The sequence below is a fragment of the Anopheles nili genome, chromosome 2 (assembly GCF_943737925.1).
Source record: "Anopheles nili chromosome 2, idAnoNiliSN_F5_01, whole genome shotgun sequence".
Classification (NCBI taxonomy): domain Eukaryota; kingdom Metazoa; phylum Arthropoda; class Insecta; order Diptera; family Culicidae; genus Anopheles; species Anopheles nili.
Genome location: NC_071291.1, coordinates 24453413 through 24525195, shown reverse-complemented (window position 1 = coordinate 24525195; position 71783 = coordinate 24453413). Strand labels below are relative to the sequence as shown.

Below are 71783 nucleotides of genomic sequence, written 5' to 3'. Positions count from 1 at the left end.
CGCAGCCAAAACACACGCACATCGGCATCAAGCGAAAATGCGTCCCGTTCAATACACGCGCGGTGAAATACACGCGAACGCGCCGCGCGCGGAAACTTATTTGCCGAAAGATAATAATGTTGAGTATTTGGGAAAATATTGATTTAGATTTTCGGGATTTGCAAACCAATTAGGTAATTCAGGCGTGAGAGCCCCGTTTGCCGATGCATGGCCGGGGTGGCACTGGACCCGGCGGCCGTCGGGCGGCCACGAACGGTGCCATAAAATGTGCGCCCGCTCGTGAAAACTCGCGGTCCGCCGGGGCCGGCACGGTGCGGTAGAAAATTGCTAATAAAGAAGCCGAATTTCGGTGTTTATCGTGCGCTTTGGTCATCAAACAAAACGATGTTTGCGTTCCGCTGCGATGGCGCGCTGAGCGAAACGCTGCGGGAAAACCGATGCGAGGGCGATTTTCCGCCAACGCGTCGCGGGCGGCACGCGAACGAGACGGGGCGTATAAAATCGCGAGCGCCATGATAAGCGTTCGCGGAATGATGGCGTCACGAACGGTTGGCTGGCGGTGGTTTATCATCTATGATATTTTTATCATGACTTACAATCACCAGCAAGCAAGCTGCTTAGCCTCACATAACGTTGTGAGGGATTGGTTTTTATACGCTTTTGAGTTTTTGACTACGATGTTGTAGACGCAAATGGATAGCTGCGCTGGGAAAAGACTTCAATTTCCATTAGCTCGGCACGAGAAAGCTCACCAGTTCCGTGTGCTCGATGCGTACATCTACGCGGGTTCATCACGCGGTGAAGAATGGAACAGATTTTCGCCGGAAGGAACCAGCAAACGCTCCATCTGGCCGCTTTTGCCAGGTATCTCTCCGGGGATTACGCTGCAGCTAAGCCCGATGCACCGAACCACCACCACGGACCGGGGGTACTCGGTATTTGCTTTTATTCTTTGATGGGAAAGTTCAGGCAACACTTTCCCGCTCGACTCGGCTCGTTTCCATCCGGCCCGCTTGAAGAGATACGTCGTTTCCGCTGCGCTCTCGGGAACCCCGTTCGGTGCCGATGAGGTACTTAAGGGCTTAATCCATTCACGTGATTTCTAGCGCCCTCAGGGTGCAGCGTAACAGAATAAAAAAGGACCGCTTTTCCATTGTACCGATGGACCGAGTGATGTAGCGCGATGGATGGAAATTATCCGTGGATGGGTTTTGTCTTCGTCGTGATTACAACAGTGGCGTGTATTGTGCACAACTTGGTTTTGCACTGAGCGTAAGAATAGCCTGAAGCACGTTAAAATTTGCTCGTCTCAAGGTTTCGTTGTAAGTTAGTTAAATGGAGAGATCCGTTGATCATCATGGAGCGTTGCACACAGTATCGACTCCTTTTTTTCTATTTTTTCATGAGATTTTGTCCGAATGCAATGCGTGATTTCAGCTTCAGGATCCGTCCTGCACCAAACTCTTCCTTAAAGAGTACTACTCCACAACTTCCGTCACTCTGTAAACCACCAACGAAACGCCTGGGAATCCCTCCACTAAAAATAGAAAAATACAATTTAGCAAAAATTCCCTTTCCAAACGAGGCGAGAGACGTGGCTTTTTTATTCCAGGCCCACTTGTTTGACAGCCGTGTTCTTTTATTTTCACGGGCTGCTACGATTAACAGTCACCTGTCACTTTCTTGGGCTGTGAACTGACAAACAAGCTGGCCGGGTAGGTAAAAAAAAATATTCCCCCATGGCATGGTTATGGACGCTATCCGCCTAGCCAAGCCCGGATATCTACTATCTCATTACAAAGTGGACGGTGCATCATCACCTCTCGTCATGATCGTTCACCTTCAGCGAAGCGAGACCTTCGCAAAGGAGGACGCTCTGACGACAGTGGTTGTATAATTTGTTTGCGCAATCGGTTTACATCCAGTCGCTAGATCTAGCTCCAGGCTTCGACGGACACGCCGAACCGAATGACGCCTGCCGATAGATCATCCTGTTAGCTCCGCTCGCCCTGGCAAGGCGACGGTGTACTGGGAGTGGCCGGTCGTGAAAATAGTTGGGTAACAAACATGAAACAGAAAATGCCTGCAGGCACATTTTCCTTAAAAACGAATGGCAATTTGGCTGGCCATGGATGTCTTGCTGATGGTCGAGCTCGGTACAAACAAGTCCTCCCTGAGCCCAAAACCAACCATGTTGTCCTTTGTGGCAAGACGACGAGCCTGCCAGATAGGTACGATGCCAAGTATTGTCACGATGAATTAATAGGTCACATTGAGGCTTTTATATTCTCTTATTGCGCTCAATTAACCGCTGAAAGACGAGCTTCCCGTCGCAAAGTGCATGAGCAAATAGCCAGCTTCCAATCGAATCGATTTGTCTCAAACGAATGCGTCGGTTCACTGGAACGTCGGCTGTTTGTGTGTGTGTGTGTGTGTGTGGTGTGTATTTTATTGAGTACGGCCATTTCTGGGACGGTCCGGGACCAGCAGCACCCGGTGCCACCATGGTTCGGCGGTTGATGAATGCAAAAGGTTCCAACGTTGGCCGCACTACGTTAAAAGCTCGGCCCATAAGCGAACGGCCGCGTAAAACACCGGGATGGGGATGGGACTTCTTAAAATAAAATTTTGGTCCACAAATATTTGACGGGAACAAATGAAATAAAATATTGAAATATGATACGATATTCTCGCCGAATCGGGCCCTCGGTGCATTGTTTTTGCCTTTCCGTGCTCTGCCCGGACGTTTCCCATCTTTTTTTTTTACCGCCGATTTGGGTCTCGCGCGTTTTCGTGGCACCGCCATTGCCGTGGAGTCGAAAGGGAGACCATTATTTTTTGAAGTTTTCCTCCATGGTTGCTTTCCCACACGGCCCATCCTCGAAATGGCTTCGGATGAGTTAAAGTGGACGGCACTTTTTTTATGATCTTTCACCCAGAATTATATTTGATGGCGAAAGATGACGCTGATGGCATCGACCGCCGACGCTCGTTCTCCTAGCCTTTTCCGGCACCATCTATCTCTCACTCTATCTCTCTCTCTCTCTCTCTCACTCTGGGGATGATGCGGGAAGCATGTTTGGACATTCCGAGATGAGCTGAAATCGAAAATATCGTCACCAATGGAGCGCGTGCACCGCCCGGTACGTCCAGCAAATCCAATAGAGTGGGATGAGGGAAACGTTTTAAAATAATGGACTCGCCGGCGGTGTTTGTCAAACGGTTGCCATTTTCGTTGCCTTTGTTTGGAGTTTCATTTTTCTCTTCCTTGCGCTGCCGTCGCTGCGATGTGCCGCCGGTCCGTACGGGTCGCCGCCACGGGAGATTAACTTAAAACCAAATTCGAATCAAATTTTATCCCCAGCTCACTTTGAACCGGCACAGCGTCGCATAATGGGAGCGCACTTAGAGAGAAGCGTAGATTGTAAGCTTTTTCGAAGCTTCTCCGGCGCAATGCACCGCATCCTGGGCCCACGCCGGTAGAAGAAAGACCCCGGAATCAAGTTTGCTCAAGCTCTCTGGTGGAGTGAGCGTCGCAATAAAATTATAAAAATTAAATTCCTTTCTTCCATGCGACATACTCACCTCAGCTCAACCCGGGGCAGCGCAGTCGCAACCGGTGGTGGTACAATAAAGTTCGTTCATTAATATGTCCCTACGTGCGATTAACGAATCGGAGTATTTGAACTAGATAAGCAAATGGTCCCGTGGTTCTGTGGGTGTGCGCGCGTCCCGCGTATTCACCGTAAGAAACGGCTTGTTCGTGTCGTTCTTTGGAGCCATTTTCATTTCATATCTTACGCCTTTTGGGGTACCTTTTCGGGGGTTCGTATTTTCGGTTTTCTTCTTCCCCTCTGTGCCGTTGGAGGCAAAATGGCAAACCAGAAAAAAAGGGAAAATAACCCCAAAAACGCCTCATAAAACGCAGAAGGCGACGGTTCTGGTGAACGCAGCAGGCGCAGACGGCGCTCGTGTCGTTTCAGCATTTCGTTTTCTTTCTTTTCTCTCTCTCTCTTTTATTACTCTCCGTTTATAATTTCAAACTGCTATTTGCACACCGTAGCGTAGGGCAGGCTGGATACGTGCTGATAACAGATCGCCTTACGGCGCAGATACGCAGCTGCAGTGTGTTCTATCTCGGGTGTGCACGGTTTTTCTTGGGCGCATTCAGCGACCTGGCTGCTCGGTGCATTCGGTATATATTCAAAGGCCACAGCCAATGCCTCCGTGTGCTTCGTGGGACGTGTGCAGGCCCCCCTAGGCACCCACGGAATGCACTTCCACAAACAGAGCGTCATCTCATCGCCGAGCGCGTCTAGGTAAATACTTTCAAATAAAATAATTAATTAGATATAAAAGCTGTTAAACAGCTCCCGGTTGGGCTTTGTTCGGATGGGCTCTCTCTCTCTCTCTCTCTCTCTCTGGACCGAGCTCGGTCTGTGTGCCCTTATATTGCCACGGTCCATTCCGGCTCCAACTCTGGCGTTTCCGGGTGGCTGTGTTTGCGCTAGTGCACGCAGTGGGCGAAGGTTCCGGATTCGCCGTGTGGCTCGGTATCATCTCGGTGCACCTGCAAATGGTGGCACGGCCATTCGCCGTGGTGTTGCACTTCACCACAGACGACATAATGCGCACCGACGGGGGCCATTGTATTGGTTTCGTTGGGGGAGGCAAATAAAATAATTTGTTTATTAATTAGAGCCTACCGTGAGCTGCGCAAATAGGCCGCGATGCCAGCTGCGCCCGGTTTTGCACAAAAATGAGCGTATGATCTGCACGAAAGTTGGATGCCATTTGAGTGAGGCTAGAAAAAATTTCTTAACCTCAAAGGACGGGCCTAAAACGATTTCCCGCCCGGAATACCATATTTAACTTAAGCCTGTGCATGACTAACTGTAAAACGACTACAACAGTTTGAATGCGCTTCTGCCAAAACACGGTTATCCTGGCTAATACACTGACTTCCGCATTCCATTGGCCGATCGATCTTGAAGTTCGGTGTTATCGAACAAGCAATTATAAAACCACCCCACGGTTAATCACACATCAGAGCAGAAACGTTCTTTCGTGCTCAAACAAATTTAGCTAAAACCATTCGTCGACCGCAACCACGCCAACAAACTAGTGCGCTTGCACAATTATTCATGGTCGGTGCTGGCGTATTTGCTGTGCTAATATAATTGAAACCGGAGTGATTTGCTTCCGATCTATCCTGTGGGCCGTGAGCCAGTAGGCCAGAGTGGAGACCGCACACGCCGAGAATCGATTCGGCGTGCACATTTGCGGTCGAATGTCGGGCTTTAGGCGAATGCATGATACACCCGTGCCGAGCAGTGGGCAAAAAAGCTAAATTAATCAATCTAATCAAGAGCCAAAGCTACGTGTGCTTTCGTGGTGCTGTATGCCAATTGGTTCAATTGATGGAAAAATGCACCCAGCCGTACGATGAGGGACCTGTGATCATGCTGTGTGGTTAGAGGCACATGCCACTACGAAGGATCAACGTGAATGTACGGAAAATGCGTGAGCTTTTGCGTGTCGTTTGATATTTTGGAAATTGTACAGAGTCGTTTTATTCGTTTCCGGAATCCTAGACACGTGACATTCGCAAAAGTATTCCAAAAATAAGTGCTTTTTTCTGTAGATCGTTTGCGATATTTGTACGTCGTGCGATTCAGTGATTTTCACCAATTCGTTAAGCGCAGAAAACAATCCGCAAGTCACGATTCGCTACCGATCGTCGTACGATCCTGCAAGATCTTTTGCGGTTCGGCGGGTGGATCAATGCTTGCTCGTTTTTTTTCTTTCTTTCTTTCTTTCTCTGCAGCACCCACTCGGCAAGTAGCAGAAAATTCACGAAAAGCCCCTCAAACGCCATTTACACGCAGCGAAGGTGCCCTCGGGGCGTGTGTAGTGATGTGCAAGCCGCTAATTGGATAAACCATCACGTCCAATATTGACCGACGAGCAATTGACTGTGCGCTGTGTGGTTTCACAGATGCCATCAATCCCAGCACTGTCGCGCCCGTTTGCGGCCCCATTTTGCCGGTATTTTGCGCTCGGCCCCCCCATTTCAAGGATTCACCACCGAGAGGGGTGGGCCTATAAACAGCCACGGATCATCTTCAGAATCGTCACCCCGAGTTTCCACCAACACAACGCTGGCTTAGGCACCCCCGGATGAAGATTTCTTGCGCGCGGGAACAACGGAACTAGCTTCGCTCTTCACAAACTGCAACGCACCGGTGACGAGCTGGCAGCGGTGGATGATGGCCGCGAATGTCGACCGCAGATCAACTGTGGCCAAGTTTACCGCGGAAAAATATTTTCCTTCCCACCGAGGTGTATATGCACAAGGCATGTTGGCTTTTTTGCATGTACACGCAGAACCGCTCGCGCGCGACTTTGTGTGTGCGTATCGTTTAAATATGATTAAAATGTTATTATAATGTGCGCGGAATGTTGTCCGATCACAAATATTTATAGAATCATAGAGCCGGCGCAGTAAAAGAAGCGGGAAAGTATTTACAGCGCATAATAAAAAAAACAGGTCCATGCCAGCTTGAACGTGCCATTCGGTCCGTGTTGATGGCTTCGTCGGTGCTTTTGCTCCGATTGCGCCACACTCTGCCACCGAGCCTGGCAGGGAGGGATGGGAATTATTTCAGAATCCACAATTACTACAATGGACGCGGAGATTGACATTCGGATCGGAAGCGGGGGCCGGTCCTTTTTGCTGGTTATTCGAAATGTCAATTCAACCACGGTTAGTTTACCATCAAACCAATAAAATAAACTCGCAGGTTTTTTTTCGTTGCTTTGCATATTTGTTTTGTTTTTTTGCTTTTTCTTCCCACCACCCCACCAATGTCAAACAAGCTCAGCTTCCAGCGAGCTTTTGCCGGTGCTAATGCATGTGATGCAGCATGTGATTATGATCGGATGAGTACATACATTGGGAAGGGTCTGAAAGCGATATATTCAAAATTTTGGACATTCTCATGAATGTTTTTGGATTAATTGCTATAAACAAAAACCTAAAAAAAATAGTATTGAATAAAATCAACACATTACTCCTTTATCAAATGTCTCCCTTTTGCGCAGTATGCTTATGACCCCCTATGGGTGTAACATTTTTCGCATGTTTCATAAAACACTAGCAAAAGATTAAAACAGGTGCATGCGACTGTAAAACTCGCTGCTACTGTTTGCACAACGTTACAATGAAACAATTACGACCCTTCTCGCGAGTCACGGTATGCTTGCAATAAATATGCCGTGGCTTTTAATTTTTTATTTCCCACCGAGTCACAAAACCATTTAGTACACATAAACACCTAAAATGTTGCTTGGGGCCGTTCCACGTACCCAGCTCGCTAATAGGATCGAGACCGCACATGTATGCCACACGCTAACGTGAGCCGCTGGTTGAGCCGCTGAATAATTGCAGCCATTAATAATTGAACCGCAACATTGCGCGCTGTTGGGCGTTTGATTTTTATGCAACTGTTCAATCGGGTGTATTTTTCAAACGCGTGTTTTTTTTTCGTGCGTGTGTGTCTCCCGCCCCCAATCTATACAACACCCCCCACCGGTGTTTTGTTGTTCAATCAGAACCTTTTGCATATCAGAACGGTCGCATTGTTGCTGTGCCTATTTGCGAACGTCGCTACCCAACACCGGGAGAACCAGGCGACCAAATGCTGGCCAATCATGAGCCTAATGGAGCGCGTATAGTCGAATCCGATTGCTGGGTGGTGATTTCCCGCTTTTCCGATGCTTAAACCATGAGCCGAAATGGTTCACCCGGAAAACCGCCACCACCGGTCCGAGTCACAACTCATTTACAATGGCGCCGAGCCTGGGATGTGCTCCTTTACCATCGCCCGGAACCGCGGCGGAGGTTTTCGTAAACATGTGTGCATATTAATTGGTTCTAACATTAATATTAATGCCCTCAAGTGGTGCAAACATGCGAACGACGTTGTTTTGCTATCAGACAAATGAAATGACGCGCGATTCGCGTAGCATTTTAAATTTGTGTGGTCTAATTAATTGTTTCATGTTTTTTTAACACAAACTTCGTGATGGTTTTGATGTTTAAAACCTAGCCTTAAACTCACACGCTCCATCGATCGCGGATTGCCAAAGCGTTGCAACTGCGTCTCCGGTTGCGATGAACAGTGAAAAAAGGATCCTTATTCAATTCCACACTAAAACCAGCGATTCTGCACTCCGGGCGATAATCTGCTCTGGCCTGGTTTGGCTTAGGACGCTTACGGCGCACTTGCAATTCATGAAATCATGCCGCCCGATATGGAGCCGTGGGTTGTGTTGTTTGAGGATAAATATCATTAATCGGATCATTGACGGCCACGCTCGCTCCACGCTTTGGGTTCGCTCGTCTTGGCCGCCGAGGTGGTAAACATTGGTGGCATTATTTTTTGATTCGACAACAAATACGGCGGGTCGGTGGCGATCGATTTTTTGGGGCGGAAAATCCGTCGCTTTTGTGGACGGTAAAAATATTTGCCTACGAATTAGCCATTGCCGCGTTTTCCCCGGTTCCGCGCGTTTCCCGGGGTCGACGATTGTTTCTGGACTCGGCTGGAGGGCGCTGCCTTCACGGTTCGTGTTTATTTGTCCACCGTTCACCGGCCGTCCTGTTTGGCCAAGGTGGTCCCCGGTGGTTCGCCGGTTTCGCCGCCGAGCTTTCCTGCGTCCTGCCAGACGCTGCCAATGCCGAGACGGAAATCGTTTTGGGAGCCTTCCCACGGCTTCTGGTTGGAGTTGGAGAGTTGCAAAGCCAAAACGATAAAATGCGGTCAGGAATCAAAGCTCTCCCCAACACCGATGAGCGTGGGTAGTGTCACGTGCAGGACGAAACATGTGTACCAGTTGGCGGTAAGGACGATGCCAAATGAGCAACAATCGGAAAAGCCTGCTTCGGCAGCCATTCCGTCCAAGAAACGGTGCATCTTACCCTGTCTTAGAGCTACGCTATTGCTTCCCCATTCCATCGCACCGATCGGTGAATTGTAGGAAAGAAATCGAAGCAAAATCAGAAAATGGCAAACACTGGCTGTTGAGAGAATGGAGAAGAAGAAAAAAACGACACCCAACAAACAGGACGATGGAAACCCTACAGGGTGGTTACGCGGGAAAACCCGAACGGCCTGCAGAAAAGCTGCACTTCACTTCTTCAATCTCCCGACGTGGCGGTCGGCTGTGGCTCGCTTCATAGCCCGGCTGCTACCGGAAAGCCCGCCCACGCAACCGCGCGCGTATATCTGTTTATCTTTCTCTTTGCCTTTCTTGCCTGTCGTTATCAAAATCACTCATCAAATATTTGACGATGACTCTATATATTATTAAGTTGTGTAATAAGACGAGTGTTTAGATTTCGATTTTTTCCTGCTCTCGCGTTCGTCCGGCACCGGAGCACCGCCGCTTATTGGAAGAGGAGCTTTTTCGGATTGCTTTTCCGGCTCCCTCCATCTTGGGTTCGCCGGCCGCTGGGTGAAAGACTTTTCCTCGCGTGGCTGCCGTGAAAAAATGCGCCAAGTGGGCGGTGGGGAATTCACCGGCGATGGAGAGGAGTCCGGAACAGGACAGCGTTTGCTTTTAGCTCTCCACTTGGTCTCTTTCTCTCTCTTTTGCTTTCGCTCACTCTCTCTCTCTCTGTCTCTCTTTTTCGATTCCACCCGACCGATGGCCGTGGCCTGCGCAGAGCGGCTTTCGTCTTCCGGACGTCCGGATGGTGGATGGGATTTTTCTTGTGTGCTACGCCATTTTAGTGAATAACAACCGGTCTTATCTAGGACCTGTCCCGCGTTCGTCCGTTGCGCCACACGAAGGACGAAAAACGAAGGAAGCAACAAGAAGTAAAAGCACGTCGCTCTCGGCAAATCGTTAACTTAAACAGCACTCCAGCGCGTCGTTCAGGAGCTCGCAACCATCGCCGGACAGATTAAAAACAGGTGTTACATGGAATCGAACAATTTGAAGGATTTTTCCCCGGAACCGCTTTCCGGGAGGTGCACATTCAAATGGAAATGATTCGTACGGGCACGATGCGAAACGAATGAATTTTGCAGAAAATGAAGGTGTACCTTCAAATTAAATATCAACTCAACTCGAGCTCGTTGTGCATCATTTTTCTACCAAATAAATACTCCTCAGTCGAAAAAAATCGGCAATGCGTTGCCAAAGCTCAAGGATTCCGGCTGGCGCCAAACCACGGCTCAACAACTGCCTGCATCGGTTCATCTATTCAGCCTGAGCTAATGCCACCTTGCGGGTATTGCGGCTGGTGGAGCCTTCACCGTGAGAACGCTCATGAGAGCGTGATAATGTTTGCCGGGGAAATATTTGCCAGAAAATGGTGTGTCTATATGGGGACGGTAAATAACTTGCCTTTCACGGCCTACCCGGGGGCGCACCCGGGGTGATCCTGCCTTCGCACGGATTTAGCCTGCGAGAGCTTCGATCGGTAGAGGGATTCGTGCGCTTCTTCGCTGGATTTCATTAAATGCATCACAGGAAACTCATGCCAGTCGCGTGTGTGTGTGTGTTTCCGTAGTCATTCTTTAGGATGGCATTGTAAGAGGCATCTGATACGGATTGCGTTTGCGTGACGGAAAGGACCGATTGAGCTGTGATTAATAACTCATGCCCTTTTACGAGACCCTTTTCCAACCCACGGAGCTCAACGCAAACAAGGTGCTAATATTGATCAATTTACTTTTACCGGCAACGCTCAAATTAAACAGGTGCACCAATAGCAGCACCGTTCACTTGTTGTACGACTCCGAACCCGACTCCCCTTCATTTTCTCTAGCACCGTCAAAGGACAACCTGCGCCTGCTTATTTTATGGAAACCATATGTCCTAAACCTAACGAACGCGTGCCACGGCCGTTCCCGTTGCGCACGAATATCCACCGGCTAGGGTGCTTTAAATTCATCGCTCCAATCTAATAAACAAATCACCAGATTATAAATCACCGTTAAATGTGGGCATGTGGGCCGTCTCTGACCACAGCCCGAAAACCCTTGCGAGTCCTCTGGATCACGGGCTCCGGCCAAGATGAAACAGGGACGTCAATTTGTCGTCAGTTGCATTGGCCCATCTGCGCCGCTACTCGGTGCCGGTGGTGTTCGTGGTGTCACGCACTCATTACTGCCAATCCGGCTCGACTGCAGTTGGCAGGCGAAAAGGACACCCCGTGGCGCGAATCAGCAACATTGTACAATCCCAAGCCCAAGCTGCGCCGCGCAGCCACGATGCTTATCCGGGAAAATCTTACCCAAAGCGGCCCCGTGGAATGCTTTCCTGGCCTCGTCTCGGTGCAAGGGTGCGGCCTCTGAGCCGGGCACCAAAAATGGCAGGGCGCGTGTGCTTGTAATCGCGACAAATCCTTCGCCCTTCGGAACTCGAAAATAACGAGCGACAGCGACGATGATGGTGACATCGATTTTCGGCTCGAAATGAGGGTGGTTCCGGCGACAAGATCAGGTCGGGCCAGGCGAGACGGGCATAAACAAACAAATGCCACAACAACAATTACACTCATTGTATTCTATTTAAATTAATCCACCCTCTACAAATCGGTTGGCACGGCGAAGGGTGCAGAGACGGGATGGGAGGATGTTCGGGTTTTCCCGACGACGTTTCTGGCGTTTGATTCTTCGTTTCCATTCCAGCGCCACTGGGTGAGTTTGCTTGCGTTGATGAAACAAAGCACCTGCAGATGGGGCAGCTTTTCTTGATCTTTTGCGTTGTTCGGTTGAACTGAACTTATCGAGTGCTGAATAAAGCATTGTGCTAACGCATTGCAGCCGGAAACACGACCGCAAGTGGCGTGGGTAAAGATTTTCCCGCAAGCAAACTGCGCCAGCCCGACAGCTAGGTGCCGTTTTTCATCGTTCCTTTTTTTCTTTCTCGTGCCAGGCGCGTTAAAAACGAATAAAGCCTCACGTCCTTACGAGCACGGCAATATGGCACGGTCTGTTATCTTCGCGCTCCAACGCGAATCCGACCTCGGCATGGCATCAATTTGTCTTCATTTGGCGCGATCAGTCCAGCTTAACGACAGGCCAGCGAGCTGGCGGTCACGACCCGACCCGGCCATCCAATCGGCACACAAAGCCCGACCGACCGAGATAAAGGATGTCGCGTACCGGCGTACCATTATCGTGCGCAATCGAGATCCGCCGAATCGGCAACCGGGCAGTGTCGGCCGACGTTCGTCCGCTGCAGTGGCAATAAAATAATAATGACAGTTATCCAGCTTTAGCCTTCGCCCAGCCGCTTATCCGGCGACCCGGGTGCTTCTGCGGCGTGTCCTTAGGCGGCCTGCATGCTGCGAAACCCAAGTGGAAGGATTTGATTGTTGCATGAATTATTCGAGCGAGCGTTTTTCCCCGGGGCCCCTGCGACCAAGCACGCCGCATTCGAAGGGCTGCCAGTTTGCGAGTTTTAAACTCACGCATTTAAGCCTACCCGGGGCGTGATGGTGTAGTTTGCTTTTTTGTGCGTGTGTTTCCGCTGTTGTTTAGGTTTGTTTATCGTGCATGTTTCGCAGGCCTTTTGTATCGACCGACCCTAGGCACCCTGGTCGGTGCGTGCTGCTGAAACCTGCAAGACACCGCAACAACCTGCGGCACAGCATCGCTCCCATGCCCATGCCATCTGAGCACAAGTGGCCGCAGCAGAACCGCACCACGGTAGTATAAACGCTTCTCGCGGCAGGATCGGAGCGTTGTGCTGTTTTCGCGCCCTACTCGGTGCCTCCTGAGTGCGGGTGTAGAAATCCTTCCGAGGCCACAGCCAGTGCCAGGGCCGTTCCCCCTTCAGGGCCAAACGGCGTGAGCCAACATGCGAACGGACGGGACGGGAAGAAAAACTTTCCAAACGCTAGAGAACTCAAATATTTGCTCAATTGACTATTTATAAACTAGAGCACCTGTTCAAATTTTTCGACCCACCGGTATGGTTCCGTCCGGTTTCGACTCGAACGCGAGGTTGTGCTGGTCCGTGGTTTTGGCGCAGTTTGCCGGTACATCGGTACACGGAATTATGATGGCCGGCGTTTTATTGGCCGCTTTTTTGGCCGTCGCGTTGGCGGATCGTGTCCGCGAAGTGGCGCAAACATCGCAGCCGCGTGCAACACCCAAAAGGGGCTTCTCAGAAAGGCATGGGGCAATTTCGGGTATTTCGGGTAAGATCGAACGGCCTCCCCCGGGGTCATTTTTTGGCCCTTCGAACGGTAGCAGCTACGCGTCGGAAACCAACGCTAGCGTTTCGACATATTGTTTCGACAATTTACTCACCCACCTACGCAGGCAGGCCGTTGCAGCACGCCACTTCAACCATTCCACGCGAGGATGAATGAGGGTTCGTAGTTCACGTTTTTTGTGTTTTGAACTTTTCTGTGCACCACTTGGCCAAGGGGTTGCGCGATGTGGGTGAAACATATTTCATAGTTTAGCATATTACACAGCGCTGCTGCTCGAAACTTCCGGTTGGCTTTCGATCGTACGAGCTTTGGGTGCAAAGGAAGCACACAACAGCAGCAACAAAACAGATGGTCAAGCGCACCATGTTGACGTCTGATTAACTTTTGCAGCATGCCCCACCTGACGAGGACGTTCCGTGATGAACGCATGTTTGTTGGTGTGCTGCGTGTCGCTTCGAAAAGGGCCGCCCGACGAATGACGAAGATGACGACAAGTGAGTAGCACTTTATGTCAAACGCTGATGTAGGGCTATTTGCGTAAAGGTTCGTTGTTGCGCTTCATTCGTTTTTGCTTTCGTTAACTGGGCTCACTGCGGCTAGTGGCGCAGCCGGGTCGGGAATTGTGTAGTCCCGCCTAGAGACCCGCAACCCGGTGGCGGTGATATCTTTATTTGCTCTAATTAAAGTGCATTCCCGGGCCCGTGGATTGATGTGCCGGTTTCGGGAGCCAAGCGGCTGGTTCCGGTTGTGGTCTGTTTGCCGATGCTATCACGGGCCCTGTGTGATAAATGTGTCAGCAGATCTGCAGCGAAGCACTCGGTTGGGATGCGCGTGTGTAGTGAGAAACAAGAACCAATGGATCACGCGCAGATAGCGTAGAACGGTGCGAAGCGCGTGTGTCCTGCAACGAGGATCGCTGGTAATTGAGCGTACGCGGTCTGAAAATGGATGCGTCACTGAAATGATGGACACGTTACATTGACACATTATTCTTTACTAAATGCCTGATGGCGCATGTGATACGACAGAAGCCACAACATCCCTTTTTCCAAAGTACTATAGTTTTTACAAATAAGTCATTTTGATTTCAATAATGTACATCACCCGCGCTAAATGTGATATTCAAATTAAATAGACACTGTCCAGTTTGTAAAATGATGAAACTGTTTTTTTATGAACATTTCTCGATGAAATAATGAACATTTCTCGTAGCATGACACCCAAAATGTCTAATGAAGGCAGCTAACCCGATGTAACATGTGCTTTAACTCAATTTTTCCGAACGAATAGTGCGAGTTTCAACCCTTTCTATTTAGTACAACACCTCATTTTTAAGCCTTTCAACTCGTTTTAAAAGGCCTTTGCACTGTATATCGATTACGGCTGGGCACACGCGCCAGCAGTCCGTTGATCCTTGCTGCCGCTCAAAGTTCAAGGATTAACCCTAATGCACTGCTGCTGCCGGGCTTAGAGCCAGTATCAAATGATCAAATTTAAATGTGCAAGCAATATCGACGCTCGTGCCAGAACAAAGAAAGCAACAACAAAAAATAGCCTTCACCGGAAATGCAAACGCTTGTGGTGGTGATAAGCGCCCGTTGAAGCTCGCAGCCAGCAGCTGAACTAAGCACCCCATTCGGCGTGTAGCAGCAACTCATTCACACCTTCCCAGTGGCAGTAGCAGGCCCGGTCGCTTTTCACCTTCAATCGACCGTGAAATAGAACACATTGCACATTTGCAGCTTATTGTAGCGCGCAAAACCCACCCAAAAACCCAACACGACACTTGCGACCCAGCAACGCACGGCATTAGGGGCTGCGATTTATTCATTGTGACGGGATTATTGCTATTTAGTGGTACCGTGGCGCTGGATGGGTTTATACGCACGGGACTTTTATTGTGGCCCTGCCGTCACACGCACGCACGCACGCACAACGGCCGTTTGGCGCACAAGGACGAAATCGATCGAAACCGAGGACATGATCGTCACCGCGATTAGGGCTTGCGCAGTTTCCGACCATTCGTGCAAGCGCCGTGAATCAATTGTGCTTGTTTGATTGTTTTCCCATTCTCCTGGTGACCTCTCTTCGTGAGTACACACACACGTACACACGTACACACGATGAAGAGGAGAAAAAAAACCCCAAGACGGGAAAGCAGCGACGGTACACACCCACCCCATTAGTCCTGGTATTTGGGCCGATAAAAATCATGAACATATGATATAAATAAACTATCAACCAATACACAAAAGGTCCTCGCCCGAGGGTGGTGATCCCTTTTCTTTTCCCCCTTGGCACCGGCCAGCACCGGTCGGCACCCTCTCTTCTTGAAGGTGGGATTTCGGAAGGATTTGCCGGCAAGCGAGGAAACGCTCGGTGATAATCGTTCCGGTTCGCGTACCGGAGGGCGATACAATCTGTGCTTGGGTTTTGATTTAATGTATTAATTATTTGCTGTAAACGGCACGGACCAAAGCCTGGCCGTCGGTCGGTCGGTCGGTCGGTCGGTTTAGAGGGTGCGTACGGCATGTACAGCGTTCTCCCTCGTTTTCCCTCGTATTTTTGTTCGCATCATCGATCGCTCGCACCCCTGCATCAAAACTCTCACCCCCGTATGGGACGACTGTGCGGCCAACGAAAAAGGGGGTGATTTTAATTTGATTTTATTATTGCATCCAAATCCACTGCGTTTCGGTGTTGATATAGTCGCGCCCGTTCGCCGCAAGGCGTTACGCGGGCGCGCATGTCCTTCGGGGGTCGCGAGAACCGAGCGTTGATTGATCTCGCTCCTTTTCGGCCGTTGCGAACCGTTTTTATGGACGTCCTTTCGGTTCGGTTCTGGCTCAGCTCGCTAATTGAGTGCGCTGGTGCGGGGTTGTGTTTGGTTCTATTATGTGTCCCTTTTTGATGGACGGCGTTGCGGAACGACGGTGTCTTTCCAAAGCCCTTTTCGGACGGATTTGCAGCCGGAAATTGGGGGAACGACACGACCACGAGAATTAGCACGCTCGTTCGGTTATCTCTGGACGATGATGACCTAGATGAGGCTATTATCGGTTGCATCAATGGCGTGAAAAAGGTGCGATAAATCAACTCGGTCCTTTTGCGGCTACCGGTGGGTTGACTTTCGCCACGCCACACATTGCTGGCGGCAGATCCCAGCCATCAGGACATTCCCGGGCAGTGAAAACGCTTCGCAGGCGTTCTACCGATCGAAAACAATTCCACCGAACATTACCACAATCGGCTGATTAATCATGCAATCAGCGCGAATGTACGCCATTCGTCTGCTGTGAACGGGAGTCCTGCTGCAAGGATCCACCACGTCAGAACGTCGAGTTCACACCCGAAACTAATCATATGCCAACGATTCCTCGTATAAATCGAGGTGCGCGTTCTCGATTTTGCCCGTGCCGGTGGAAGGGCACGTGAATATTGATTGAATTTGCTTCCCATGTACAAACATTCGTTCATCATCGTTCATCATCACCGTTCTCTACGGTCGGTGTCAGCCGATGTTCCACGCCATGGCCCAACGAGTCTCGACGAGCGGCAAATCACGCGCGCGCGCGCGCGCGCACGCGAGAAGGAATCTCGCACCTCGCACGTGGAAAACGATGAAAACTCCCCGACTGAGCCCACGCAAAACGGAGCTCAAGCGAAAAAGAACCTGCTTGAAGTAAGGTGGCAGGCAATGAGAAGAGAGAGAAAAAAAAACCACCAACCGACGTGAAATCATAAAATCGAAATGAGCCACCCCGGGGAAAACGACACACGGTCGGGCTGCGATTGGAAAAGTGCCAAATCCGTCAAGCGAAGGCCAGGATGCCGCAATACCCCGACCGGTTTGTCTGTCTTGCTGCGACACGGAAAGGAACGAACCAATTTGCATGATGAAGCAGCAGCAGCGCCACCGAGCATGACCTCGGTGCATCCCTTTTGTGCCACCCCTTTTGCCAGTTTCGGTGTGTTTTTCACTCGATTGATGTCAATTTGACGCGCTCGGGATTTGACGGCTGGCGGCGTTTGGTGTGCTCCGCTTCCGCTTGTTTGCCAGCATAATCAGACTTTTCGAATGCTTGATTTATCAATATTTTCCAACGCTGATTGAATGGTGCCCAGCCCACCCACCGACACCTTGATCGAAGCGGTCAGTGCCGTGTCTGGCGTTTAAGCGTCCTGTGCTTCGAGCAAAAACCCTGCCCAGAACGCAAGCTCTCACGCGACAGCGTCCGAGCGTCCGGTGGTGGTTGTACTAATTAAAATCGTGTTACTATTCCTTGGCCTACTGGGGTGCCTCCCTTGCTGACGGAGGCGTGTATCTTTTCCATTATTTTGTTGTTACCTTGCACGGTGCTGCAGTCGCTGGCTGAGCCATCGGCCGGTCAGGGCATTTGCGAGCCCATTTGGATGGTGCAAGGTAAACAGTGGGAAACTTTCATTTATGACATTCTGCACACATGCTCAGGCAGGAACAAAGGACTCCGTGAGTGGGTGGGGTGGCTCTTGTGTGTTCCGGGCGCCGTCGTCACAATCGGATTGAAAAGTGCCGAGAATGGAACGGGCACGGCTAGGGTGCAGAAAGCACGCATAAACGATAATTACTTGGGTGTTGGTGGAGCTGTTTGAATAGAGCCCGAGCTAACCGGACGGGTCGGTTTGATTCGAACCTGGCCATTGATTGGCTGTCGTGGTAGCTGGGAAACCTGGCCAGATGGTAGGCTAGTGAATGAGGTCCTGAAAGCGCCTTCTACAGGTCTCCAGTCGTCGTGGGTTTAGCCAAGGCTCGGTGCAACGTAAGCTTTTTCGTAACGTAACGAGCCGTGCGACTGCGGGCGCTTTTGTTGTGCGCCCATCGTTTTAATGGCGAATGGTAATGATGGCGCTGTTTACCCTTCACACATCGAGCAAGGTGGTGGCTTTTTGTCACAGCCCAGCCTTCGAGTAGATGCTTGTGTGCTTGTTTTGAAATTACTGATTAATTTCCGGCCGTCGGTCAACGGTTCTTTATAGTGTCCGTGTGCGAAAGCAACACACGGCATTGGGTTGAGCTAACGACGCGAAGAGTGCTGTGAGAAGAACCTGATTCCTGTTTGAATATTGTTTGTTTGGTGCGCTGAAAAATGTTGCCAGTTTTTGGTCTCATTTTTTTTTTGAGGACAATCTGTTCAATCATGTTGCTCATGAGCATCGTAGCTTCGAGTGTCATTCAGCATTTTGACAAGAGCTCAAGAGCTATAACTCAGATGTCCAGAGCAATTACATTCTCAGTGCTTGCAAATGGTACATTGTATCATGGAAAAGCTTGGGCAAATAGCAAAAGGGCAAGGCCCGATACAAGCGACAATTGAAATTATCACACTTTCTGTTCATTCGATTTGCACGTCACCCAAGTTGGGAAAGAAATTGAATTACAAGCCACAACTCTCCCTTCTAATTAACTTTCGAGTTCGTCGGCACCGCAGCGATAATGAATATCAATTGAATTTCAATTAAATTTACTCCGGCTGCTTCTCGTCCGAAGCGATTGAACCATTTTCTTTCGCATACACACACACACACACACAGGAGAAAAAGAAACATCACAAAAAAAAGCGGAACAATGAACCGTTTAGATGAGTAAAAAATCGGTGAAACGATGTTTCACCTTCAAGATTCGGCTTGCGAGAAATTAAACGGCAAAGTTTTTGAAAAAAAGACTTCTTTCGTGATAATTGAAAATCAAATTATCCTCGGAGTTGATCCTGCGCGAACAATTTGTTACGAAGGACAGAAATCGCAATTTGTTTTCAATTGGTTGTCCATAGTTCATTACGTTCTATGATTGGCTTTTAATTAGTTGCTGGTGTTAAACGAGTCTCGCGAATCATTTGTATTTTGTAGGCAAACGAATAGCTTAGATAGTTAATGTTTGGCATACATGTTAGGTTTATGATTGATATCACTAAACTAAAAGTTGTATTTTTAATAACATCCATCCATTATGCAGCGATAGATAATAATATATGATTGTCCTCAACAAATCGCATAGGCTTCTCTGCAGTAAAGCCACTTTATTCCAGCAAAAAACATAGCTAAGATACTACGCACTGTAAAGCAGTATTTAAATCAAACAGCCTGCGAAATGGTAATGAAAGGATAACCAATCAAAAACTCATCTCATCGTAATCGAAAGAAAATGGTGCAGTTTCCATAGGAAATGATTGAGATGCACATAGTATTACCCAAACTCTCATTTTGTATCGTCCATTGGAGTCCAATTGAGCTTTCTTCGGAAGCTTTCACAATATGTTAAGCGATCTCAATACCAGATTACGAGAAATCTCATAATTGTAAGCACATCAATTGTACATGGAGCAATAAAAAAATTTGCAATAAAATATCCAATCGAGCTATGCTACATTCAAATTTAATTTCACATGGTTCACAGCTTTTCGTTTACCACACCGCAAGCTTTAAAGCAACGGGCAAACAGCGCTCTGTAGATATCACTATCAGTGGTTTTTACGTACGGACGCTCAATCTCGTTGCCAATGGTCCGTACCAGTCATCGCTAATGTAAACACACATCCGAGCCGTGCAGATAACATGGGTTTTCCAAAATATGACCAACTTCCAACCATACTTCACTGCATCCGATGAAACCCAGCGGGACCTCCCGGCTCGGAAACACCTGAAGGAAAACAAATACCCTCTAAACAGCACGGATCTGTCCCGAAGGCTCGAAGTAGGGCAGCGGAAAAACGGACCAGGCGCACACATTTATGCTTCGCTCGGTTCGGTACCGTTGCAGTTCGCTCAAAGACCCGCCCGCTACGTGAAGACAGATAGATCGACTACGAAAGTCATTTTATAAAGATTTCGTTTATCACCTTTCAGTTTATTTGGAAATTTTTGTTTATCGAGCTAATATTTGTGTTGGAAATTTTCCCTCAGCACAACCCGGGCCGATGGGACATGCTTTCACCTAGTGCCGCTCGCCAAACACGCCCGCTCCTTGCGCCGCGTAACTTGTGCAGCTTCTTTGGGGCTTCTCTGCCTTTCGGAAATTCCAGTTGACCGTTCCAGACCGCCATGACCAACTGATCAAACGGACAGGCGTGTTTTTCGTGCGAACGCCGTACGAACGCGTGTACGGGCACGTACACTACCAAACAGCCGTTTGGCGTTTCGTTGCATGTGATAAGTAGGCACTGGAAAAGTTCGTCGTCCCGGTAACGAGACGACGCGTAGGTACACGGCTTCAGCCTTTGCTCGTACCGTCTGGCTTTGAGACAAATTGAACAGTCGATACCGTCGTACGTATTGGCACACCGGAGCGTATTGGCATTCAGCGGGCAGGTTGAAAACTGTGCTGCTGTCTCCGACGCAACAAGGGTAAGTGCATTTAGGCTCGCGTTCTTTCCCCACATGCATATTGCATCCGGACGGAATGGAAAACAAATAAATATTTAATAAACCCAAACAACTGTCACCTTTTTTTTCGCTCACGGCGTGTGTTCTTCCAGCGTTTGTGACTGTGCGAGCTGACGGAAAGCTGCCACAAACCACTGTCAAAAACCAAACACAAATCAAGGATAAGCCGCTGGAAGCCTTTCGCAGAGTGCATCCTTCGTTGCTGCATACGCATTCGCATACCGGTGGCGTTGTTCGATGCTCGTTGTGATGTATCGATGGGAGTAGATAAAAAAAAATGCGTCCGGTTGGAAGCTAGCTGGCTTTCGTTTGTTTCCACCACGATGCCTCCTCAGCCTAAACGCCACGCAGACCACGGGTGAAAGTACGCCCGGCCTAGAGATAACCCGATTCTCGATGACAGCCAGCAACGAACTTGGGCGCAATCTACAACCGACTTGCACAACATTCTTCTCCGCGGCGTGCTGCGACCGTTGGGAGCTTCCGACCCTGGGCCTGGTTCGGACTTGCCAGGGTAGAGAGCCGGTCCTACGATCTAGAGCAAATATGAGCGAGAGATATGAACGGCAACAACTGCAAGTGGTATTTGCCGATGAACAACATTTTCTGTTTGATTTGGAGTCGATTTTTGTTTGATTTCTTCATAAAGCCGCTGCCGTTCATGGCCGTAGCGTTGCCGTTGCCCGGTCTGCCGAAGGATGCGCCAAGGCGCGATGTGTCGCCACACGGACAGGACCGTGACATTGGCATTGAAATAGGCTAGAGGACCGAAGTTAGCTCGGGCAAAGCTGCACTTATCAGCCAGCCCGACCGGACCCGGGCAATGGCGTCGTATATTTGGCTCCGTCAATAATGAGTGTCTTTGCGGCGATTGCCCGTCCAGGGGATGGGACCGAGCACGTTTTGTTGACACGAAAGGAGGTGACATTTATCAAACGAAAGTGATAATCTTAGCCGTAGGAGCACTAACCCGTTGATTGTCACTGGCAAGGGCGCGATCAAACATTCATGACGTTCGCAAGCGCAAGGATTCGCACCTGGGAAAGCTTCGGTGCCCTCCGGGGGAGTAGCGTGATAGAAATGCACCCCTTTCTGATCTGATTATGAGGTTGGAATGAACCACTGCAGAAGCATTAATTTGTCGTCACGCCACCGAATGCGCATTCATGTGGGGATGGAATTCATCGGGATCATCGAAGTCGCTCGAAAAAAAAAAAAAACCAGTCGCACATCCAGAGAGACTCGAAAAACAAAAAGTGCCCTGTCATCGGCATTCGTCACTCCCACGAAGACGCATCGCGGATGCATTTCCGTTTTCGAAATCCGGCCACAGTGCCAGTGCAAGCTGCCCACCGTTGGGCCAGAAACAATACAATCTCGAGAGTGTCACTTACAGTTTGCTCATCACACATCTTCGCTGACCGGCTTGACTTCTCAATATTCCGCTCGAGTGCTGCCGGCTGCTTCCTGGCCCATGCCCATCGGCAAGTCGGTGTTCTGTGGCCGCTCATTACCATGCATTACGGAAAATGAAATCATCCCCATGCTCCGAAAACACACCGGACCCGGATCGGATTCGGATCGCTGAATGGGATGGTTTCTTTCGCCGTCTGCGCGCGGCTACTTCAGCCAAAGCCCGTTCGAAAAGAAGGCTTGTTTTGTCCACTCGATCAAACCGTCGCATTCCGCTGGCCACAATGCTGGGTGGGTTTTGAGCGTTTGCCCTGTCTGGGCCACCACCGTTCGGTACCCAGAAAGTGCACCTCGCGAGTTGAGTTGCTGGTGCGAGTTGAGTCACGTTCCGTTTCCGTTCCGCGCGGGAATTACGAATTTTTATGAATGAAGCCACACTCATAGCACTCCCACCCTAGGCACCCTGGGGGTGGATTGGTAAAACCAACAAGCCAACAATCTTCTCGACCGGCCAACAAGGTAAGGTACCGAGTTGACAGTTTCATCTCTATTCGCTCGCAATCGGTTGAACAGGTAAGGTACCGTTTTTTTTTTTTTTTATTTTCTGCATCTTCACCGTACCATCTCAACACACGGTTGGTTGATGGATTTTGGTCCTTCGAGAAGCTGAGACGTAAACGAGCTCATCAATCAGCCTAGAAGTTGCGCTGTTCAGTGAAGGATGTGCAGCTACGGGCTTTATTCTACTCGCTGAAGCCTCAAGAGTGGTCTGTTCGCTTGGCAAATTGCAAATCAATGCGTCTTAGCTGGGGATTTTGAATGCCAATGTTCTTGCAGCTCGTTCGCTCGCTCAAGAGGCAGCTGGTGATGCTAATTTTGACCGAGCTGGCCGTACTGGGATGGGAGCATCCAGTGGACCTCATAAAACACCCCAGCCAGATCGTTAGCTTACGGCCGCCCATGACTACAGGGGCATTTTGAAGGATTTATGGCCAACAAAAATTCATTTATGTTGTTTTCCCATGCGGTAGAAAATGCTCGTACACCCAACGTCCAGAACCCATCACTCACACCGCAACCAGGGTCCGTCCGTAAATTGTCCATCCGAAAATCGACACTCGCCAAAATGCGCCAACACAACCGATGCCCACAAAAACGAGCCATGGATCACGACAAATGTGCCCATTCGATCAGCCCTTCCCAGCGACAATTCGTTCCCAGCCACGCCAATAATTTAGGTCAACCCTTTGCCCGCCAACTGACGGACCATCATCGGGTTACCGTCCCTTTGACGTCGTAAAACGCCACCCAAATAGGCGGTGGCTGGACACTTTATCGTTGCCGTTCCGGACCAGCGAGAGGATATGTTAATGGGTTTATGATTATGCATAAAATCAGTGACTTCGATTATCTGCCGCAACCACGGCGGTCTGCCTGCTGGCTGCCTACGTGCACCATCGACGGCACTTGCATACGTTCATTTCGAACGCTAACGAGCGCCATTTTGGACGCCAGAACGGTGCGAAACAGGGAACAGGGAACCGTCAGCAAACCGGCACCCGGGAGGAAAAAGGGCGGGAAAATTAACGAAAATTTCTTATCATTCGGCAAACACCTTCTACATTATTTCATGTGCATGTCATCATAAATTTTCAGCGCGCATATCCGTCGTCCGTTCCGCTGGCGGATACAAATTGCCATCGACCGTGGTTCGGGTCCGTGCTTGCTGTGGCACTGGTCGGATAAAACCCTGTCACGTCGTAAAACACCCGCTCCGAACGCGTGAAACTGGGGGGGGCTGTTCTTCTTTCTTTCTTTCCCCCTTTTTTTTTGAGAGGGAGAGTTTGCAAAATGAAGGATGATGCCTGGCGGAGCTTTCGGTGTTCCGGTGCCGCGTCAGCCAGCGTGCCAGTATCGATAGCCTTTTGCATAATGCGGCAAAACTGGCAGCAAAAACCCGCCGTGAGGGACAATGCGGCAGTTGGCCAGTTGGAAGATGTGTTTGAATTGTGAGCACCTCGTGCTGCTGTTGCCGTAGCCTTTCTTGCTTGGTCCTGCCCGCCCGATCTGAAATGGGACGATCTATCCATGGACGGCGATGGGTTCCAGCCATCAGGATGTTTGCTCTGGAGCGTGCGTGCGGATACCGTTAACATAAAACGTCAATTTCGTTTGACCGCGGTGGATCTATTACATGCGGCACATACCATTACGGACCGCGGGCTCGCGTTCGATAACAACGATAACAACGTGACAATATGCCGCCCGTTGCGGGTTGTCATCACGCGTTTGAAGCCCGCGCATCAACTGGGGGCGGCTTCTCCATTTGCATACCATTACCATTGCGTTGAGTGTTTGTGATGATACTAGTGGGGTTTCTTTTTTTATCAACGCGATCGTCTTGATATCTTCGTTAGCTTGGTACATCATTATAATGGGATTACTGGCATCGTACACAGCGCCACCAGGTGTTCTTGTTTCAAATTAGCAGCAATTCAAACGAATCTGCGCTGCGTATTAGTCTTCGCCAAACACACACTCACAGCTCTTTCGGGGCAAAGAATAAATTGGTTTCTTATCACCACTAATACCGGATACCTTCGTGCGTGAAATCGGCACCACCAACGTCGCTACGACAAAAAGGACTCTAGCAGAACCATCGGTCCGTGAGCGTCCTCTCGAAAAGCTTCCACGCTTCACGAAACGCACGTCAACACGTGTCGACGGTGTGACGGAATATTTCGTCCTTTCTTGCGACACGATGACGGCTTGCAAGATTGTGGCACCGATTTGGTCGCGTGGCAGCACGATTGACGCACACGATATTTGCTTAACCGTGCGTAGGGACGAATGCTGTGGCCGTATCGCTGCTCACGCACTATCACTCATCGCCCTGGCTGTTGCGAGGTTCGTTGTTTCGTTTTTTTTCTCCCGTGCGTGATTATGAGTTGAACGGCAGGATTAGCCATGGATGTGGAGGACCATGCAGAAGCCTTGCACGCTACGTCCTGGCTGGTTGACGCTCTTCAAGGCAGGCCTGTTGAAATGAACGCGTTAAACTAGCGACCTGGAGGAGTGTTGAATGCTGAATGAACCATTTTCGTTCGACGTCGCTCGATGTGAAACAAAAAATCCCGTTTCGAGAGTTTCCAGCCGTGCTACGGGTACGGGAACAATATTTTATTGAGCTTTTTAAGCCCCCAAATGGGATGCTTTGCGTGGCTTTCGTGGGTTCCTGCTAACATAGGGAAAAGGACATCCTAAGCGTTTGGTGATTGTAAGCCGAACTTGGTATTTTTTTTCACATCAAAGCGCAACGTGTTACTCATTAACAGACCTCCAATCAAACGGCCCTCAGCACACGTGCGGGCGGACTTTCGTCGATCAAACACGTAAGAACGAACGAACGACCACGAGGCAGACGTTGGCGAAGGATACGCCCCGAACAAACGGGGCACATGGGTGTGCTGTCCTGTACCGAGTGTACCGTCGAGTGGTCCGGGTTCCCATTCTGGGCCGGATTTGAAGTATTTCCTCGTTAAATAATTGGGTTGCACTCGATGGGCGGTGTTTTCGTGGCGGCCACTTCTCGCCGCGAGCCTTATCGATCGCATTTGGCTACGAGGCCGCGTTCGCCTAATGGCCGTTACACAATTCCACCCAGCCAGCCAAACTGCACTCCAGCCGCATATGGTGCACAACTTGCGCTCAATCTGCCAGAGAAAGGCTCTGAAGTGGTACCCTGTGAAGCGCCGTGTTTCCGATACGCACAAACGTTTGCTGTCTCGTTGACGCCTGGAAAACGTTGTCGCTGTCGTTGCCATGGACAACGTTCCCGACAAGGTTCTAGCGTTCCATCAAAACATTGCGTTTTCTGCTGCAATACGCGTTCCAAAACAATGTTCCGATGCACTCGTGCTAAACTCACATCCGTCCCAGTGGTGTGTGAAAGCGAGAGAGAGAGAGAGAGAGAGAGAGCGAATACGCGAGTGATCGCACAGTGGCGAGTTTCGCACGATACGCAATAAATGGTTATTCATGAGTTTGTCTCCCACCACCCACCCAGCCATCTCAAAAAAAGTCTAGGGGAATCATTTTGTCGAAATCCTGTACCGTACCTTTTGACCTTCTCGGGGAGAGAGAGCGCGAGAGAGAGAGAGAGAGAGAAAAATAGGATGCCATCAAGTTCCAGTGTTTTTTTTTTGCGACGGCTTTGCCTATGCACAATATTTACGGAAATCCATGCCGGCCATGGCAGAGATAAATCGTCACATTTTCCGCCGTTTTATTGATTTTTCCCATCAATATTTCATTCAACCAACACCAACACTGCGGCGATTCCAGCGGCGCTCAATCGCCAGAAGTGGCCTCTTCTTGTCCCATGTCACGTCCGTTTGTCGAACACGGTACCAACACAGACAGGACCTTCGTCCTCCCACCCCCCCTCCCCCCTCCCTCTCACTCTCCCCCCCCCCCCACCCACCTTGCTCAGCCAGGAACGCTTCCGTAGCGCACATCCGGCCCATCCGGCATCGTGTCCATTTTCTTCTCCGCCCGGTGGAGAGGCCCGGGTGGGTTTCCAAAATGGACGCGGAAAGGAAAATGCCACCCCTCCCCCCCCCCCCCCAATCGCCCATTCGAGGGGCTCGAAGCTAGCGATGGTTGGATTTTCCCGGGAAAACCGTCGCTCTCCGCCCAAGCCACCAATACATGCAGCCATGGTGGCCCGAAGGCACGATGCCTGTTTGTCGCGCACTCACACCAACACTCACCACGACCACGACCGAATGGCGACTATAGTATGGGGATACTACGGCCGGGTTTTCCACGGTTTTTCCCAACCCAACACAACCACCACACGATTCTCTGCGTTTCTTTCATTCGTTTCGTTCTTTCTCGTTCGCACACGCTCGTCGAACCGGCTCGTCGTTGATAGCAAGCGTTTCATACGGTTTGTGGGTGTGTGCGTTCTTGGGTGTCTGCTATCCTCCCGCCTACTCCCCCCAGGCGTGTTTTCCACCCTCCCCCCCCTCTCCCAGCCATCCCACTCAAGCCCGCCTGGCCCGAATGCCAATCGCATCCCCCGAGGGAAAGGGATGTTTGCCGTCTCGCTTCCCAGTACTGGGCCCCTTTTCTGGCCATGGCTGGTATCATTATGCTCCAAATGACGAGCGTCCTGCCCGGTACCCTTCCCCGGTCGGAACTGATGGCAGGATTTCCCGGAGCGGAAAATGGCGTTGGCAGGGCGAAACGTTGAAAGCCACAGAGATAAAACCGTCTGCCTCGCTGTTCGCTTGCCCGCTGTTGGCGCACAATTCCACGCCGAACACACGTTCAGCTGCCAGCGGAACGCCAACCCGCCATTGCTGTTGTGGCGCGTCGCCACGTCGAATGAGGCTTGGGTTGTAATCGATTTATGTACCAGCAAGCAAGCGAAACCGGGAGAACGGGCGAGTTTCCTACGATAAAGGGGTTTCCCGAGCCGATGGAAAGCGATGATGCGCACAAGACACCTACGCCCTTCCAGAGGTGGAGGGAACCCTCGCTACTGGGCTTTCGAATTTTCGAAGCGCGCTGCCGTGGCGGACTTTGAACTGGTTGTACGAGCTGGCGTGCGGGCGTGGATAAAAATCAATTATTTATTTTTCATTTTCGTTCCCCCATGTTGCTTGGTGGAGCTCTCGTCCGGAACGACGCATCGATCAATTTTCATGCGCGACCCAACCAAGCCGACGGTAGGAACAGATCGAATGAAATGTGCCACGACACCGACCGCTGAAAAACGAGAAGCAGGAAAGGAAAATACCACAAAAGAATGAGTGTGCGTGTGTGTGTGTGTTATTTTTAGATCACTTTTTATTGTTATTATTATCTTTTTTAAATTTTTCTCCTCGCCCACCGCACTCGATTTCTTAAATGAAAAAATGAAAATGCCACTAAGTTTCACAGTTTACTCTCGAATCGTATGGCCCCCACCGCCGGGCTCGGGGAAAGCCTTTCCTCGCAATGGTCGAATTCGCATTTGTGCCGAACGTAACGTAAATTTCGCGAGGTCTGCAGGCTCCCTGTCCTGGGTCCACCAAACCGCATTCGCATCGTTTGTAGGTTTTGTGTTTCATTTACTTTTATACAACTTATTGTTTTGCGCTCTTCGCACGCTCTCATCGTGCGCTCTTCCACTCATGTCCTAAAATTCTGGATGGAACGTACGATTTGCTGCCTTTCGTGCCACACTGGCGTCATCGTCCTCGGAGCCCATTTTACAGCACGACTTTCCGGTATTCCTGGTGGCAATTATTTCACTAAGATTACTATCTGCGTTCGAAGGTTCTAATCAAAACTAAAAAAATAAAAAATAATAGAAGTAAAAACGACCATAAAGATAGCCTACCACTAGAAGCTATTAACAAATGCCGGCCTTCAAAAAGGGAGGCGTTCGCTGGAGTCTGAATCGTGCGCCGGTATCTGTACTCTGTTACTCTAATTGCTAATCGTATCGCACCAGGAATTGTATTTAATTCTTTTGTTTACTATTCTCATTTTCACGCTCATGCTCTCGTTTTCTTTTTTTTTCTCCCTTTCTCTCTCTTTCTCTCACACACCTATTGGTGTTTGCACATTTTGCGTAATTTTCCCACTCTGAACCGCCCTGGTTCGATCAATTGAACTGCAAATGCTCGCATCAGTTTTTTGTGTTGTTGTTGCTGTTGTGTGCGCAAATTATCCGCGTTACATTTTAATCAATTACCTGTGGCTCTCCTTCGCGCAAGGACATGCTCGTTTTGACGTTTTTTTTTGTAGTACAACTCTTTTTTTTTCGTTATTTTTTGTTTGTTTTGTTTTGTTGCTTCCTCTTTGCTACACATATTTCATTACTTTTTATTTGCTGTTTGCCACCGAGAGCCTGCCCGTTACGTTTTGCAGCCGTTGCACTACCCTACGGATGCTTGTTATTTTTTTTTTTTTCTACAACTTCGGAGCGATAGTAAATCGCTCGGTTTGATTTATGTTCGCCTCAACGCCGCGCTCAACCGACCGCCCGACGGTATCACCTTAGCTCGAATGAGAAAATATCATAAATATGTACAAAGATTCATTGAATTGCTTAGAAAACGTACAAAGTTTGCTTCCTGTGTGTGTGTGTGTTTTTTTTTCGTTACGATTTCGAGCCCTTCTCGCTCCGGGAATGTACCACAAAAATTGGTTTAATAATGGCTGCGCTCAATCCGTTTTCCGTATCGGTGTAATCGCGGATGGAATTGAATGGAGAAAACAAAATAAAGAAACCGGTGTCCTAACGCGAATAAATTCATGTCTACATCACATGACGAGTAAGAATAGGTAGAGGGGGTAAAATAATAATAATAATGATTTAAAAGAAAAAAGCTAAACCTAACCGTAAGCCTATCTAAAGGAGCCATTGCAGTTGGTGCATTGGCGCATTGAAATGTGGCAACGTTCGAAAAAAAAGAAAAACTTAACCTCGATATTCGATATTTGTGGTTTTTGCTTGTGTTTGATTCGTTTCTGCTTGTATTCGTATTCCGTTTCCGACCGCTTCTTGCAAGAGCGAAGAGATTAATTGCACATTACACGACTACAGAACGTTCGTTTTCTGGCGTGCGTGTCCTTTTTTTTTTCTTTTGTTTCATCCTCCGTACCCTGTTCTGCTCCACACACACTATTGGTTCTACGAGTCGTCTTCCGTCTGGTGCGTCTCCTAAAGCGTCCTAATTCCGCTGGTTTTAATGCTGCAGTTTTCGAGTTGCTTCCCATTTTCCCGCGGTCGCCGTACCCGTTTGAAACCTTTTCGTGTTCCTGCTGCAGAGTTGACGATTTGTTTTTTTTTTTCATTCCCTTCCCGATTGACTCGCATTTGTGTGTGCTACACCACCATCACCAGCAGAAATGCAGCCGTGTGAGCATTGGCCGTAATTTTCACTGGGGCCAAGCAGCAGCGCACATCTCACCATCCAGCCCTTGTGCTCAAATGCGGCGATTCATCCGCCATTTCACGGCGCTGCGACCGAACCAGTTTTCGGGGTGGCTCGTTAGCATGCGGCAGCTAAACGGCTACGTTCGATTTTTGGCCCCAAAACGAGCCCGACACCCATCCAACCGAACCGAGCGGCTAGCCGGTAGTAAAGATGGGCACACCGAATTCACACCTGCAGCACACCGTCGATGGGCAGACCCGTCGGGTGCTCTGGTGCTGTTCAAGTGCTGCAGTTGACAGGTTGACCCTTCGGTTTCCGAAACCAACCGAATCGGGTGTCCCTTACGCAAAGCTCAACCTCGACCGTGGGTTGTGATTAGTTTTCAATTTCTCCAATCGAATCCATTAAACCGTTCCCAAAACTTTGCCCAACGGGGCTCACGAACTTCTCGGATCGAGCGAAGCTCCTCGCAAGGAGCTAAAGTAAATCCAAAGCCCATCAATCGGGAGAAGTTAAATTGAACTTGCTCGTCCGCCCTGTTGACACAAGCTCTCGAAGGAAAGCGAAAGAGGCATAACAAAAAAACGCACCGTATTTATATCCCCCCCACTAGAACCCCGAGAAGAGCTTGGCGTAAGTTCGAAAACACGAAACACGTTGGTTTGCCCTCTTAGCGACCGGCGGAGATCCCGAAACTGGTTAATTCAGAAATCGCATCGCATCGCACGCGTCGAAAGCTCCACCTTTGCCTAAAATTCAATTCCCACCCCCTGTGTGTGTGTGTGTTTGAGGTTTTTTTTCTCCCCCCCTTCATCTTCTGTGTTGTTTTTTTTTTTCGAGTTGTTCAACGGCCCTTCCAACCTCAAAAACCGATCGCACTCAAGCGACATCTCCCCGAGGATCCGGGGGTCGTTATGGATGCGACCTCTTTGCGAGGACGGAACTCAACCTCCCATCGATCCCCACCCAATTGAGGTCATCCGTGTGCGGATATGTGTGTGTGTGTGTTTCTCCCCGTTGCGGATGGTAGGGAAGAATAATTTTGGGCTACCGTGCGGAAAGTGACCACTACTCGAGGTCCCTTGTGGCACCCCTTCAAACGGTGCTACCGTACATGTGCGCGCGCGCACGTTATTCCAGCGGTAAGAGAAAAAGAGAGAGAGAGAGATAGAGGCAGAGAGTGAAAGATCGAGAGACAGAACAGAGAGAAAATGGAAACGGGCACGCGACGCACGTATGATCACCTCACGCGCGATCGTCTGGTGAAGCTTTCGAGGTCCTAGCCCGGTGGAGGTTGAGGTTAACGACAATTACCATGCCGTTGCGGGAGGCGTTTTGGAATTAAAAGGGGAAGACGGGGAGGAAGAGGAGGAGGACACACACACACACACAGGCACCGGAACCGAATCCGCCCGTGGGTGAGCGGAATTCCATCATTCGAGAAGTTCGAGTTTGGTTAGCTGGCTCTGGAGCAGCACTCGAATTTCGGGTGACGTGGGATTGACTCTCGATCTCTTGGCCGCGTGTCGAAGACAAACACACACACACACACTTACACACACACACAGCTCGGCAAAATAGGTGCCCCAACCACGCCGTTCATTAATGCCCATTAGAGACGGCGGAAAAGATTGGTGGCCGAGAAAAAGAATGCGAAGGTCGTACGAGTGAGCACTCCAAAACTCGCCCAACCGTTTAGGAAGATCGTGAAGAGACCGAGCCACTGAGCCCGTTTAGAACGCACCATCCGACGCGAGACTAGACGTGGAGGACGCACTGTTACTGCTGGTACACCCGGCGGCCAACTCCGGATGGAAAGCGTGCCGAATGGCAGTCTGGTTCGAGCTGGTCAGCTGCGAAAGCTCCAACCACTCTTGTTCGAGCTCGTGCTGCTGATTCGACTGCTGCTGCTGGGTAATGTGATGGCTCGGATCCTGCTGCTGTTGCTGCTGGTGCTGCTGCTGTTGCTGCTGGGTTGGATGATGGCCTTGAAACGGCTGCTGCTGGTGCTGGTGCTGCTGGAGATTGGACGCCTGGTCCGCGAAGTGATAGTAGCCCTTCAGCCTCACTTATGCGAGCGGATACTGATGTCACAAGCTGGTCGTTCCGGCGGACGCATGGTGATACCCGAGGCTCTGATGGTAGTACGAGTCCTGCCCAAGGGCGGCCGCGGCCGCGTGTGAGTTGGGCAGCGGGCTCAACCCATTGTACCCGGCGTACTGGCTCATCTCGTACATCTTGATGTCGGCCTTCGATTCGGTCGGCAACAGCCGCGTGATCGAAAACGGGTGACTAGAGGGCGTATAGCCGGCCGGTTCCTGCTTCAGGTGCATCGAATGGTACTCGCCGAGCAGCGACGGATGGCACCGATTCACCATCGCCGTCAGTTCCTCCTGCTGCAGCTGCTGGTGTGCCGGATGGTGATGGTGATGGTGCGTCGCATGATGCGCTCCACCACCATGCTGCGCGTGCGTTTGCTGCGCCAGGCAAAGATCCGCCGTCGCGTGCAACATCGCCAGTGCATCCGCATCCTTACCGTGCACCGCACTGTTCAGCATACCGTGGGTGTCACCGACACCCACACCAACACCCACACCGACACCGAGCTTCGCGTGCTCCGTCCGATGGCTGTGATGCGTGTGATGGTGACTGTGGCTGTGGCTGTGATGGTGATGATGCCCATGATGGTCCTCGCTGGGGTCCTTCTTATCCGGGCTGCCAACCGCATCGAGACTGCTACCACCGTGGGCAGGACTCTTGTGCAGGGACCGGATCACCTCCTTCTTTTCGTCCTTGAAGCGCTTCTGCCGGCGCAGGTAGCACCCGTTCTCGAACATGTTGCCCGAGTCGGGATGCAGCGTCCAGAACGAACCCTTGCCCGGTTTGTCGGGCGTGCGCGGAACCTTCACGAAGCAATCGTTGAAGCTGAGCGAGTGCCGGATCGAGTTTTGCCACCGCTGCTGGTTCTGCCGATAGAACGGAAACAGATCCATAATGAACTGGTAGATCTCGGCAAGCGTGAGCATCTTGTGCGGGTTGTTCTGGATCGCCATCGTGATGAGCGAGATGTACGAGTACGGTGGTTTCGCGTGCGTATAATTCCGTCGGTACGTTGCGGCCGGCTTTTCCGTGCGAGCCCGCTGCAATGCCACCGAGTTCGGTGAGCTCGGATCACCCAGGACTTCCCGGCTTCCGGCCACACTCGTGTACCCAGACATGGCCGCCATCGTGCTCATCCCATTGCCACCCATGCACGAGCCCATGTTGCTGATCGGCGATCCCATCGAGCTGTATCCGATCGGTGTCGAGGTTAGACAATTTCCCGGCATGCTGTTCATCGCCGCACCCATACCACCCATGCCCGGGCTACCGAGTACTGTGGCGCCAAATCCACCACCCTGTGGGGATACCGACGTCATGCCCATGCCCATGCTGTTCATCGTACTGTACGTGGCCGCCATTGGACTCATGTTGCCGGTGCCACCACCAGCGCCACCGACTGCCATACTACTGCTCGTGTTGATCGAGCCTTCCGGGTACAGCTTCTGCATCCCGGGACGTGCTTTGTTTCGTGTGTTTTTCGCTTTACTCACTCACTCGCGCACTCGAACGAAAGCAGGTGCGTATCCCTCTGCCCGGTTTGGCAGATCCTTATGGGCTTTTCACGGCAACGGCACCGTGCGTGACTAATGCGCACCGTAATTCCCGACCTTATCGCACCAACTGACTCACATCGCCTCACTGCGTGTGCTTTGTTCGCGTTAGTCCGTCACCGTTAAGGATTGCACTTTGCGCGATGGCATGGCGCTGCAAAACGCCTAGCCGTCGGTTGCGTTGGAAAACACTTTTTCCGGTGCGCCACGTGCAACTCGTACCGGATTTCCCGCGCACAGCTCTCGGTGACACTTTGGCCCGCACACGTCGATCTTCACTTGCGATCTTCTCACTGTTCACTGGTCACTGTTCACTGTTTTTTTTTTTGTTTTGCTTCTCGCGATCGTTTGATCGAGATCCTCCTTCTCGCTTTTTCTCTCTCTGATGTAAGATCAAATCGCGATCACACACTCCACAACACACAAGCACATACACACACACACACACCCCACCGTACCGTACAATCACGTAAGTTCACGCTATCGCGGCAAGGATCAAGCCCCCAAAGGACGAAGACGATCGTCGTTCACTGGCACTGGCAATCCGTCGCCCGGAAAATTCGCGGCTCCTGCGGCTGCTCCTTTTGGTGACACTCCCGCGGACACTTTCGCGCGGGCGAGCGAGAGCTTTATTATGTTGATGTTTATATATTATAATGTTGAACAAACTTCCAAAGTCGCCCAGTGCGCCCGCGAGTGCGCTCGCCGTGGCAGAACAAGCGACAAGATGTGACTGTTTGCAGAGGGGAACAGCAACTATTTGGCTTTCAAACAGTATGCGACCTGAAGTGCCTAAACTTAAAGTGCGACACCCAGCCGTGTGTGCCGGTGTGTGCGTGTGGAGGATCGAGTGTGGCCGTGTGTGTCCGTGTGAGTGTGCGTGCGTAGGTCGTGCGTATTTCCCTACCTGGCCGAGGAGAACCGGGTGACTCTTCCAATCAGCAAGCCGACCGGGTCCGTCAACCAATACCCGCCATTGGACGCCTTTGGTGGGCGGAGCTAACGCATCCGGTCGCTTCCTTTTGGCTTTGGGAGCGCGCGAGTTTTCACTCACACACACACACAGGCGCGCGCGTACTCGTGCAAGGGAAAATTCCCTCCCTGCGCTGGTGCCCGTTCGGGTGAATGCAACGGAAGATCGCATTTGGTTTTCGAATCGAGGCGCATGCGATTTGTGCAATGAAACACCACGAGACTCACACACCGATACGTGTCCTGTGAGCTTTCACGACACACCCGTGTTTTGTGTTCGTGCGGAAAATGGCTGTCACGATGCGTCGCACGCACGCACACAAACACAAGCGTACGCACGTACGCTTCGAAGGACCGCGAGGTCTGGGCGCGCGCGCGCGCGCTTTTCCACCCCTACGGGGCAACCGAGGGATGAACCACAAGGGAACCATATCCGGAGCCTGGGCATGAGGCATGAGGTTACCGTTTGCTCAACGGCGGCTCAAAGGTGGCCAGGTCTGGCGCGCCCGGTTCGAGGAATTGACAGTTTATCGATGGAAAAGACGCCAACCGCACTCGTAGTGACAATTTTTACGGTGACAGGCTCGCGTCGCGAACGCAAAAATCGTCCATCGGAAAAGCGGTCCCACCAGTGGACCGGGTGGGTAACATCCTTCAGAGGAGCGCGGCACAAGATGTTGGAAATTACCAAACCGAGAGAGAGAGAGAGAGCACAAACAGTGTGGCCGGATTTTTTGGTGGCCTTTTGTCCAACCGACGGCAAACACCAACGACGCCGCAGTGTGTCCGGAAAAGTGGCCCCCGGAAGTGGCCAGCAGACGCGGAAACACTCGATCGACGGTAAATTCCGCCTTGGCCGTAAATTGTCACCGCCGTCAAGAGGCGCACGAGGCCGCATTGGTCTGGCCGGAATCGCGACCGCGACCGCGACGGCCGATCGCATTGAGAAGGTAAGTAAAGTGTGCACAAACCGCCCGGGCGTCGGACGCTATCTTATCAGTTTGTTTATTAATTATTTTTACCCTGTTGCTTTTTTTGTCTGTGTGTGTGTGTGTGTGCGCATTTCCTACGCGACCCAGCGGAAGGATTAACTCGAAGAGTCAACACGAAAGCGGCCATACCGGGTGGCGTCGGTTGCGTTAGCTGGCCGACGATTGGTTTTTTTTTTTTTTTTGCACGAAACGCATTCATTTTTTGCCTCGCTGGGGGGGTGAAAATCAAAGAAGTTTCCAACGAGTTTGTGTTGAGGCGTTTTTTTTGTTTGTTGTTGTTTGGAGTGAAAACTCTTTTCCACGGTTGTCAAACTGACGCGTGAGTTAAGGGTATGTTTTCTGCAATGCTTTGAACGGTCATTGTACCATTGGAAAACGTGACTCATATGCAAATGTGGCTAATATCAGCGAACAAATATTAAGCGCGATGTTTTCGTATGTCTAAAGCTGTTTGCTCAACGCGCTGCTAGACATTATTTTTTTCTCATTTTCATTTGAATTGCGAATTTCCACGAACGAATTCAACTAATGGCTACTTTTGCAACTGGGTCAATTTTACAGTCGTCCTTCGTCCTTGCTGCGTTGAGCTTCGGCTTTTTTTATTCGCCACAATGTGCTAGTCAGCATTCATGCAAAGGAAACGAGAAGATCTTTGCACGTTTGCGTTATGCGCAATTTGTCAACTAATCATCGCCCTAAACCGTCGGGAGCGCGCGAACAGCAACCAGCAACTCAGCAAGAATCTTCCAAGACGGGTGCGCTTTATCGCACCGATTCCGGGAAGCGGAAACTGGAGGCCACCATCACGCCAGAACACGAAATTATGCATCGAGGTAAATTATTCCACCCTCCTGCGCAGCGGAAAAGCGATGACTCGCCCAAGCCAGCGCCCACGTTCTCGTTCTATCTCGCGGCGAGCCTTATCACTGTGCACACAGAACTGCGCACTCGGTAAATACTAAACAGCGACATCACCATCGGGGTTCCTTCACCGATCGGAGGGAGGGGGGGTGTTTTGGGACGCCATGGCTCACGGTGCGTTTAAAGTCAGGGCGTCCAGGGGCTGCCCGAACCGAACCGAACCGAATGTATTTGCTCACAATCTTCAAAGCCCGCCAGAAGGTAGAGGAACGCATTTGAATAAGGATAAGGTCATCACCGTTCGTCGGCCCTTTTTTCCCCGTCACCCCGTGTGCGTGCGTGTGTGTGTGTGTATGTGCCTCCGGTGGCCATTTTAACCCGGCACGTATGCGTGTGCATCTGAAGGCTGTTTGAAGACGCTTCTTTGGCTGATAAGAGCCGGAACCATAAGAGGTATATCGCTGAGAACGCGCCTTTCCTGCACGCAAAGCGGAATGGTTTTGAATGTTCGGATCCTCGGATGATCACCCGTGTGTGTGTGTGTGTGTGTGTGTGTGTGTGTGTGTGCGTGTACGTGTGTGTATTTCGAAGCATCGAGTGAGGAAAACCAGCGCAACCCAATTTGTTCTTTGTGTGAACTGCGACGAGCGAGAGAAAGAAGCGCCCGGGTGACGCAGATTGTCTTCACATCGACCCTGCGAAGACTGTTTACCGAAAGTATCATACAGCGATAATACGTGCCTCGGTGTGGAAGGAAAGTACGCCAAGAAAGCCACGCTAGCCATCACCGTCGCACACTGCCTGGACGTGACCAGCTGCCGGAGTCCAGATCGGCGTCCAGGCTGGGTTCTTTGTTCGCCGACGCGGCAAGAAATGCTGGCTTGTTTGTGCCGGGTTTCTTCAGACCATCCTGACTCGTGGCTTAGTCATCCCGGAACGAACCCGATGAGAGCTGTGTGAGTCCGTCACACTGATAGGCGTCCAAGCCGCGTCGGGGAAACGTGTGGATCCTTGCGCTATCGGACCGCTGACTGAGCCTTCTCGCAGCAGCCATTTTGGTCCGTTTGCTTTGTGCTGACTCAAGCGAACCGCTGCGGATTGCTCCGATTGCTGGGAATTGCTGGGGAAAACAGTGTGCCTCTAGGGCTGGGCGTTTTACGCGGAATCGGAACCATATCGGTCATGCGTTTGCACAGTGATGGATCATCCCATGGTAGGTTTCGGAGAAAATGCAAAACGGTTAAGGACGGCCCAAGCTGCTCCCAAAAAGGGTGCCCAATAAACATAAATTCTCGGCTTTAAAATGGCGCTCGCATACTCTCACCACTCGGCAACCGTTTATCGCTACCAACCGATGTCTGATTGGGTTGTAAGCGATAATGGGTCCGCTTTATCGAGCCGCTTGAAACGGCGGTAGCGCGCCACAAACGCGCCGATTGATGTACGTTTTTTTTTATTTGTTCCTTATCAAATTAGCCACGCAGGGGGGCCATTTTGGGGCTCGCATGCGTTGTGATACGCTCGCGCCCCGTTTGAGGTTTTTGTTCTTCACCCTTAATCTACCGGCACGGTATCGAAAAAGGATCGGACACAGCCCGATGGGCACAGCTGCACCCCGTGGTCGATCGATAACTGACCGACTTTCTGGCGCTCCGTCAATGAAGAAGACGCTCAGGTTTTTTGCTTCCCGTTGCTCTGTTTTTTTTTTCGCTTCTTCTTTCTTTTGCTCGCCGATTAGACTCGACGTTTGGCACGCGACATGCGTACTCCACGCGACCGTTTGGCGCTGTTTGGTCGCTTTATCAGCGTTCGACGTGCGTTCGGTGATAGCGCGCGCTTCTTCCGGAAATCGACGAATTTTGGGGCTTGTAAATATTTAGCTCCCGTTTCCGCTTCTTTCACTCTCACTAGCCCTCTCTCTCTCTCTCTCGCTTGCTATCTCTTTGATTGTGATATTGATTATCATGCCGAACTGGGCAATGGGGAACTGGCCAGAAATGCCGCTGGTTGGTAAGCTTCAGGTCCACGCAAGCCTATTCACAAGCAGCATCCAACGTTGGGCGCTCCATCGCATCATTAAGTAGCGTGGTTATGCGAGAACTTTATGTACCCGTAATGTCCCCCCTGAAAAGCCACAAACGAGCTCCACCATCCGGTGATGGAAACCATCGCCGCCACCTAAAATGGGAAACCCTAACGCGCTGCCTGTGTTTGCTCTCTCCATTCCCGGCATTCCGGCAAATGTTTGTTTTCACAAAAAATCATCGTATCATTACAATAATCACATAGCATCCGATCTCCGTGGCTCCGCTCTCCTCCTTCTCCTCCTCCTGCAGGCCACCCCCGGGGTGGGGAAACAAAAAAAAACACACAAAATCCCACCACCCCAAACCGAAGACCGGCCACGACTCCGGAAAAGCCCCGTAACTCGGCGGATTTTGAGAGGTGCCTTAAAGTGCCCGTTCCGCGAAGCCGCAGCTCCTCGCTCAAACAACGCACCTCTCCCCCCCCTTCTGGCCACCCCCAAGAACCGTACCCCTTTTGTGCATGTGTGTGTGTGTGTGTGTGAAGGAGCTCCACCCGGCGGGGTGAGCCACGAGTACGCTCGCGGCCCGAGGTAAGTGAAAATGTACATAAATCCCATCGCGGTCGCACCGGAGGGACCCATCTCACCTCCGAAAAATCACAGCTAATAATTAAGAAATAAACATTGTTAAAGCTTATCGGGCAAACAAGCGGTACCGAGCGGGGTACGTGGGGATGCCCGTGAGGGAAGAATTAAAAATTGTTTGTCTAAATATTGTCTCGTTTTCTCGTTTCAACCTCGTGCGTGCACAACACACGCAGGTGGCTGCTCTCCCCCCTTTGGGACGGGGGTTGATCCGAAAACTGGCCGCTTGTTTCCACCCACCCCACCCACTCCCCCTCGCCCTCGCCCCCTACCAACCGACTGAGCGTCTAAGGAGTGGTCACCTACTGCGATGGATGCGTCCGGAGCGGAATGGCTGAATGGTGTCGGAGCGTTTCCATGGTGACGAGTTTTCCTGCCACCGACGACGAGTTTGATCGGTCGTCGAACGTCGACGTGCCGGGGCGATCGATGGCATCGCACGAGGCGTCAAAAGTCACACCAAACGGCACCGTTTTGTCAGTTTGACATTTGCGCAGCTGCCTGGTTTGCCTGCGTTATCTGCCGCAAAGGTGCAATTCAATTACGCACCCTTTTTACGCCAACCCTCTGCTTTGTCCCCGTTTGCCTTGACGGGCGCACAATGGCCATTGTTTGATGGTCTTCCGCTAGCGCTAGCGCCTTCGAGCGTGACGTGCTCGTGACGTGCTCGCGTGTCCCAATTACTGGGCTCAAGAACAACGAAAACAAGAGACGCACTCACAAACACACGACAAAAAACTGATTTGTCATTGCCGGCGCCGGTTGCTGACCATGGGCTAGTTTTTGGGGCGTGATCAGGACCTTACCGATCCTTTTCACTGATCATCCTGGTCTGGTTGCGGTGCAGAAAAAGCTTCACGTCATCGATGACACGGCTTTCGTGACGTGACGTTTGTGTACGAGTCCTTTGAGGGTGTCGCTGGAAACTGAATGCTAACTGTGGAGTTGAATGAACTGCACCCAACGAACCAACGAACAGTCGATCGCGAGTTAGCCCGCTAGAACCCGGTGAAACTCCGATAAAGCGTTCTCATTTGCTAGCCCCAAAACAGAAACGTCCGATCCGTGCGTCATCTCGGGCTCTTCAATCGGTCACCTTGGGCGTCGTTTGAAGAAACAAACGGACCTCTAATGGATCGAATGGACCTCGAACACCGGCTGCGAAGGCTTCTCCGCCAGCCTGGGACTGCACTTACGGAGCGTGCAGTCTGAAGTGTCCAGTTTCTCACCCCAACGAGGGGCCGCGAGACGTGCTCGAACGCCGATTGCATTCGACCGTGGTATCTCTCGTGGACCACCCAGCACGGTCCGGGGTTTTGGTATCTAAAACCAGCCGCCCAGTGACATCACCGATACCCGCGGCACTTGAGCCCGGGTGAGCGAGTCGCTTTTATTTATCGAAACCTTGGTTTGGGCCAAACAAGCGGGCAAACAAATTACTGGCCGGGCATTGGGGGCGCGTTGGGAGACATTTTTTGCTTATTTTTTTCGTCATTAAATATGAATTCGGTCGAGTTTGCTGCTAAATTACGCGCCGGTTTTTCCCTCGTTCCTCGCAAAGACATGGTAGAGTTTCCTTTGAATTGTTTCAAATTTTCATTTCAAAGCTCTCCGAGAGCAATTGAAAATGGTTCTATCCGTCTATAGGACTCTCGCAAGGATGCAATCATTTATCGAACGTCCTGATCTTGTTCCACCGGGAGTGGGAAAATACGCTCACGCAGCTAAGATTATTAGACGGCTAGCCAGCAAAAGCAAGCCGTCCAACATATTAGGCCTCATTCAAAGGATTAAAACGGTAATGATATTGACACACTCCAGACCGCCACTCAAGGACCTATTCAACATAAGTCGATCGTGAAAGCGGCAAGCCATTTCTGGAAGGAGGCCGTAACCGTGAAGCACACCCTGACAGGCCGCCGCATACAATGGCGTCGAATTGGCGTCATGCATGCAGGCGAACGGAACAATAGACACCGGCAATTGGTAGCTGGTGGAACGGCGGAAGTTCCGGCAGCAGGCGGATGCTTTCGTTTCTTTCCCGCTTCCGACGGTATCGGTTGGATCCGGATCCCGAAACACCTGTGGCGTGGACGTACGCCTAGAGGTCGATGCGGTACACGTTCTTATGCATAATGAATAATAAAGTAGCATTTTGTTGTCGGAATCCGTTTGCTTCTTTTCGTGCCGCCACCCAATCGGTTTCCCTTTTTCGACCCGGGGTTTTTTTTTTCATTGCTGGCCCTCGGCAGCCGTTCATTCATAAAGCGCTCCGTGCTTCTTTTGTGGCCCCGTGTAAGACGCCCTGTCGAAGGATAACGCCGAAGGATCGTGAGTCCCAGACCGCGGCTCAATGGACTGTAAAATGCGGGCGAGTTAATTTTTTTCTCTCCCCGCCTTGGTTTTCGTTGGTCCTTTCTGTTTTCAATTTCCCTCTTGCGCAGCATTAATCTCCGGCGTGCCGGCCCATCTCGGAGACACGGTTGGTTGCGTCTCCTTGGCAAGGTCCTCGGACAGCTTGGTGTTATTTCGTCCGGCGGGATGTCCTGAAACACGTTAAGAAGCTGGTTGTTTCATTGTTTCACCGCACCAGAGCCAGCTCCGATCGATGATGCCTTGAGCTGGCTTCGCTTGCTTCGTTCTCAGTTCCTGTTTCGTTCACTCTCATCGCAGCAGAAGGTGAGCTGCTCACTTTGTGCACCGTAAGTGCGGAAAAACGGAAGGTTTTCGAAATGCCACTTAGCGGCACAATAACCGACGGAACGGCCCATGAAATTGAAGCCAGGACAATGGCACGCCGGGTAAAGCCAGGGCTAAGCGAGAAAGAAACAAAATCACATATCACACACACACACACACACACACTGCACAAACGATCGTAAGGTTCCCATTTTTCCGTGACCTACTCATCAGCTCCCGCGACGATGGGCTTTCGTTTTCACCCTTTGCCATCGTTGGGCATTACAGCCAGTGCGTGTACGGGTTTATCAAATTTAATTAGCATGTGATTGTTAAAAAGGAATATTTCCGCCCTCTCTCTCTTTCTCTCTCTCTCTCTCTCTCTCTCCCCCGGGTGCGGTGGTCATTGATTGCAATCCGCGAACCGCGCCCTAGCGGACCTCCGACGACGTCCGGAGATGCTGCCCGGGACAGCACGGTGTGAATTTATTCGAAGCAGAATAAAACAAAACGTAAACCTCATGCGATAGAACGCCTTTATTGCCCCGCCGGTTCGACCGGTTGAGAACGCAACCGCTGGAACGCCTAAGAAGCTTTCCGAGGCCTCGAAACCCTGGGGCGGTAGCTTTATGTGCGGATGAGCCAAGAATCCACCCGCTGTCGGCACCGATCACAGTCGTCTGTGATCAAGCACCCAACTCTGGATGGTGATGGATCCGATCACGTGAAGGACAGGCCCTCTTTCTCTCTCTCTCTTTCGTTCTTGGTGTACCTCACTGTCTCGTCACGCATGACTCGTCAAGATGCGCCAGCGAAATGCAGAACGAGTGTCCACTTGGGGATGACTTGCCCGTCGATTCTCGAGCTCCAAACAATAGCTCTGATTGAGATTGCGAGCTGGCGGGTGGTTTCAACCCTTCGACCAGGTTGGCGAGCCACCTTCAAGACCACCCAGGATGATCCTGGACGTGGCTCCCGATCGGCTTGGGAATTTGGAGCCACTTAAACCACGGCCAGTTGCCAGAATGCCCAACCGAGCTACCGTTACCATCGCAGACGATCACGTCGGGTGTGGGTTTGGCACAGGCATTTACGCGTCTCAATGGGACCCATTCATTCCGAAGTTCCCGGTCGGGGGACTTGCACAACCCTGCACACAGGTAAAAGGATCGCTTCACAACCGGCGGGAGATTAATTTGCGCAAAAAGGGGGAGGGTTTCGTTTTTTTTTTATCTTCTGCACAAACCAGCCTGCGATCGCGAGTACGCCGCACGTTGACCCGCATCGGTGCGCATCCGCAGATCAATGGAACCGATTGTGGCACAAGATTGAGGTGACCTTAAATGGCGCTAAATAGCGCTACCGGTACTGAACGTCCGCAGCTTGCCCGAGGTCAGAAATGGTTCCGTTGTGCGTTCGGTCGGTGTCAAGAAAGAAAGTAGTTTGTACGTAATGGGACCTTTTCGTCTTCGGCGGACGTGACCATACCGGTTTGGAAGCTCCATTAACCCAAACTACTCGTCCACCCACCAGCCCACCCCATTAATCTCAACCCATCGTTGAGGATATTGAAGGCACGGTCGAGAAATAAGAAAAAAAAACCAGCCTCGATATCGTAGCGCCAGCAGCAGCTCGAACCATTGTTCTTTCGAGTGGTTTTGGGTCGCTCAATAATCCCTCAGTAAGCCACCGAACGGCGTGGCACTTCAAAGGGATCATCTGGGGAAAAATGGGCGCAAACCCACCCCCATCAGAGTGTAATCCACATCCCTTTCTTCGGCAATCGCCGTGATTGCCGACCGAAAACGTGATAATCTTCAATTTCTTCCAATCACCGGCGAGTTTGGCGAGTTCATCAACCGGGCAAGGAACCGAAGGAACCGTTACGGGTTGTGTCCGCGGGGCGATAAATCAGCGTCTTCCAGCCGTAAAGCAACCCCTCACAAAACGAGCCCCGGGTGGATTTGCGAATGCTAATAAACGTGGCCAACCCGCACGAAGGGAGGAGGTTGAGTACCATGGCACCACGTCGTGGTAAATGGTTCCGCCGTTTGGGAATGCCCTTCGGGGGTGGTTGTCGGTTGTCGTTGCTGAAAATCCCCTTCACTCGAAACCACGTGCGCAAAGGGGACGCCGGTACCAGGATATTAATAAACGTTTAAGGATACAGCCAATTGTGCAATGGGAAGGGTGGAGGTCCCATGTGAGAGACGGGAAACAAATCATTCGCTCGTTCCTCGAGACAGGACAAACCGTGGTCGATTGTTTCGCCCTTGGGGTTGCGTCCTAGAAGGGTCGTGATATTAGAGAAGGCGTTCAAACAGCGAACCAGCGGGGGCCAGTGTTGGTGGGCATTGTTGCAGGAAGCGTTTGTCGGGTGTGGAAATTGGTAGGTTTTATTTCACCGGTCGCAGGGTTGGAGGTTGATTTGGGTGAAAGGCGACATTTTGATGTCCAATGGAGATGTCCCGCCGTGTAACACAAGCCAGAAGTAAGAAATCGATTACTGGTTTTGTGTTTCGTATATACACAACACAACGACCTACACGATTACTTGGGTTCGATTCGGGATTCGAAGCAACAACTGTTTTATTCTCGCACCCTCAACATCCGGTCTATTAACCGGGTTTGATCATTTCACGCAAGCCAAATGGTGTACGGAATGCTCACAAAAATCATCTAATCTCCGTTCCGACTCGCAACGTTGTGAAATATTCGCCCCGAAATATGTATCGCTTCTGGGTTCAACCACTTCAAACGTCTCGCCGCGTACACGCGATCAGACGGAAAAACCTCCCCCGGGGGAAAAACGCAACCAACCTGCCGCAATTTCCCACGCATAATTCCCGGCAACCGCAGCATATTCAAACTATTTCCCATCGTTTGCGATCGAACTGATAATGAGTCCTTTTTCTTCCCGTAACAGGTTCATTTTCTGCACGAACCACCATCAACAGCCCACTCGGAAAAGGGTGTGTGTGTGTGTGTGTGTGTGTGTGTGTGTGTGTGTGTGGGAGAGCGAGCGTGTGAATGAGAACGAGGAAAGTGCGTGTTTCCATAGCAACGGCAGCCATCGGAGTAGGCGGATTTTCCACCGCCGTTGATGTGCGAGAGTAACGATTCAAGGGCTCAAGGAAAATGTGGCCTAATGTGCCGTTGTTTTTCGTGAGCTAATTACGACGATATCCCGGATGCGAACGAACGAAGTGTACTCGAGTAAGAGAAGTAAAAAAAACAGAAACCGCACACCCAGACGTGTCGTCGATGGGTCAAACAAAACCGATGTGTGGACAAAAAAAGGAGCTAACCAACAACGAGCGAACGCTCGTAATCGACACCTCCAAAAGGTGTTGGTGGCTAGGGCTCTGCCCAATTACTACCATGATTTAATTCTAATAACATGCGCAAATACACACCCCACGAAGTGCCGGTGCGTAAGTGATTGAGCAAACACGCGTCCGTTTCGCGTGCAAACGAGCGTCAAAGCACAACAACGTGTCCGGTTCGTCCCCGGGCGCTTCGAGAGCTTTTCTTGAGATCGAGCGGTTTTGTAGCAAATATTTTGGCATCAAACACGCATCCAACCTTCGCCACTGGCCAGCAACGGGGACCTTGTCGTAGGGGAAATGTCAAGGTTAGTCGCGTCCGATCGGATGAAGGTTTAAATTCAACCCGTTTGGGGGCCACAAAACGCGCCTCGACAAATCACACCTTCGGTTCGGTTTGGCGAAGTTTTCCATTGTACGGAGGGCCTGAAATTCCTTCCCCCCTAAGGGTTGGTGTTTATTTTTGCGCTGCATTTTTTGTTTGCCCTTTCCTTGTCACCGTACGCACGACGAACTATTTCCACGGTACGGTTGGGAAGTTTATTAATTTGCTGTACAATCGGTTTGAGCAAACAAAGCCCACCCACCGGCTGCCGGAACCAAGTGACTAACGTCGGCAGCTCGGCATCACACTCCCGTTACGGTGGTTTAAGCCGTTGTAATCCCGACCCAAGCGCGAGAAAAAGGACCCACCCGTTTTAGCCGGGAAATCTCAGCCTTTTAAATGCTCCTGCTGCTGCTGCTGTTGCTGGCTTCGATCGCTTGGTTGCCACGGTCACGTGCTTTTGCTTTTTTACGCAGAAAATACGACGCTGCGTGCGTGCCACCCGCGGCAAGTGCACAATAAAAACACCCACCAATGGCATGGGAAATGATTTCCTTGTTTTGGTTGTGATTTTTCCCGGGGTGCACGTGATCGGTGAAGCTGAAATCAGCTGCTCAGCAGTGCCCATTATCAATCGGTGTGGTGTGTGAGATGAAAAAAAATAAACGGAGGGGAAAAATGTGTTGAGTTTTTTCACGAGAGTTTTCACGGTAAAAGCGGTGCACTCTGTTCGTTAGCCCTTCACGAGTTCCCTGGGGAGGGGTGAAAAAAAAGGGTGCGTTTTGATGGAAATAAACCGGAACACTTTGCACGAGTTTGATTGTTTGTTTACCGCTGTGAGCTCATGGTATCGCAAACGTTGGAAAAAAATCTGATGTAAAATGCAGCGTAAGTATGAATAGAGCGTTTTTCTAAGTCCATGTATTTCTTACCCCGTTACAAAGGATGCTGAATTTTCTTACAGCGGTATGGAATTCGACAAGGGAAATGGACTGCCTGATGTCCTGTCGTATTGCGATCCTCTGAAAAAAAAACCGCACCGGGCGGTTTGCATCTCTACCTGCTGCAAGGACGCTGTTTTCCGCTCTCCAAAAGCCACCCCATTTTCCACCAAACAAACACTCCCCATCGGCTAGGACCCACGGAACCTACTTAACGGCAGAGTGAGGCACAAAGAAAGTGCCCGAAACAAGCCACACGATCGTTATGGGTTCCGTTTCGCTGCTTTCGGCTGATGCTGAAAGTGCGTTTGCGTTTACCAACCCACCTGGTTAGGTTGGTCCTTGTTTGATGTTGTTTCCAACTGGCTTTTTTTGTTGTTGTTGTGTGCCTCTTGCTCTTTCTTAGGTTGTGTTGTCCCGTTTCATCTTTTTTCCACCTCGAAGTGTTTCCTGCCTTCGCGTCAGGCGGAAAACATCAACCCCCACATTAGATTCCGGTTTGTTTTTTTTGTATTCCTTTTCTACTTTGATGCTGCCCTACCGTAGGGTGTGTTGTTTTATCGTGAATGACCGCGCGCGCGAGAGAGAGACAAACGTCGGCCGGGAATGAAAACACAAACAAGCGAAGGGAAAACAAAAAAAAACTACACCAACACCACACCGAGACCAGTTTATTGAGCGTTTCCGTGCTCCGGGGGGGTGCGATCGCAGGTGTTGAACTGGCGCGAGATCCTTCGACGATCCCTTCGAGGTGGTCCCGTGTGGTGGCGATGACACGGCACAACACCCCAAAACGGAAGAAATCCCGCACGAAAGGATACACGCGATGGTTACTCGCGCGTCCATTGATCGTCGCCGATCGGTCGTTAGAGTGTTTGCGCTAAAACACGGGGTGGAAAAAAAAAAATGGAAGAAACCATAAACGTCGGCCCAATGGAAGGATTTTTTCGAGTACCGGTGTGATCCTGAAATGGGATCCTAGGATGATCCTGCGTGTCCTTAAACATAAAACCATCCGGCGTTGGTTCGAGACCACCCGGGATGTGCAAGCTGGGTCGTTAGCGGTAAGGCCATCTCCTCGCGCTAATTCCACTCAGATAATGAGCAAACACACGTTCGAGGTGACGAAGATCGATCGCTAACGCAACCTTCTTTGCCCGAAAAACCCCAAACAGGGGGGCAAATAAGAGCGCGAGTTTGTCTCAGCTTCCGAAGGTCTTCGCCGTCAATTCGATGGCTAATGAGAGCATAACGAGCCCTGGCGCGACACTGAATGGGTATAGCCGTTTAAGGGTTGTTTCGTAAAATTCGCACCACACCCACGACTGATGAGGCCGGTTTTTTCGAGCTTTTCCCATGCGCTCCCACGGACCTGAAGGGAGCTCCCACCCAAGCGCGTCACGTGACCACAACGAGTGTCATTGTGCCACCCCGGTCTTGAAGCGTTCGAACGGTTGCGTGGTGGTGATTAATTATGCATATGTTGCACTTATTTTCGGGCCACTCGTTATAGGCTGGGTGTGGAGAAGGGGGGGGGGGGGGGTCCCAAAATTAGGGTCAAACGGAACTCGGCACTGTGGAGTCGCGTGTCGCAAATGATGCCACCAGCGAGCGGACCCATAAAATTTAACCCCTCTTCTGTTCAGGTTCGGTACGGATGGACTGATTAATCATCGCTTGACATCGGTGTCGCGTTTTCCGGTGTCTTGGGCGACATATTTAGCCCCGAAGGGTCGCTCGGGATTGCCGTTCGATTCGCAAACAGCGAGCTAAAAAAAAGCCACGAAACCAATCACCGACCGCCAGGCTAGCGAGAGCTGGCGATTTTTCACTGCCGGTACGATCGAAGTAGGCCTTCGCCAGGAAGTCTGAGCGTGCGTGACACGCATACGCACTGACCCACGCAAAACGCAACTGACCCTTGCGAGAAGAACGTAGAAGAAGCTATTCCCTGTCCGAACAACATAAAAAATGAATCATTCCACTGCCCGGCCGCAAACCCACAGCCGCATCGATCAACGGCCGGGACGCTCGTTTGGGGGTTTGAAATAATGCAGATAAAAAATGGTTGCAACCCATTATATCGTAATTACGGGCGCACGGCAACCCTACGGCGAAAGGTCTTCGCTGTCCCAGCAACAAGTCGGAAAACCACCCCCACCCTAAAACGGGCACGCGACCCTACCGCACCCGAGGGAAGAGCGATCGAAGCGTCATCAATTATATGCAACCAGGTCTACCGATCGGTTCGTGAGGCTTCTTTCCTTCCCTCCCAAAAAAAAAACGGCTGCTTCTTCCTTTTCCAAGGGGGGTGGGGATGATTCTCTATTAATGTAGCGGGGGGGGGGGGATTCACTTCCGGTCACGTGTTTGCGTCCAGCGAGTGGTCGCGTACCATCGCGTAATGGCCACTCTCCCAAACGCAAGGAACGTAAGGAACGCAAGGAACGCAACGGTTGGGTCGTTTTTCACACTCGTGTGAGAAATAATTTGCCAACGCAAAATGTGCACTTCGATGTGCAACCCCGGGGTGGGTGCTAAAATCGATATGCAACGTGTAGGTAATTTGTTTGAAATGAGCCACTTAGCTTGGCGTTTCGTTTTTTTGTTTTGTTTTGTCTTCTAGCAAACCGAAAGCTACCACGCGCGTGCGCTAGTTCTAGCCAACCTCAGGCGAGTACTTTTGCACGCGAAGATCACTCAACACCTTCGCCGAAACATCTTCCAGAGAATCCAACCTCCTGAATTCATTGGTAGCTGCCGGCGTGTGCTGTAAAACCACGCCACTTTGCACCTCCTGGCGGGCTCAGGGCGACACGTTCATTCGCGTAATAAACGCCACCAAGTTACGCTTCGATCGAAGAAATTCCATCCACCTCTTTTGGTGGCAAGGTGCAAGGTGTGAAATGCGTCGTTTCTTTTGTTTTCGCTGCGCCGGTTTGTCGAAGGTGAGACGTTGTAAAAGTGCATCTTACGATCGGTGTCTCACGGTGATCCCACGCCAGCAGGTTGATTGATTTCGGTGTGTCGTGCTGGCCGGGAGAGAGAAAACGGGGGGGGTTTTGATTAATTGGTGGTTTGTCCTTCTTCTTTTTTTTTTATTTCCTCAACGTCCTTTATGAACACCACGCGGTCACATGTGGCCGCTAGGTGCTACCGAATGCTGGTTTGAGTGGCCGTCGCTTAGGTGTTACAGATTAATGCGGCAGGTTTTTATTAATTATGACGTACGGTATTCGGGGCAAGTTTTCCTTTCGGGCACTTCTTTTGATGCACTTCGAGGGTGCCCGCGTGCTTGTGAGACCTTCGATGTGTTTCGGTGTTGTCTATTCGACTTGCTCGATTAATACGCACGGTACGCGTTGAAGTGGATTCAATTGATGGCATTGTGTCGGGTATCCTTTGGTGTCCTTTAGTGTCCTTGCCGGGCATTCTAAAAGGATGAAAGGATGAGCGTATCGTTGGAAATGGTGTTGAAATGATAAAAAAAAACTCGCCACTCGAGAGTGGATTGAACACGGTGGATTATGAGATTGGAATGTCCTTTCGAAGGGTTAAGCTATGTAGCAAGGGTTAATTGCTCCACGGAAGGTGTTTTTTTCTACCACACGTAACCTGCGTTGAAGCGTTCGCAAAAACAATACAAATGAGACATGAAAAGGCAACATAAATTGACCGCCACCATTGCCAATGGAAGCATTCGAGATCAGCGAAAAGCGAAAAGGAGAAAAAGAAGTAAACGGCACTCCGAAACCGGATTCGCTCGTGTCCTTTCGCGCTAATCGATCATCCAATGAAATTCGAGCGCAAGGCGTGCCAGCCGCATCCAGAAACAGAAATGGCCCCGAACATCGCCTAATGGGTGCCTTCATCCGCTCATCCGAACGAGCCCATCAAAAAAGTATCGAATTACTCCTTTCGAAGGGGGAAAAAGCGAACCCCCAGCCAATGTTTTCGGCCGGTTCGATGGAACCACCACCACTGGACCAGGCAAGCCCAACTGTCCACCGTCATCGAGCGTCCTGACACGGATCAATCAGCCACGGTGACGCCTAAGGGTGAAGCTTTTAAAATATCAAATTAAAATGGGCTCCCCGGTGTCCCGGTGAACCATGTCCTGTTCCCTCCTCGGATTGACCGAGCTGGCATGGCACGATGGAGCCTTTTCTACCACGCCACGATCCTGACGTTCATGACGAATGATGATGTATGAGCCCAGCCGATGATGCCGCCGGATGATGTTCTAAATTGAATTGGCTTTCGGTCATCCGGTCGGAGCACACACAGAAAGCAGAAAAATGGAAACGGAAAGAAGGGCGTTTTTGGCGCACTAGCGATAATTAATCTGCCCATCGGCCGGCAGTTTGAGCCTTCCGAACTGGACGTGGATCAGCGTGTGGATGCAGAATATGGGAATATCGGCATCGGTGTTTATCTTGCTATTTGCGGAACTACTCGGGAAAAACGCGGAATGCGGCCAGGGATATCCTTACCCCCGGGGGAAAGTAATGTCCTTTCTACTTTCTCTCTCTCTCTCTCTTGCGTGGCTCAACCATTGGCAGATTATTAGGGAAGCTACGCCACGGAAGGCCAAGGTAGCTTCGCATGCGAAGAGAGCGCATTAGCTGGCCAAAAAGGATCGGGGATATATATTCATTTATTTGATTAAATTTTTGGAGCTCTGTTTGCACATCCGATTCTGGCGATTTCGGTGCTTCCGTTCGGTGTAGCCGGTTCGGTTTGCGATTGAATCGGGGCGATGGAAAACGGGCGTTTTGCCGTGGGATCGGCGCGGTCAGAGGAAGACGTTCTTCACGGCTCTTCACGGATGTGATACGGGCCCGGTTGGCGGACGCATGCAAGCAAAACGGGTGCCGGATAGTTTCCAAATGGACTGAGGTCGGGACAAATGAGGTGCGGTTTTTTTTTCGAGGAAATGTGGGCCTTTATCGAGCGGCACAAACGCGCGATTGTAAATGTGCGATTGAGGGGTTTTTGCAAATAAATGGCTTCCGGGAGGCATTATCGGGATTGTATGCGTCAGTTTTCTGAATGCATCAGTTTTTAGTCCATGGAATTCGGCTGAAATGAGATATTGTTGCTGACAAATAAAATTAGTCAACCAGAACTGAGCATTTTCAATTGTTTTCGTTCTTTTAAATGTACGCCTTTTGCACTCTACACCGACGAAGGACTTTTACGAGCGGATTTGTTATAGTTTAAGGATGAGAAAATCTTTCAGAGATAAAGAGAGAGAGAGAGAGAAAGAGAGAGAAAGTGAGAGAGACGAAGGGATAATTGTAGAAGGAAAGATAGTTACTTCTATCCTAAAGCTATATAAATTGTAGAAATTGCATACAATGCATTATGCACAACGTGGGAACTTGGTGGCGAAACGAGACAGAGCAACAACGGACTTGATGTACGTGTGAGCGAGAAGGCTAGTGTTTGTAGACGAAGACGGTTTGGTTGCTTGGATGGTGCGTGCAATTGGCTTTAGCGACGATTCTGTTCACTGGAAAATTGCTCGCGCATCTTATTTTGCACACACAAGATTAAGTTTCAGGTATCAAATAATAAAACATTTACAGTACGAACGGCGGTACTAGCAGTAGGATCAGTATTAAATGATTAACATTTTCTAGGCCTCGATACATTTTGAACTCAACTTGGTGATTATTTATTAGACTAAGATTAGTCATTTGGACTGAGGATTAGACGCGACTGTTGACTTGTACTAAGTGATTCAAACATCGGCATTTCCATCGTAGTAGATCGGTTATTTGTTTATTAATTCTTGCTTTTATTTAATCAGAAATAGTTTGCTATATTACAGATCAAATCAATATTACTGCTTCGATTAAGTCTCACAGAAATTCCCCGTAACCAAGCGTTACTACACAATCAAACAGCGATGAAATTATGCAGAAGTTGATGAGACTAAACATAATCAAATGTTTGATAGAACTCTGGAGCTATGTAAAGGGCTGAAAAATTAGCATTCTTTTCTTCGTTTTGTAAATACAATTTACTATATCAATTAAATAAAACAGTGAATCCAAAATAATGAAAGCAGGTGAGCTGATCAGCAGCATTTGATCACCGTCTAAACATCGCTTTATATGTTTACCTTTTCTTTAAAAATACTAGAAAAATGTACAATAAATGAAAAATAAACGATCGGCACATTTCTCTACAAAGTGGACATTTAACACAAAAGTAACAGGAGAGCATGTTAGTAACGTGGTTATAGTTAAAATTGCTGGTCAAGTAATGGCAATAAAAATAATTCAAATAAATAATTCAAATAATAGTTTGTATAACACTTACTAGATGACGCTCTCAGTAGCACAAGTCTTTAAAATTTGCTCATAGATGGCGCTGTTCATGCTATTCTACTAAAATAGAGGTTAATTATAGCATTAGCGCTATTTGTATAACAAAAGCAAAAGCACAACATGAGGCAGCGCCATCTGTTATACAGAAGACAAACTACTAGCCCCCTCCTAGCTGGTATGCTCTCCTAATACTAATCCTCAAAAAAGGATCTGTTCTGCCGAAAAATCAATTTGCGAATTATGGAATAAGCGTTCTTAATTAATTTACGTCCTTGATTTGAATATTATATACTCTATTTCGATGAAAATTCTCTTCGTGAGGATCTGTGTTCGTAATATCCTGTTTTCATTCCATTATTCATTAAAAAACTAGACTTGCTATCAAATCATTTATGTTATTTGTATGTTCATTTGGATAAATTTGGTGTTTTACTGCATAATGGAGAAATAGTAGCCCTGTCACTGAAAATAAGAACGAATAGGGCTGCAGGTTTGAAAAAATCTGATGGAAATCTTATTAATTCAAAGCTGTTGCTTAATAATACAAAATTTATAAGTGGACAATATAAAATATTTGGGAAACATCAAAACGGATTTATTCGGATCAATAAGAATCATCAAAGGCCCTTCAAAAAAGATAATCTGCCCTCAAATTGAAGTATAAGAAAGAGCTAACGACATTTAAAAAAAACATCAACATACTTCCACAGGAACCTACGATGCTATAACTTATACGCAATTTTCTCTGCTATCAAGCACATCCTTCTTCTGTTACACACTCCGTAGATGTCGTTGCAAGCAAAGCAGAAATTATTTGAATTTAATAACAAATCAGAAAACACCCCACACATACGTTCATTTGATCAAACAAAGCAACAAGCATGTGCTGCAATATGTATTCAGGTAGTAGACGAACAAAAGCATGCTTATATAAATATATATATATATATCTTCCCATCGCGTGTGGGATGTACGGCATAATTTAGAGATGGAGCGCGTTTAAACCTGCAACAGCAGACACACACCACCGAGCGTCCATTTTGCTGATTTTTCCTTCGTTTTCAAGTTAAACGTCCACACAAATGTAGGTCCACGGGTGCTGCAAGAAAAAAAGGTCAAAAAAACACCAATACATTGCGCACCCACCGAGATGGTTATATCGTCAAGGAGCTCAAAGGGCACTTACCGCGTCTTATACACCGGACACTCGTAAATGTTCTTCGTCTCTTGCTTGTCCTGCGTGATGGCCTTAATGTAGATGACGGGCATCTGCGGGAACAGCTCCTTCATGAGCGAATTCGCGATCGAACCGACGTTCACGTCCCACCGGGCGCCCTCCATGAACAACCCATTCACGTAAGCGCCCTCTCGTGGTGGCGCACTGAAGTCCTCCTTCCACTTCTTAGTCACGTCACAGGCCAGACACATCTTGTCCAGAGGCCACTCGTTCTTGCGGGCCGTCTGTTGCATGATGGCCGTGAGAAAGCTCTGTGGATTGAAGAACCCAGCCAACCACACCGACGAGGGCAGATTGAAGTCGTTCGACCACGCCTCCAGCTCCTTGATGCGGATCTGCAGATCCGCGAACCACGACTGCAGACCGTACATCGACGGGTACGCTCGTTTGGTCCAGTTATCGGGTACCTGATCGAAGAACAGCGCACCCTCGAGCGTCTCCATGTCGGGTGTGATGGTCAGCTCACCCTTTAACCCGAGCAGCAGTTCGCGCAGTGAGCGCTTCAGCTCGCGCACCAAGATGTTCATCCGTTCGCACTCCTGGAATGCGACGATGATGAACGGTGTGCGATCCTCGACGCGTGCCATCAATTCCAGCATGTTGAACTCCTCCGGCAGCTTGTCGAGGAACTCGTCGATGATGTTCTTCACCACGTCCTCGCGGCTGATCGACGCACCACTCGAGGCGCCCGAATCGCGCGGCTGCAACTCGAAGATCGTCTTGAACGCCTGCTCAGACAGGGTCGTCAGGAAACCGATCTCGGCGTTCGGGTGCAACCCGTACAGGTGCGGTGACTCCGAGGGTAGATTGTCGTCGATGTAGTTGTGATACCCGATGTAGTCGAGGTTGGGTGGAGCTGGGAAGCCTGCGCACAGGTTCAGATCACCATCGACCAACTCCGGTTGCATCAGCTCCTCGAGGTACGTCCGGCAGAGTCGTCGATCCCAGTCATCAGTGATGTGCCCGCCGTACATGATCTCACCGAAGAGATAGCGCAGGTCCTCCCACGGCACGCGGTTGTTCGCCTCGAGGTAGTTGTACAGCACGTACACGCTAATCGTCAGGTCACCGACGTTAAACGGATAGGAACGGTTCCATCCCTGCGGTCCGAACTTGCGCCGTTCAGCCACCACAGCGTGGAAGTAGCAGAGCGAGAACAGGATCGCCTTGAACTCGGCCTCCTTACCACACATCTCGAGCGTTTCCTGGTTGAAGTTGTCCAGCGCTTTGTGCACGTTCGCCAGCATGCCCGTTGGCGGTTCGTTCGTGATCTTAATCGCCGACTCCAGGATGCCCTGCGGGATAATGTGGTACTCGGCCGAGGGCGCAGGTTCGCCGCTTATGAACAACCGGTAGCTCTCGTGGGCACCCTCTTGCGTCGCTTCCATCTTTTTCTCCAGCGTCGGTAGCCACTTCGCCACCAGGTGGATGTTTTGCAGGATCACCCAGTGGCCCTCCTTGCAGGCGACGTCCATCGCGGCTTCAGCGACCACTTCCTGGCCCTGACCAAGCGACACGTTGTAGAAGTTACCGTAGTCCGAGGAGTAGCGCATCTTCTTGCCCAGCTTCTCGACATCCTTCAGCGGGTCAACGCCCGCTGACAGGATGAAGAACACCGGCGTGGAAGCACTCGACTCCTCGAACGACTTTGCGAACTCCACCGTGCGCGCTTCGACGTACCGTGCGCCTAGCTTCTCCTCCACGAAGAACCTGATCGCGTACGTCATCCGATCTGGTCGCAGGCAGCGCATGATGCACAACCTCTGCAGGGCGTTCTTGTTCTTCCACTCACCGGGCATCTTCTCGCGCTCGGGACACTCCGATTCGACCAGTTTGCGCCACCGTTTGGCTGAACCCTCGATGTCTTTGTCCAGGGCCCGGAATTCGTCCATGTTGGCGAGTGCCTTGATACCGCCCCACCCGCTGTTGGACAGGAAGTCGAACGGTGACGTTAGGTTGGGCGTGTACGGGAATCGCAGCAAGAAGTCGAGCTCGGTCGGGTCGATCTCCTTGGCGTGCAGCAGGATCTGAATCGCCATCTGTGCCATGTAGATCAGCTTATCCTTCTCGAAGAGCCCGCGCGTCGTGTACATGTGAACTGCGAACGTGATCGACTCGATCAGGTTTACGACCCGTTCCTTCAGCTTATCGGCTGGTGGTGTTCCAGCGATGGCATCCTTGAACACGGTCGTGAAGGCCTTCAGCGAGAACTGATAGATTGGGTTGATCTTGTGTAGGTCGTTCAGGATGAAGTATAGGATTGAGGCGCGCTCTGCTGCCGAGCGGTAGCTCTCGAACGCAATGTCGATCGCCTCGGACGTCTTGCGACTTTCGCGCACTTTCACCTCCACTTCGGCGGCTGTCTTCTTCGTTTTCTCCAGGTTCAACACCAGTGAGGCATCTTCCAGCACGTTCTCACCAGCAGATGAAAGCCGACTCAACAGATCGTCCTCCAGCAGCTTGAGCGTGATCTTGAACCGGTTCTGTTCGGTCGTCAGATCGGCCTTCTGCTTCTCTAGATCCGGTCGCTCTGCCTTCACGACCTCCGCAAGCAGTTGCTCCTCGAGACCGTCCCGGGTGACGGTGAAATTGATTAGAGTCGTTTGCGCCTGCATCTCCGGTTTGTAGTGCGGGTTGGCCAGCTTAGTCTGGAGGATCAGCTGGAAGCTTGGATTGTAATCGATCTCCTTTTCACCCATTCGCAGGCAGCGGCCCTTTTTGACGAGCATACGACCCAGCAGAGGATCCAGCACGGCATCGACCGTTTCTCCGATGTTCTCGATCAGCAAGATCTGCCCATTCACGACACAACGTTCAATCACATCCAAATATCCTCGAACGGTCAGCCGCAACACCGTTAGTTCGTCGCCGTACTTCTGCTTGATCCACTTGATGCCTTGTCTGAAAAAAGAGAGAGAGCAAACACAACTCCGTGAATACACTTTCGGCAGCACCTTCGGTGATGATCAACACGTACAGCTGAGGATCAATCATGAGCGGCCAGCGCGAGGAGTACGTCAAAATGGTGGCATTTTCCGCCGACATCCGATCCGACGGCAAGCCTTCATTGTTCCAGGACGCGATCATGGCATCGTCGCAGATCAAACTGAGCGGATCGACACCTTCCGTGAAGGGAATCATCGGTCGCGACATGCGGAACGTGGGAATCCACAGTTTTTCCTGCAACTCAACGCGATATCGCCTGGTGAAGCAACCGACATAGCTGATGAAGCAAGCAACCAATAGCACATCGCCGGGCAGAGTCACCGTTTGACTCTTCAGCATGGCTATCGATTCTCGCCAGCGCACATTCTCCGATGCCAGTCCGTTCACCAAACGATGCGCCAGATCGATGGTAAAGGCCGTCTTGTCAGCCTCGTCCTGACACTTCTGCTTCTCGGCCAGCGCGTTGTTGAACGCCGCCTCGATCACGCCCAGCTTGTCCTCCAGCTCCGTAATCTTCGAGGTCAGCTCCATGAGCTTATCTTGCGCACCTTTCAGCTCAGATTGCGCCTCGTTAAGAGCTCGCTGCTTCGGTTCAACCACCTGGTACACCTCGTAGAACCTGTGTATGTTGATGACCCACGCGCTCAGACCAGCGGCGGCGATCGATTTTGCGCGAATCTTGTCCGGATCAAACTCTGGATCACGCAGGTACAGCTGCAGCGCTTTGATCACGTCAGGGTGGATGTGCTCCTTGTCGTAGTAGAGAAGATCGTTCAGAAACACATCCACCTTGTTCATGATCAACTTGCACGACTTCCAGCTGCGGTCCTTTGGTATTTTGCCCTTCGGCGAGAAAAGCACCAGTACGGCCGCGCAAACATTCACGACGGCATCCGGTGGTGAACCGAACGATTTCAACTCCGTGAGGTTAGTCTTGTCCAGCGTGTCCAGAGCGGCTTGTGCGGCTAACAGCGCGGGCTCCGCTTTGCGTAGATCCTCTTCGCAGACCTTCGCCTTTGCGCCGACATCTTCCTCGATCACGCGCACCTTCAGTTCCTCCTCGGCGGCAATGTTCTTTTCTTTCTGCACCTTCTCGTTCTCAGCACCCACGACCTTGATCAGTTTGTCCGCTTCTTCGTTTTTCACCTTCAGCACGATCTCCTGGTCAGCTAGCTGCAGTTGCAGTGAGTCGACCTGCTTGGCGCATTCCGCCAGCTTGAGGATGCCGCTCTCCAGTCGGTGGATGCGATCGTGCAACTCCAGCGTCTTGTCCGTGAGCAGCTTGGCGTACAGCGAAATCAGCTCCAGGAATGACTTCGGTGTGGTGTAGTTGTAGCGACGCTCGTTTTGCAGATACGTCTGCGACATCTCGTTCACCGTTCCGTGCACGTAGGACATGAACACTGCGATCGGTTCAACCAGTTCAGGCTGTTGAGAGAAGAAAAAAAGGGGGTCGAGAAAATCACTCGAATTATGCACGCTTGCGCTGCTAGTCTTCGTGTCACGGCTGTCTTACCGGTAGCACTTCAATGTCCGACAAGAACCGGGTCGAAACGGACTCGAGAGCATTTTTCGGCCACTCGTGGAACCAATTAATCGCGGTACAATTAACGATTGCGGGAAACTTGCGAGCTCGTACGCGCAACGTCGATCCAACCGGCGAAAAGCATAGCACCAGTTTGAGCGATTTGCGCACTTTCTCGATAAAGTACTTCCAGCAGTTCTCCTTCGAATCCATTATGCCCAGCTGCTTCACCTCATTTCGCAGCGCGTTGATGATGTTGTTGTCAATTTCGTCCTCGGGAAAGAGCTCAGGAATCTCGCCCGATGCTAGCAGATCGTTGATGAGCACCAAAAACGACTCCTCGGCGACCTGAGCGTCCGTCATGAGGAACATACACGGTACATTTTTAACACCCGCCTTCATGTACAACACCGCCAAATCCGTCTTCAGGTCCACAATGCTGTAGCCCTTGCGCAGCTGTATCTGGAACACCTCTAGACCCGAAATAAAGGCAGCCAATCGCGACAGCGACTGCTTGCCTGACCCGCCAACACCGATCAGCAACGCGTTACCTCGTGGACCTTCCAAAATACGGCTGATCCGGCAGATGTGGCTCATGGCGTCCTCGAACAACACCAGGTTCATGGCTCCAATCATGTCGTTATAGTTGCCCTGAGCTTCGTCGAGAATTTTGTTCAACGACTCCCAACTGGTCACCGGCATATACTTCGGATCGGTAAGACCCTCAGCAAAGTGCGAGTAAATGATGGGCTTCGAGAACACCTTCGTTTCGTCCATCTCCTCGAAAGACTTCTTCACGACGTCCACAATCAGTTTGTTGAAGTTGTCGATATCGCGCTCTTCCACCAGCTTATCTCCGTACACACGGGTCGCTTCGTGTGCCCAGAGCCGGATCAGCTGGTTCGGTTCCGGACAAGTTTCGCCATTCCCGAACAGCATCCCCTGGAAGATGTTTGCAAGATCACGCATATTGAACACGTAGTGAAACTTGATCGCCGTCGGCAGGAACATCTGGCCCATTTTAGTGTGCAAATTGAGCGCACAAGTTACGAGCGCAGCGCAGATCTTCTGCGTAGCCAACGTGAACTTGTTCAGCGAGTTAGACAAGTGCTGCGACAGCACCGAGTAGTAAATGTGATACAGCGGGTCACCACTGGGAAAGCTGACTGCAAAAACGCAGAAATGGCGCTGCAGTCTCGGATCGATGGTGAACGAACCGGCCGTTGGGTTCATGCACGACACAAACTGACAGTTGTGGATGTCCTTCAGCGAAAGCTTCGCCCGATCATACCAATGCCGGTAGTCCATAAACTGGCGAATGAGCGTGTGAGGTTGCACCGTACCGTACGCGTCGACCTCCGGCATGTTCATGTCGTCCACGAAGTAAACCATGGTTTTGTTACCCGGTGGACCGTAGTTACGACCGGCTTTCTTTTCCAGTGGTTTCTCGAGCACCCGCTGCAACATCTCGGATGTGGTGTAGAAGTTAAACGGCACATTGGTGACGGCGTACTTGTACGAAAGGCTGCTCAGCTTATCGGCCACGATGACACTTTTACCCGAGCCGGCACCACCGACCAACATGACCGGGTGCTTATCCTCGATGAGAATGTCCATAAACCACCGAAGTCGCGTGGTTTCGGTCGTTGGAACGAGCATCGATTGCAACGGTATGTCCGTGTCGAGCTCAAATGACGGCACCAGATCGGTCCAGGGGTTAAACTTTTTCGTCTCGGGATCAATGTAGTAGCTGAATATGGTGCCTCCCGGTGGGAACCGGATCGCTTTAAACTCATTGATCCACCACTTATGGAACTCGGTGCGCCAGTCAACCAGCTGGTCCTGGTATAGCGACGATCCGAAGCCCCAAATCACGGCAAACACGTAATAGATTTCGTACCACTCCTTCGGACACTCGGGTGGCAAGTTTGCCGGTGTCAACAAACAATCGAGCAGATGACAGGTCATTTGGATCATGGCGATTTCCGATATTGGGGTAATCTTTTTGAAGCGCTTGTGCGCATCCATGAGCGGTGGAATGTACTTATCGAACAGCACCGATAGGATTCCTTTCTCGGCCTGTGTCTCACGCGAATCGATCCACGATGCCACGAACGGGTTCCAGCCCAAATCCTGCGGGTTTATGTAGAGAATGCCGGCTCGTGATACCGTCGCGGGAGTTGCCGTGCGAAGGTTGGAAATTTCGAACAACAACCGCATCTCTTTGGTGAGCGCGATCCGCTCGTTACTGGCCAGTGTGAGCACTTTGTTGTCGTCCATCACCGTGTTGAGGCTTTCGATCCACATGGGATCGATGTCACCGTCCAGCACGATCCATTTCGGTCCCGTACCGGGCATGTTTGCCTGATCACGCATGATAACCGAGAACAGGCCGTCCTTCCACTCGCGCGTGGCTGGATTGATGATACCGAACAGCTCATCGTTGGTTACCGCTTTCGGGTTGAGATCGTTAAAGTGAGGCTTTCGTTTTTGGTTTTGGTACGTCTTGAAGAGTGCCTTCCAAACCTGCGTTTTGCCCGTGCCCGCATTGCCGACTATGAACACCGAGTGTCGCACCGCGAACAGCTCCTCCAGCTGGACCACCTTCAGGATGAAGTTATCCTCGGGCTGCAGCTTCATCTCTTGCGTCGAGCGGCGAATCAGCTTTTCGAAATCCGGCGAGCGCTTTCGCGGCACATCCAGCGCAGGAAACAAGTCGCCTATCAAGCCCATGAAGACGGGCACATCATCGGTCACAATTTTGGGTATGTTAAAGTCTCGTAATGCTCGCATCAAAACTTGGTCCTCGGGACGGTCTCGATCGCTTCGCTGGGTGGAGAGAAAAAGACCGCATGGAAATGCAGCAGGTGGTAAGTAAGACACGGCGCGTCGCTGTAATTCGCTCACAGTGGGGCTTACCTTCAACGAGCCAGCGACGACCAGCACCGATTTGATGGCACGCAGACCCCAATCGTAGTGATCCTGCTTCGAAAGCAACTCCTTGCACAGGGTGTACAGCGTAATGAACTTACGTGCCAACAGGCGAGCTTCCTGGAAGCCCTCGGCGACGAGCATGATTTCGCAAATGAGCTCAAAATCGGGCACGACCATGGCGCACGGACGAAACAGAGCTTTCAGGTTCTCCGGCAGCTCCGTGCGGCCCGCGTATCCGGGGTTCATGGTGATGAAAATTCCCACGGTGGGCACGAGCGAGATGGTCTCACCCATAAAATTAAATATGGTTTTCTTGCCCTATTTGTATGCAAATTTGATTATCATTTCAAAGCAACGTTACGGCAGCCATTCGAGGTGAGCAGTGGTTTCGGGCGTGATGCGGAGTGGATGCAAAGCGAAACGGAAAAAAAGGGAAAGAAATGGGGAAAAAATAAAGTAGTTTTAAATCGTTGAAAATGGTGTGATTTGTGCAGCTGCGCTGTACGAGGCAAGTGAGCAAAAGTGTATGTAAAATAGTAATGTAAAGTAGCATTGCAATGAAGTTGAAGATTAGCTGGTAAGCTGGAGTGAGTAATACGAACGTAGTGTTTGTGCAAATGATTAAAAAAAAGGTCGGTTTCAAACGAGAAATTTATTACGAATTACTACGATACTTTAGAACGATAAAGAGAACCCATGCATACTACATAGCACCCTTGGTTGAGGAAAGACGTCAAACATGTGTTAAATATTGATTTAAAAAATGTAAAAAAATGTACATTAGTGTCATACTGGTATGAGAAACAAAACTTGTTTTCCTACATTCGAGTGGATATTTGGGCTACGACTCTATTTTTTGCAAAAACACACATTCAACTGATAGCAGTTACCTTCAAAGAGACAATCGTGTACAAATTACCTTGCTATCGCTAAGGGTTGCATACTTTTTCCCACCCTACCATTACAATACCACAACACATTATTCAACCACGAAAGAGAGAGAAATGGTTTCAATTACACGACGGCTACAAACACAACCTGCTACAACCAATATTGCGATAGGCGAGGCTCGCAACTCACCTTGATGGCATCCTGTATCGATTTGACCTGCACGGCAACGACAGATAGCACCTCAACGGAGATGCGGTTGAACTCGTCGAAACATCCCCAGGCGCCGGTTTGCGATAAGCCCTTGTAGATGTTGCCACACGATTTGTAGTCCATCTGCTCGGAGCAGTTGAACACGTACACCATGATTCCCAGCGCACGGCCGAGATCCTTGGTTGTTTCGGTTTTCCCCGTACCGGCTGGTCCTGCCGGTGCGCCTCCCATGATTAAATGCAGTGACTGGTGAAAAACGAGAGGTCGAAAGCAGCTGTACAATTGTAAAACACGCACCCGGAACCATTATTTTGCGGGCTCGTACCTGTGTCAACGTGATGTAGCATCGATCGGTTAGCGGCGTAATTACCAAACGAGGTGTGTTGCCCAGATACTCATAATCGTAGCGAAACTGTGCATCGCAGATGTTAGCGAAACAGTCGCCCAGCTTGTCATCCCACCGATGCCGCAGCTGGCTTTGCCACTGAAACGCCTGACCCGTTTCGACCTTTTGCTGAATCATTTTGGCTACCACATCGCGCGAATGCACGTCGATCGTGCAGATCGTCATGATCTTTTGCCGATCACCCTGGCTGAGTTCGCCGCACAGCAGCACGATAAGCGCGTTCAGCTGCAGGATTTGCTTCTTCTGGTAGTCTTTGAGTGCGTTTTCGTAGCCTTCTTCCAGCTTTGCGAACGCTACATTCACCTCGGTTGTCCACCAGATTTGGGTAGCGCACAGTGCGGGCTGGGCAGGCCAATCGAATATCCATGAATCGCGCGGTTTTTCCTCGTACGCCATCACTGAGCATTCGAAGAGGTCTCGCAGCGTTACCCGCATCGAATCGGTGACACGGTTGAGCCAAATTTCAACTTTTCCGTCGCAGTCGCACGGATCTTTGAACTGAACGAACTCCTCGTTTTCCTTTGAAATCATGCCTATTGCGGTTTTGGTTGAGCCCGTGTCGAAGCGTAGCTTTGCTATCGAGTCGTACAGCTTGGTGAGATGCTTCGCGACTAGTTCAGGCTGGTTTCCATTCGAAAGAATGTCCAGCAGATCGGCGGACGAGACAAAGTAGAACCGAGGGTAGGCCAAACGCTTCGTTTCCAGATAATCGTTGAGAGCTTTCTCGCAGAGAATGAGCTGCTCGAGGAGACCCTCTAGCTTTTCGAACAATCCCGGCCGGTTGGTGGCTTTAACGATGTTGGGATTAGCAATAACCGCGGCGAGAAGCAATTTGAATTCCTTGTCGATGTTGTCGAAGCGTTTCGAATCTTCTGGCAGTTGATTGCGGATGTCTTCCGAGCCGATGAAAATACTCTCGAGATACATCCATTTACGCTGCACCTCGAACCAGGCAGTTATCACGCAATCTGCATTCGAGAGCGATAACTGCCAGCTGGACACTTGCTCCAAAAAGTACGCGACATATTTTGAGGAGAGCAGATTCTGTAGTTGAACCTGGTTTTCTTCCAGCATTTCCATGACTTCTTCTGATATTTTCAACAACTTCAAATTGGTGCGCTCGTGCGGCTCGAAATCGAACTGAAGGTCTTTCCACGCGATTTGCAGATCGTTCAGCATCTTCTCCATACCCATCTCTTTCACCGATTTATCCACAATTCCCTTAACTTCTTCCTCGTAGTTGTGAAGGTTGAGCTCGAGTAAATCGGCCAACGTAGTGGAGTCAACCATTTGGAATCGCACCTGAAAGTGGCAAAGATGGAATTGATGAAACAAAGCTTAACCATATTAATTTGGGTTTTCACGCATCAAACCTCGTCCTGTTTTTTTGAGAACGAGATAAAACATACATATCGCTACAGTGATATCTTGGAATCGCGGTACGTGCAAAAATGTAGTGAAAATAAATTGATTAAGCATGCTGCTACTATGTTTGTTAAAAGTATGTAACACGAATATGACAGTGTTTAAATGAAACAATATAGAGAATCATTTAAGTAAAGCATAAACGCGTGTAGCAATATGAGATCAAACGCCGCTTCTTATTTCAATCACACAAATCAACAACAAAATTAGTTGGCGTTTACAAACCAGCATTTCTTTTCCGTATGTTTGAATCAGCTGAAACAGTGATCAGTTTTGATGATGCGTCCACATGTGGTAGCATAGAGTAAGTAAATCGTTATGGACCGTTTGGAGAAACCACGAGTGAGAATATCGTACCTTTGTAGCCTGCATTAGCTCGAACCAATGGCGCTCCCGGATGGCTGGATTCTGCAGCTCGGTGATGGCACGCAGCGAAGTCATAAGGTTTTTAAGAATCGCCTCCAGGTGCAAATAGGGAGCCCAATTGCGCATATCCTTGTCCAGCTGGCGGATTTGTTTGCCGTAGTTTTTGCATTCGACATCCATGGCTTCTACATCGATCTTCTTCCAGGATGTTTTCTTCCAATCGTTCACGCACGACTCTACGGTGTACACAAAGTCCCAAATTTGCTTCAACATTTTCACCTCTTTCCTGCAGAGCCGTAGCTTCGTGTCATCTGGTGGGTTCAGCTCGAAAAGGCCAGCAGAGTCGGTTAGATTTTTCAACTGCGTCTCCATGATGTTCAGTTCCAGATTGACCTGATCGCATATTTCGTAAACGTTCTTGCATGGCACTTTGAAACAGGGCAACTTCTTGAACCCATCCCGGTACAGTTTCATGCGGATGTCGAACAAACTGATGCGCTTCCGGATCAAATCCACTTGGTATGCCTGGGCCGGGGCAATCTTTTCTCGCACTTTCTGGGCCGTCTTCTTCATATGCATCCATCGTTCGGGCAGTTCCGTGAACTGCTTATACACGGTTTCGTTAAACTCGACGTTGTAAGTTTTTAGTAAATCTACCGTCGCTTTCAAAGGCTCAAACATGTTGTCGGTGGCGACTTCCCTTTCCTTGATTTTGTTCAGAACGGACAATATTTTAAGCAGTGTCGGAAAATCTTCTTCGGCTGCTTCAAGACTGAGAACTTCATCACACTCGATGCTAAATTCTTCAAGCTCTTGCAAGCTTATCACAACCCTATCGATTAGCGTTTGCTTGTAGATGTTAGACCATTTGCCTATCTCGTGTAGTAGCTTGTGCTTGAAATGACGAAAATCTACCAGCAGCCAGGTATCGAACACATGAGACACTTCCGTTTGGAATACCTCGTCAAAAAGATCGATGTAGCTGTCTATCTGGGCCTTAAATTGCTCTAGCGTAGGAGCCACTTCTTTTAGTGGTGTTTCCGTTGATAGTAGCATTTCCATCTCATCTTGTGTCAGAGGTCGTCCATATTTGAGAAACTGTGCCAAAACACTGTGCTTGTCGTCCAGCCAGAGATAATTATAGTTATCGAACTGTTTGACGTATTTTTCTGCATCCCTCGTCGATTGAATGACCAGCAGCATTATCGAATGTTTCATACGTTCGATAGCGTCATTATTTCCGAGATGAGCTGCGAAAACAAGGAAGAAAAGTATGTGTTACTGATTGCATACGCGCGAGCATGTGGGTTAGCAAACTTACTAATATACGTTTCGAGATAAACGTTTCCTTCATCGTCAACTCGTTCGTTTTCGGGTGGTTGAGCCACACGTGGTATCATGTCAGACATGCAATAGATATCAGTGATCATGCTTTCGACGAGAGCAAAGAAACCCTCCGGATCATACGGATCCAGAGAGGGACAGAAGCGAGTGCTCGGTGGATGAAGCTCATATTTGATTTCGAATATGGGAGTGTTGTGACTCAAGCGATTTTCCATTTCAAACTTGATGTACTTGACGCTCACATGCACTGCGTCCATAATTTCTTTTGACAATATCGAATCCACGTACTCCTCATAAGGACGGAACAGTGCCAATTGTGACAGAGTTTTACCCAATTCGGATTGCTCCAGGGAAGGCACATCATCTAACGTATCGTCTCCGGATTGTTCTTCATCCAGTTCATGTGTCTCAACTGCAGCAAGCCGCTGCTCATCTTGTTCGACAACCTGCTCGGATGCTAGTGGAATCATGCTGCTTCTTCGCTGAGACCCGGTAGCACTGGTTGAGGACATTTTCTCTTCGGAAAGTGCGACCAAATAATCGAAATACAGTTTAAAGTTTTCATCCATGACCTTATCAATAAGCTTCTTCGTATCTAAGCAAGCTTCGAGGCGACGCTGAACTATCATTGAGCGGTTATCAATGTTGATTAGAGCGCTGTTATCTCCATTCAGCCGTTCGTACAATGGTTTGAGACCCCAGCTCTGTATGCTGTTTTGAACCTTCTTTATGTTACTCTTAGCCTTCAGCACGCGAGAATATAGGTTGTAGAGTTTGTCGTACAAACCATCGATGAAACCCTGGTTAAAGTTGTTCCAGTTGATCCGACCCGAATATGCTTCCTCGAGTATTTTATCAATTTCGTCAATTTCTTTTTGAATTAGCTCGAACTCGCACGGAGCGCACGTTTTGCAAATTTCATTGTACCATTCTACGATACGAGATAATTTCATTCTTGCCGCCTACAATTGAAAATTAAAAACGAAAAGAACATTCCGACAAATGCACTTTAAAGCCAAGGTGAGTGATCCTTACCCAAAGAGCTTCTCCGGACGCGTAGTATTGCTGGGCTTTCTCCGGTATATTGGCAGCTTTCATGCACTTCAGATAGCGAACCTCCGCCATGATAGTTTGTAGAACCTGATTGAAATTCATCTCCAGTAATCGAGGTTCTGTTCTGCTAAGCAACGATTTTCCCATAAAGTTTTCGATCTGTTTGGTGACATCTGCGACCCATGTAGAAAAAAGTTGCTGCTCAAACTCCTCAAGCTGCTCCTTAAGCTGATCCGCTCGCTGTAAGGCTCGCTGACCGGTTTCGTTTTTGAATATTCTGTGAATAGATAATATGTAGTTATTTTTCTCATCACTTTGAAATTAACTTTCAGAGATTCATTTGCTCACGGTAATTCTATCATGGCGAGTTCAACCAATGGTTTCTTGATGCGATCTTGCAGCTTATGGACCCAAGCTATCGCTCCAGCTACAGGAGGAAAGCCAGTGTCGATTGGAATGCCTTTCAATCCTTTCTGTTTGAACTCTTCGTAGCCATTTTCAAATATGGTCTCTATCGCATTCAGATCCGAATCGAACAGCTGCACAATACATGAAATATTGTTTGCCATATCCGGTTGAATGAGTGGTCTGTTGAGCAAGCTTCCCAACACCTGCACAAGCTTCATCAACTGTTCAACGTTGGAGCACTCTTCAAAAGCCAAGACGAATTGAGCCGCCAATCGCCGTTCAAGAATGCTCGCTTTTTCCAAATATCTTTGCCGATCCTTTTGGAAGCCTTTTTCACGGGGATCGGGATCCAGGGGATCGTACTGGATCGTACTCCAACGCTGGTAGAGTTTGTTGTAATCGTCGTAAATTTCTTGAATTTTGCGGCTAATCGCACGGCCACGCAAACCACCTATTTCTACCTTTTCAAGCTTTTTGAACTCGTTTGCCGTGTTGAAAATGTCCTTGACTTCGGTCAGACGTATGATGTAAATATCGAGGCGATTAAATATGTCTCGAGGCCGAAATGTCCAGTAAATTGGCTGAGTATTGGGTTTCTCAAACTCACTGAGCCTACCCCGAAAATCATGAAATTCTGATCTGAAAAACAATCGCAAAAGACCGAACCACAGCTGTAATGAGTAATGCGTGAAAAAGTCATCGTGAGGAAACTATTACTTGTAAAACTCCAATGCTTCAATAATTTGGGTGATTTTGATTAGCGATTCGTCGACCTCTCCTTGAAACAGCGAACCAGGATCGAGCGATTTGCTCGACTCGGAAATCATCATGTTGCTGATCATTTTGAAAAGGATTACCATCCTCGCGTTTATGCCGTAGTAGCACGAATTGGCCCACACCAAGCAAACCAGATGAAGCATAGGAGAAATCATGTCGGAAGAATCTGTAAAGTCGGTGCTTTCGAATGTTTCAAAAGTTTTACGCTGCAATGGATAGTAAAGGGAAATTTAGTGGCTGCTCGCCACATTTCGTGTCCGCAGCAGTTACCAGTGGCTTCAGATAGAGAGAAATGTCATCCGCTTCATGAACCGCTTGAACCACACTCTTGAACGTCGACTTGAACGATGACGAGTACACCGAATCAATACCCTCGAGGATAACTCCAATTTGGCGTGCTTTCGGCTCGGTTAGCTGGGAATAAATGTTGCGCAGGTTTTTCTGGCGCGATTCCCAAAAGTTAATTTCCTCCACCGGAGTCGGATGCCTGCCGTCCTTGAACGCCTGCGAGGAGTCTTCCTTCAGTACGTCGTTAATCTGGCACGCCCATTTAATTACAATGCCCTCGAGGGAGTTTTTCATTTTCAAGCTGCATGCATCGATGTTGCTGCATGTGGGAATTACCGCAGGGGGGCAAAATGAGAACGAACAGGTGAATGATGTATGCCGGAAGCGGGAGAAAGTTTTTAAAGCTTTCAGGAAAGATCGAGAGAAGGGGTGGGAATCGAGCCATGCTTACCCCTGGAGAACCTCCTCGCCAACCTGCATAATGTTATCGATGGCGATGGGCATGGGGAGAAGCGTTTGATTTATGATGTTGCCTTTCACCTGTGCAGGGGAAAAAAAGAACCGTTCGGTGCGTGTAATTTTATATTTTTATACCTCACCGTGCCTGCCTTGAAAGGGGCTGAAGATCGCTAAGCCATTGCAAGTCATTGATCAATATACGTCTTATCCAATCGAATAGGTATCGCTTCGGGTAAATCCAACGAAAAACAGCAGATGTTTCGACGGTTGTTTACGTACCTCTGAGATGATGTTTCGTAACTCTTGAACATGATTATCGATATCCTTAACAATAGCCGTAGGCCAACCTTCTTGATTTTGTGGATTGTTTATCATGGGGTAAAATATTTCATCGACCAGGATGGATAAATCGTCGATTGGATTCGGCGTTAGATCTCCATATATTATTTGCTGTAATATAACAATTTATTAAAAATAAAACAATATTTAAATGCAAAACATGCATTGAATGTAATTGCTGCTTTTTACTATCGATCAGCAATAGCTACAGCAGACTAGCAAAATAGTTTTATTTTCCAAATCGTAGCAAGGTTATATAACGCATAAATCCATGTTCAACAAGGGTTGCCCGTTGCAAAACACGTGTGTTGCATGTTTTTGGAAATATACGAGCGTGGAAAGAAAGCTACATTGCTACAATCGCGTTTGAGATTACACATGCCGTAATTGTTCCTAAATTAAGAAATTTTATAGCCACACTTAACGGTAGCTACGCTGCTTTTGGGTCATTACCAACTTGTTCCCGCTTTTTATGCCTGTTTCACTGGCGAAAGTGTGAACTAAATGGACCGTTACACGCGATCCGCTCGGACGCAAGGGAGCAGCAACTAGAGAACGAGAGAGTCGTCCATTTCGGTGGATTCGTGGAAGAAAAGTCAACCTTGCGGTAAGTGTGTCAATTTTGGTGATCAAATTGGCTGACGAGTATTTGAAAATGTTCACACTGAGATCCTGGGAAAATGGCACATCCGAATCATTCCGGGAGAAGCGTATAGTCGGAATACTCAATGGCATAATTGACGAAAAACGGTTCCAAAAATGTCTACACGTGCCTACGAATGTTGTCTTCGTATGGATGGTTTGAACGTACGTACTTCAGGGAATTTGAAATCCAACCAAACGATGGTTGCGTTAAAACCAAAGACTCGTTTTCCATAACAGCCGTTTGTGCAGGTTACGAGCCTCGCAATCGAACGCATAAACAACCCGAGGGTCAGTAGCCATGGCCGTTCCCAATAGTTACCGACGACGCGTGGTAGCACTCGGAGCGATGTTTGCAGCAAAGCAAGCTCTGGAGCGCTACCAAGCAATAGGGCCCGTAAAACCACAGTGGTGGACCTACCTCACGAATTTTACCGATTTCTAAAGCCATCTCGGCGATCTTGACGAAGTAGCAGATTTTGCCTTTGACCGTGGAGGGAAAATGGTAGCTCGGGATAAGAGCGCCCGCGTTGTTGAGCGCAACGAACAGCTTCATCACCGCAGGCTGTAGCACCCAGTCCATCACGATCGTTCGAAGCTCCTCGTTGCCGGTTAGCTTGTGCCACTTTTCGTCCTTCAGGCGCATTGTTTTGATAACGTATCGGCCGACGTACGCCGAGCAGGGGTCTTCCTCTTTTTCATCTTTTTTCTTTTTTTCTTCCGCCATGTCTAGCTGATCACATATGCCCACCGGAACGGGCTCTCGGTTAACCAGCCGGACTCGCTGCACTTACTCACGAACACACGCACTATCGTCCTTCCGAGCCGGTAAACCCAACGAACAACACCTTCTTCGGTCACAGGTTGTGCTCACGGAACGCGTCTACCCTGCACAAGACGCAAAAGTACAATGGGCGAAGTATCGAGCATTAATTTCCACTTTAAATCGAACACACCTCGAAGTTCAACGCTTCGCCAAGGCCTACTGCCTGGATACGGACGGGTGTTTTGTGTGTTGTTTGGTTTCCAGTGAAGGGTAACGTGTTTTTTTGCGCCCCTTCCGGCGAGACTTCAATCGACGAAGGATCTGATGAGGCGAATTTCTCACCCTACGACAAACAACGGAAAAATACAGCCCCCACCGGGTGCGGTTGGTGCAGTGCGATACATTCTCGTATAGATTCGAAATCCGATATTTTCCGTTCCCGCAATTCGCCTACGAGGAGCTACGAGGCTCACTTGCGGAGCATTAAAGCGCGTCGTTCATTACCGTATGAGCGGAGCCATGTTTTCGTCGGCTGCCAGGCCACGCTTTGATCCGTGTTCCGTGCCGAATGTCAGTATGAATTCGGGTTGTGGTGCCCTTTTTTTTCTCCTCCGAACCCACCAAAAAAGCTTTCAATGTGCGCGGAGGTGGGGCGGTAGTTCGCAAAGTAATTTATTTTTACACATCATTTGTGCAGCTCACCGCCGCATTGTAGCTACTTTTCGAGTTGTTCTGTTGTAGCCGTTTTGCACAGTATGTGGTGTAATTTTAGGAGCATAGCGTACGCAGCTTGGTGTTCCGAAATGTTGTCAAAAATAAGTAGTATCTTCATGGATAAGTTTTCATAAGTTTTTCCAACCAAAATCAGCTCAACCGACGTCAATGCAAGTGGAACTTTCAAACATAACGTTGTGCATTTTTGGCTGGTACTGTCATATTCTCAATTTTTGGCCAGGGACGTGAGTGTTGCCGGAATACGTCAATACACGAGTATGCGTAA

General features: G+C 49.9%; 2 protein-coding genes across 2 annotated transcripts; both read right to left on the bottom strand.

Annotated features, from left to right (window-relative positions):
- Positions 1–32099: 32099 nt before the first annotated feature.
- On the bottom strand, positions 32100–33560 carry LOC128720616 (protein fork head). The gene has a single exon (XM_053814294.1). The coding sequence runs from the start codon at positions 33558–33560 to the stop codon at positions 32100–32102; it is 1461 nt and encodes a 486-aa protein (XP_053670269.1).
- A 20188-nt stretch (positions 33561–53748) lies between these two features.
- LOC128732185 (dynein beta chain, ciliary-like) lies at positions 53749–70880 on the bottom strand. The gene is made up of 18 exons (XM_053825355.1): positions 70439–70880; positions 69316–69486; positions 69029–69117; positions 68560–68896; positions 68230–68495; positions 67453–68151; positions 67087–67381; positions 66029–67013; positions 64699–65957; positions 64567–64596; positions 62836–64218; positions 62490–62756; positions 62329–62364; positions 61395–61727; positions 58467–61304; positions 56982–58378; positions 53954–56905; positions 53749–53866 (listed from the first exon to the last, which is right to left on the bottom strand). Exons 1-18 carry the CDS (start codon positions 70742–70744, stop codon positions 53767–53769), a joined length of 13743 nt encoding a protein of 4580 aa, XP_053681330.1. The 5' UTR covers positions 70745–70880; the 3' UTR covers positions 53749–53766.
- Between the last annotated feature and the right edge of the window lie 903 nt (positions 70881–71783).

Excerpts from the sequence above, each read along its gene's own strand:
- LOC128720616 (XM_053814294.1), bottom strand. The coding sequence starts at position 33,560 with ATGCAGAAGCTGTACCCGGAAGGCTCGATCAACACGAGCAGTAGTATG.
- LOC128732185 (XM_053825355.1), bottom strand. The coding sequence starts at position 70,744 with ATGGCGGAAGAAAAAAAGAAAAAAGATGAAAAAGAGGAAGACCCCTGC. Across the intron at positions 64,219-64,566 it reads CATACGGAAAAGAAATGCTG|GTGCGATTCCAAATGGTTGA; the intron begins GTTTGTAAACGC and ends TGCCACTTTCAG. Across the intron at positions 56,906-56,981 it reads CTCATGATTGATCCTCAGCT|ACAAGGCATCAAGTGGATCA; the intron begins GTACGTGTTGAT and ends CTCTTTTTTCAG.